At 36.4% G+C, this 62,320-nt stretch overlaps 2 protein-coding genes and 1 pseudogene across 2 annotated transcripts; all 3 read left to right on the top strand.

The window, feature by feature from the left end:
- Nucleotides 1-14,611: 14,611 nt before the first annotated feature.
- Nucleotides 14,612-59,482, top strand: LOC140524983 (riboflavin kinase-like; annotated as a pseudogene).
- On the top strand, nt 23,643-24,572 carry LOC140524978 (olfactory receptor 13A1-like). Its single transcript, XM_072639909.1, has one exon. The coding sequence runs from the start codon at nt 23,643-23,645 to the stop codon at nt 24,570-24,572; it is 930 nt and encodes a 309-aa protein (XP_072496010.1).
- Nucleotides 37,931-38,860, top strand: LOC140524969 (olfactory receptor 13A1-like). Its single transcript, XM_072639897.1, has one exon. It carries the CDS (start codon nt 37,931-37,933, stop codon nt 38,858-38,860), a length of 930 nt encoding a protein of 309 aa, XP_072495998.1.
- Nucleotides 59,483-62,320: the final 2,838 nt, after the last annotated feature.

The raw sequence follows: 62,320 nt of genomic DNA, 5'->3' as shown, positions 1-62,320 counted from the left end.
TTTTTTTCAACTCTGATATTCTTTAGTTAATTATATGGTCCTTTTTCTTTGATAGTGGAGGTAGTGATTAAGGAAAAATCATTTTGCAGCATCTCTGCTTGTCATCGGGTAGATAATTGAACAGTCTTATCTAACCATTCTCCTTTCATTGTCTGTCACTGTGTATATACAAACTAATATATACAGGCCTGGATCTGGCCTTCAGTTTTCTCATATGTAAAATTAAAGGGCTGGATGAGATGCCATCTAACAACTTTTCCAGCACTCATGTCTTATGATTGCCCCTGGGGATAGCAGTGTCTAGTTATCTGGGCTGTTATGGATTTACTGTCCCAGGGGGTCCTCTCACAAAGATGAGGCACAAAGGGGAGTAGATATTTAATGATTATCTAAGTGGAGACTTATGTCTATTCCTGATAGTGAACTCATTTTCTTATATGAAGATATCATGTAAAGAACCTTTATTGAAAGGTTCTTTGTGGTACATGGAAATGTACCTTGTCTAGTTGTGATGCCCTGCTCACACTGCTCTACATACTAGCCTTTTTCTTTGAAAGCATAATCATAATTTTCCCTCCATGGAGTCTTTCTTCATGCTGTTACTTCCATTTTAAAGATGAGATCATATGATTCCTCTTCCATGAATCCTTGTCTAGTCCACCCAAGTATAATCTCTCTCTCCACAGAACTCATGTCAATTTGTTTCTCTCCCAAGCAGTATTTTGTTGAAGATTAAAAACATGAACATAATCATATTGTAGATATCTTTTCTACTAATCAAAGTTCCATGGGGTTAATAACTGATGTTTATTGATTTTTCCATCAGACCTCAGCATGGGATCATGGTGCTGATTTGTAGAGCCATTTTAGAGTTGTATGAGATCATTATGTTTACTTGATATACAGCATTTAGATGGGTTCCTCCTTCTACCTGTTCTATGAATCAACACATCTAGACTCAGTAGTGATGGGGAGCCCATTAAGCATTCGACAAAGGTACCTCTTTTACAGAGGAACACAATGAGGCTCAGGGAAGTTACTTGACAGAGTACCCTAGCAAAGGAGTAGCCAAGGAGTTTCCAAAGGTAAGAATTTCTCACTTTAATTATGCCTTAAGACACTATAACTGTCTGCTTCTTTCTGTGGACTCCCAGCAGATTCTCAATGCTCTTCTGGGTAAGTGTCTACTTCTTCAATAATAATATCTAACTCTCAAACAAAAGATTCTTTTTTCAAAACACTTGAATTCAGGTCACTGAGATAGCAATTCCTGGTCCCAGAGCAGAGGAGTCAATATGAATGTGCTGAGGATTCTCTAGGTCTGGATACCTTAGGCTTCAGAGTGGACACACTCAAATTGTTGTATTTCAGGTGAAACTTTACAGGGATTTTATATTCCATACTCCTGTGGTTTAGTGTATTTTTCTCCAGTAAAAGAAGATTCTGAGAAGTACTGTTTTGGTTCAGGAATTGCTATGGTTACCCTGAATTACTAATGGCAATATGGCTTTTCCTTAGACTAGAAATATAGCATCGAAAGGGGAACAGTCTTTTGATGTGATCTGTCATCAACCCTGCCTCCTTGGGAAGGCTAGTGAGAAAATGATGCTGGTAATCTGGTTAAATGATTTCCTTTGGTATAAGCAGATGATATCTGAATATGGGTGTAGGATTCATGATTTCAAAATAACCTCTATATGCTTTCAGTGACTGGGAGAAGTAATGGTTATTAGCTAATGATCGCTGATTACTAGTTACTGATAAAAGAAGAGTGATCATTGCTGTTAGATACTGAGGACAACTAAGGAAAACTAGGTGAAACCTAACGTGATTATGATTATTTTTGTTATAAGCATTTACATATATATACATATAAATTGAGATATTAATGATAATGCATTTTTATCACATTTTTCTGGTTTAAAAGTTGTGTTACAACAATTCCGTGTGGAAGAGAGATATCCTAGTGTTCTCTATCCTGTCTGCCTAAAAGTCAAGGACTAAGGTTTTATCTTTGGTGAGTGGGGATATATTACTGCCTCTTGAATACAAAAAAAATTTTTTTGAAAGTAGAGAACTTTTCCCTCATTATAGGAAGATGTATTTTTAAATTTTATTTTAGACTCAAACACCAGGACACAAATATAGAATAGAGAAAAGAAATAAAACGTATCGTAAACTTAAATATTGGAAGAAAGTAAGGAAAGAAAAAGAAAACTCATGTTATGTGCGTAGCAGGAGAGAGGATTCCAAATGAATAACGATAAATTTTCACTTCAAGAGACCCTGTATGATAAATACAACACTGTGTTGAGAGTTGTCCATCTTTTCTATGCTTTTTTGTAAGTTTTATTTTGTTTTCTGTTGTGTGCTTTTTATTTTGTTCTTTTTTTTGCCCTTCCTCCACCTCCCAACAAGAAGGACACAATTAAATGTGGGCATATTTCTCTATAGATTCAGACACACACACACACAGACACAGACACACACACACATGCACACACACTCACAAATCTCTCTCTCTCTCTCTCTCTCTCTCTCTCTCTCTCTCTCTCTCTCTCTCTCTCTCTCCACACACATATACACATTTAAGCATATACTTTCCCTAACAAATTCTATTGCTGATCTTTGGTTTTATGTTTGGGTGTATCTCTTGTTTCCTATCCTTCCTGACTCCTCTACTTTACTTCTACCCTCTACCTTAGCCTATAACTAATTCTCTCATCCTGTCTCTAGAGATGCCTCCTTTGTCCTTTCTCCCTTCCCTATCCCCTTACCATTTTACTTCCTCTGAATTTAGAAGACTTCCATACTTTCTCTCTCTCTCTCTCTCTCTCTCTCTCTCTCTCTCTCTCTCTCTCTCTCTCTCTCTCTCTCTCTCTCTCTCTCTCTCACACACACACACACACACACACACACACATTGTTCCCTCTTAAATCTTTCCCCATGAAAGTAGGTTACCAGAACTACCGGCCTTCCTCCCCTAACTAATTCTTCTGCGTCAATTCTTCCTCTTGTACCTCATTTGTATGAAATACAAATAAAATAACTTTTTAACTGTTCCTAAATGGTCTTACTTTTTAAAATCATATCATCCTCAGTGCTACTCCAGTCTTTCCTATGAACTACTGTATTCCCTCATAAAAAGGTCTGTCCTTATTGAGTGCCCTGTAATTAGTCTTTGCTATGTGCCTTAAATTTCTTTTGGCTCTTGTATGAAAAATCTTCTGTTAACTTCAGGCTTTGTTTTTTTAAATAAAGTCCTAGAAATCCGACAATTTATTAAATGTCCTTTTTTGCTATTCAGTATTATCTTTAATTTTGCTGGGTATGACATTTTCGACTGGAACCCCAGTTCTTTTGCTTTTGATATATAGTGCTCTAAGACCTGTTTTCCTTTAGTGTCACTGCTCCTAGGTCTTATGTGCTTCTAATTGAGGCACTGCCACATTTTAATTTCTTTTTTTCTTGATGTTCATAACATTTTATTCTTGAGCTAAGGGTTTCAGAATTTTACTATAATATTCCTGTAGGCTTTCTCATAGGATTGCTTCTTCTTTCTATTTTATTGCTGAAACTTAAATACATAACAAGAAAAAGAAACACTATAAACTTAAATACTGAAACTTAAAAAGTAAATAAGAAAATAAAATAAAAGTATGTCATGTGTCCAGCAGGACATGAGAGGATGCAAAATATATAGCAATAAATTTCCATTTCAAGAAAGCCTGCATAATAAATATTATGCAAGATGAAGATCTTTGCTTCTTTGTTAATTTTCCTTTGTTCTCTACTGTGCACTGTTTCACTACTAAAATCACATTTACTAAAATTTATCTGCTATACAATAATTATCTATATATTATGCCACCCAAAGTGTTCTTTTTAAAAAATTTAATTAATTTCTTTGTTTTAACTTTTCAACAATCACTTCCATAAGTTTTAAATTTTCTCCCCCTCCCTCCCTGAGATGGCACACAATCTTATATGGGTTCTACACATATATTCTTATTAAACGTATTTTCACATTAGTTATTTTACATAGAAAAATTAAAATGAATGGGAGAAACCATGAAAAAAACCAAACCAAACCAAAATGTAACACAAGAGAAAACAGTCTGCTTCATTCTGCATTCCAGTTCCATAGTTCTTTCTCTGAATGTGCATGACATTTTGCCTCAAGATTCCTTTGGGAATATTTTAGATCCATGCATTGCTGTGAAGGGCTAAGTCTACCAGATACACACTGTGGCTGTTTCAGTGTATAATTTTCTCCTGGTTCTACTCATTTCACTCAGTATCAGTTCATGTAAGTCTTTCCAGGTTTTTCTGAAGTTCGACTTTTCATCATTTCTTAAGCACAATAGTATTCCATTGCATTCATATACTACAACATGCTCAGCCATTCCCCAATTGATAGGTATTTCTTTGATTTGCAGTTTTTGGCCACCACTAAAAAAGATGCTAATAAATACTTTTGAACATGTGCGTCCTTTTCCCATTTTTATGATCTCTTTGGGACATAGCCCTTGAAGCAATATTGCTGGGTCATAGGGTATGTCCATTTTTGTAATCCTTTGGGAATAGTTCCAAATTGCTCTCCAGAATGGTTGGATTTTTCATTTTTTCATATGACTACAGATAGCTTTAGTTTCTTCCTCTGAAAACTGCTTGTTCATATCCTTTGCCCATTTATTAATTGGGGAATGACTTGTATACTTGTAAATTTGACTCAGTTCTCTATATATTTTAGAAATGAGGCCTTTATCACAGACACTAGCTGTAAAAATTCTTTCCCAGTTGTCTGATTCCCTCCTAGTCTTGGCACCATTGGATTTCTTTGTGCAAAAGTTTTTCAATTTAATGTAATGGAAATTATCCATTTTGCAGTTCATAATGTTCTCTTGTTTGGTCATGAATTTCTCCATTCTCCATAAGTTTGAGAAATACATTATTCCTTGCTCCCCTAATTTGTTGATAGTATCAACCTTTAGACATAGATTGCATACTCATTTGGATTTTCTTCCTGTGTACAGTATCAGGCATTGATCTATGCCCAGTTTCCTCCACGCTGTTATCTAGTTTTCCCAGTAGTTTTTGTCAACGAGTGAGTTTTTTTCCCAGAAGCTGGGGTCCTTGAATTTATCAAACAGTAGACTGCCATATTCATTGAATATTGTGTCTTGAATAAATAACCTATTTCACTGGTCTACCCCTCTCTTTCTTAGCCAGTATCATGATGATTGCTGCTTTATAATACAATTTGAAATTTTGTAGGGCTAGGCCACCTTCCCTAGCAATTTTTTTTTCATTAATTCCCTTTATATTGTGGATCTTTTGTTTTTCCAGATGAATTTTATTATTTTTTCTAACTCTACAAAATAATTTTCTGGTAGTTTCATTGGTATGGCACTGAATAAGTAAATTAATTTAGGGAGAATTGTCATTTTTGTTATATAAGCTCACCCTACCCATGAACGACTGATGTTTTTCCACTTACTTAGATCTGACTTTATTTGTGCAAAAAATGTTTTGTAATGGTGTTCATATAGTCCCTGTGTTTGTTTTGGCAGATAGACTCCCAAATATTTTATAGCGTCCACTAAGTTTATTTTGTAACCTGCAACTTTGCCAAAGTTGTTCATCATTTCAAGTAGCTTTTTAGCTGATTCTCTAGGATTTTCTAAGTATATCATCATATCATCTGCAAAGAGTGATAACTTACTTCTTTCTTTGCCTATTCTGATTCCTTCAATTTCTTTTTCTTCTCTTACTACTGAAGCTAACATTTCTAGTAACATATTGAATAACAGTGGTGACAATGGACATCCTTGTTTCAGCCCTGTTGTTATTGGAAATGCATCTAACTTGTCTCCATTACATATAATGCTTGCTGATGGTTTTGGGTAGATATGACTTATCTTAAGGAAGACTCCATGTATTCCTATGATCTCCCATGTTTTCAATAGGAATGAGTGTATTTTGCCAAAAACTTTTTCTTTATCTATTGAGAAAATCATATGATTTCTGCTAGTTTTGTTGTTGATATGATCAATTATGCAGATAATTTTCCTAATATTGAACCAGTCCTGCATTCCTGGTATAAATCTTACCTGATCATTGTATATTATTCTCATTATAAGTTGCTGTAATCTTTTTACATATATATTATTTAAATTATTTGCATCTATATTCATTGGGGAAATTGATCTCTAATTTTCTTTCTCTATTTTGACTCTTCCTTGTTTAGGTATCAGAACCATATTTGTATCATGAAAAGAATTTGATGGCACTCCTTTTTCACCAATTATCCCAAATAGTCTATGTAATATTGGAATTAACTGTTCTTTAAATGTTTGTTAGAATTCACTTATTAATTCATCTGGGCCTGGAGATTTTTCCTAGGGAGTTTCATTGATGGCTCGTTCAGTTTCCTTTTCTGAGATGGGGCTTTTTAAGTTTTGAACTTCCTCTTCTGTTAATCTGAGTAACTTATATTTTTTAAAAAATTCATCAATTTCACTTAGATTGTCAAATTTATGGGCATACATGTGAGCAAAGTAATTCCTAATTACTGTTTTAATTTTTTACACTTTGGAGGTGAGTTCACCCTTTTCATTTTTGATATTGGTAATTTAGTTTTCTTTTTTCTTTTTGAAAAATCCAGTTAATCTAAGGTTTATCAATTTTATTGATTTTTTTCACAAAAGCAACTGTTAGTTTTATTTATTAGTTCATTAGTTTTCTTAATTTCAGTTTTACTAATCTCTCTTTTGGTTTTCAATATTTCTAATTTGGCATTTACTCCGGGATTTTCAATTTGTTCTTTATCTAGCTTTTTTTTCAGTTTCATGCCCAATTCAATGATCTCCTCTTTCTCTATTTTATTCATGTAGGCATTCAATGATATAAAGCTTCCCCTAAGAAGTGTTTTCGCAGCATCCCGTAATTTTTGGTAAGTTGTCTCATTATTGTCATTCGTTTGATTGAAGTTATTGATTGTTTCTATGATTTGTTGTTCAACCTACACATTCTTTAGGATTAGATTATTTAGTTTCCAATTAATTTTTGGTCTATTTTTCCATGGCCCTTTATTCCATATAATTTTTTTTTGCATTATGATCTGAAAAAGATGCATTGACTGTCTCTGCTTTTCTGTACTAGATTGTGAAGTTTTTATGTCCTAGTACATGGTCAGTTTTTGTGTGTCTGCCATGTATTGCTGAGAAAATGTATATTCCATTCTATTCTCCATTCAATTTTATCCAGAGATCTATCGTAGCTATCTCACCCAGAGTTCTATTCACTTCCTTAACTTCTTTCTTGCTTTTCTTGAGGTTAGATATATCAAGTTCAGAGAGGGGTAGGTTGAGGTTCCCCACTATTATAGTTTTTCTATTTCATCTGGCAACTCCCTTAACTTCTCCTCTAAGAATCTGGATGCTATACCACTTGGTACAGTTATGTTTATTTATGATATTACTTCACTTTTTATGGTGCTTTTTAACAGGATATAATTTCCTTCCTTATCTGTTTTATTTAGGTCTATTTCTGCTTTTACTTTGTCTGAGATTAGGATTTCTACCCTAGTTTTTTTACATCAACTGAACCATAATAAATTCTGCTCCAACCCTTTACCTTTACTCTGTGTGTATCCCCCTGTTTCAAATTTGTTTCTTTTAAGCAACATATTTATGAATATGGCTTTTAATCCATTCTGCCATCAGCCTCTGTTTTATGGGAGATTTCATCACATTCACATTCACAGTTATGATTACTCTCTATGTCTCTCTCTCCATCCCATTTCCCCCCATTTATTTCTCCCTTCCCCTCCACAACAGAATTTTATTTTTGACCACAACTTTCCTCAACCTTCCCTCCCTTCTATCAGTCCCCTTTCCTTTTATTTTCCTTTTCCCTTACTACTTCTTCCTTCCCTTTTAACTCCCCTCCTTTTTCTTTCTCTTTTCCTCTACAACTGCCTATAGGTCGAGTTTGATTTCTATATTTAACTGAGCATGTTGTTCCCTCCTTAAACTAAATCAGATGATAGCAAATCTTGGACAATGTTCATCTCCCTCTCCTCTTTCCCATTACTATAATATGTTTTTGTGCCTCTTCCTGTGATGTAATTTACCTTTTTCTGCCTCCTCATTTTCTCTTCTCCCATTGCAATCCCTTCTCACTCTTTAATCACGTTTTTCATAATTACATCAGTTAATTTATGCCCACTCCTTCTATCCATGTATATCCTTTAAAATGTCAATAAACACACAATTCTTAAGATTAAGAAGTATCATCTTCCTGTATAGGGATGTAAATACTTTACTCATATTGAATAACAAGTTTTTTTCCCCCGTGTACCTTTTTATACCTCTTTTGAATATTGTATTTCAAGATCTGAAATTTCTATTGAACTCTGGCCTTTTTGTTAGTAAGGTCTGGAAATCCCTTATTTCATTGATTGTCCATCTCCTTGCCTGAAATATTATACTCAGTTGTGCTGGATAATTGATCCTTGGTTGTAGTTCAAGTTCCCTTGCCTTACAGAATATCATATTGCAATCCCTCTGAATGTAGAAGCTGCAAAGTCTTGTGTGATCCTAATTCCAGTTCCTCAATATTTGAATTATTTCTTTCTGGCTACTTGTAGTTTTTTCTCCTTAACTTGATGTTTCTGGAATTTGGCAACAATATATTCCTTGGCATTTTAAATTCAGGATCTGTTTCAGAAGGTGATTGGGGGATTCTTTTGATCACTATTTTGCCCTCTGTATCTACAACTTCAGAGTAGTTTTACTTGATGATTTCTTGGAAGACGTTGTCTAGTCTCTTTTTTTCATCATGGCTTTCTGATACATAAATAATTCTTAGGTTTTCTCTCCTGGATCCACTTTCCAGGTCATTTGTTTTTCCAATGAAATATTTTACATTTTCTTCTATTTTTTTATTCTTTTAATTTTTCTTGTCTGATTCTTGATGTCTTGTAGGGTCATTAGCTTCTGTCCCACATTTCTTGTGCTGAGGATGTGAGGCTTTGTGTGTTGTGACCTCTTGTTCTTTCAGCTAGTGACTAGAATGCTGTAGCTTACCTGGTGCTGAACAGTCTGGTGTATGCCAAGGCAGACGCCAGGTGAACTCTTTCTGATTGTCCCCAAGGTTACCCTGAGGCTTACTGTGTGAGGCATGTGGGAGGGGTGGTCTGGCCATAGGAGATCTCTTTCCCTGAGCTGGTGAATCCCCCTGTGCACTGGAGTCTGCCCAATTTCCTGGCTGTACTAAGGCATGCCTGGGGTCCTGGTGTTCACACTTATGGACTCCATACCCCTGGAGTTCGGATCTACTTCTGGTTCGCTGAGGTTGGGCTGTCTGGACAACTACAGTCTTGCATTGGTCCCCTTCAGCCACAGCAAGAGTGACTCTCCTTGACTATCTCCCTAGCCTCAGGAGCTGAGAGACTGTTTAGCCCTTGACTGATCCCACTATTCCAGGATTTTTCCTGGGGCAGTATTCTCTGGGTTTTTCAAGGTCAACAAGGGGAGGGTGAGAGTACTGACAGTTTACTCCACCATCTTGGATCCTGGAAGTTCAAGTAAGTGATTTTCCAACATTTAATATGTGGACTGATAGTCTCAGGAGTGGCTGCTATTATTACTGCAAGCCCTGCACTTCTCACTCACTCACTTTTACTGGGCTCCCATCCTGCATTGATATGTTTAATAATCCACACTGCTGCTTCTGATTCAGTCCACTCTCGTGGTTCCACCTCTCTGCTATGGTGGATTCTGCTCTGGTGAGAGCCTGTGCACTGTGTTCCCATCCTGTGAACTTTTTACTTCCCCTCTTCTTCTTCCAGCCCTAAAAGTCTACAATTAAGTGCAGATATACTGATATAGAGATATGGCTACAGACACACATATACATATACACATATATGTATACATATATAGACACATATTTTCCCTAACAAATTCTACTTTCTTGTTGCTTTTAATATTTTATTCTTGAGCTGGGGGTTTTGGAATTTGAATATTCCTATGAGTTTTCTTTCACAGGATTTCTTTCAAGTGATCTTTCATTGATTTTTTCTATTCCTGCTTTGACTCCTTGTTCCAATGTTTCAGGACAATTTTCTTTAATTATTTCTTGTATTACAGTACCATGATTCTTTTTAAAATTTATTTTTAGATTTCCACATTCATTTCCAAAAAAATTTTGAGTTTCAATTTTTCTTCCCATCTTTTCCCTCCCCCACCCCATACTACCTTGCATTCTGATTACTTCTTCCCTCAATGTACCCTCCCTTCTATCACACCTCACTCTTCCCTTATCCCCATCTTCTCTCTTTTCTTGTAGGGCAAGATAAATTTCTATACCCCATTACCTGTATTTCTTATTTCCCAGTTATGTGCGATATTAATTCTCAACATGCGTTTCTAATACTTTGAATTCCAATTTCTCTCCCCCTCTCTCTCCCTCCCTCCTTCCCTACCCATTCCCACTGAGAAGGCAAGCAATTCAATGCAAGGTGAATTTGTATCATTTTGCAAAAGACTTCCGTAACAATCATGTTGTTAACTATATTGCCCTCCATCTTACCCTGTACCCCTCCTTTTTTCCTATTCTCTCATTTGACCTTGTCCCTTCCCAAAAGTGTTTACTTCTAGTACTCCCTCCTCCCATTTGCCCTCCCTTCTATCACCCCACTTGTCCTCTTCTCCCCTACTTTACTCTAGTGTAAGATAGATTTTCATACCAAATTTAGTGAGCATGTTATACCCTCCTTAAGTGATATGTGAAGAAAGTAAGCTTCACTTTTCCCCTCTCACCTCCTCACTTTTCTCCTCCATTGAACACGATTTTTCTTATCTCTTTTATGAGTGATAGCTTGCCCCATTCCATTTCTCCCTTTCTTCTCCCAATATTTTCCTCTCTCACCCCTTAATTTAATTTAACTTTTTTTATGGATATCATCTCTTCTGATTCAACTCAACGTGTACTCTCTGTTTATGTGTGTATGTGTGTGTGTGTGTGTGTGTGTGTGTGTGTGTAATCCCTCCACCTACCCAGATACTGAGAAAAGTCTCAAGAGTTACAAATATTGTCTTTCCAAGTAGGAATGTAAACAGCTCAGGTTTAGAAAGTCCTTTATGATTTCTCTTTCCTGTTTATCTTTTCATGTTTCTCTTGATTCTTGTGTTTGAAAGTCAAATTTTCTATTCAATTCTGGTCTTTTCATCAAGAATGCTTGAAAGTCCTCTATATTATTGAATGATCATTTATACCCTTGAAGTATTATACTCAGATTTTCTGGGTAGGTGATTCTTGGTTTCAATCCCAGTTCCTGTGACCTCTGAAATATCCCATTCCAAGCCCTTCAATCCCTTAATGTTGAAGCTGCCAGACCCTGTGTTATCCTGATCGTATTTCCACAATACTAGAATTGTTTCCTTTTAGCTGCTTGCGATGTTTTCCCCTTGATCTAGGAACTCTGAAATTTGGCCACAATATTCCTAGGAGTTTGTCTTTTTGGGTCTCTTTCAGGAGGTGATTTGTGGATTCTTTCAATCCTCTGGTTCTAGAATGTCAGGGCAGTTTTCCTTGATAATTTCATGAAAGATAATGTCTAGGGTCTTTTTTTGGTTATGGCTTTCAGGTAGCCCTATAATTTTTATATTCTCTCTCCTGGATCTATTTTCCAGGTCAGTTGTTTTTCCAATGAGATGTTTCACATTATCTTCTATTTTTTCAATCTTTTGGTTTTATTTTTAAGCTTTGTTTATCTCATAGTCATTAGCTTCCCTGAACTCCAACCTCTCTTTCAGAGAACTATTTTGTTCAGTGAGCTTTTGAATCTTGTTTTCCATTTGGCTAATTCTGCCCTTCTCACTGGCTTTTTGGACCTCTTTTTCCAATTGAGTTAGCCTATTTTTAAAGGTGTTATTTTCCTTGGTATTTTTTGGTTCTCTTTTAGCAAGTTGTTGACTCACTTTTCAAGCTCTTCTATGGCTTGAACCCATTTAATATTCATTTTGGAGGTACTGGAGGCAGAAGCCTTGACTTCCTCTGACAGTATGCCCTGTTCTTCCTCATCTGAAAGGATGGAAGGAGACACCTATTCACCAAGAAAGCAACCTTCTGTGGTCTTATTTTTCCCCCCTTTTTTGGGCATTTTCCCAGGCAGTTACTTGACTTCTGAATCCTTTGTCAAGAGGAGGGTCCTAGTGCTCCTCCTCCCCCCAGTATAGTGCTCAAGGCTGAGATTCAGATCAGCTGCTCAATTTCCCCAGAGGCTTTAAGCTGATTTGCCTGGACAATGAACTCAGGCTGCTTCTGTGGCCAACATAGCAGTTTGCCGTCCACTGCTGCTGCTGCTGCTGCCACCTCTGCACTGCCTGGGGCCAGTGCTGGGAGGACCCCACTCCCCTCTTGTCCAGTTGGAAAACCCCTCCCACACTGACCTTTGGAACTTTCTTTGTCACTTGTGGGTTGAGGGATCCTGGACCCTCCCTGCTGGAAATTCTGCTCCGTATGTCTGTTCAGGTCTTGTTCCTCCCAGTGCCATGTGGCCAAGGTTGGGCTCTGCTCCGTTCAGTGTTCTGTGAGATAGACATTTCCTGTTGGCCTTCCAGGTTACCTTTGGCTGGAAACCCCTTTCACTCTGTTGTTCTGTGGCTTCTGCTGCTCTAGAATTTGTTGAGAGTCATTTTTTACAGATATTTTGTGGGCTATGGGGGAAGCACTAGAGTATATACTAGAGTATATGCATCGTTCTACTCTGCCATCTTGACTGCCCCCGATTCTTTTTTTAATCATAACTTTTAGGTAGTTCAATTATTCTTATGTTTTCTCTTCTTGATCTGTTCTCTAAATCAATTTTTAAGAAGAGTTCACTTTCTTTCATTCTTCATATTTAATTATCTCTTGATCTCTTATAACTTAGCTGGATCCACCTTGCCCAATTCTAATTTTCAAGGTTTCATTTTCTTCCTTAACATTCTGGATATTAATTGGCTTTCTTTTCATAATCTTTTTTGGGAATTATTATTTTTTCTTTTAGTTTTTCCTCCATCTCCCTCATTTGGTATTTAAAGTCTTTTTAAATTTCTTCTATAAATTTTTTTTGGGTGGGTGACCATTTGACTTTACTGTTTGGGGTAGAAAGGATTTCTTTGCTTCAATATCCTCCTCTGAAGTTGAGCCTTCTCTATTCCCATTTTAACTTTCTATGGTTGGATACTTTCTCCTTTGCCAATGCATTTTTTGGATAGTAATAACTTAGTTTTTGTAATCATTTCTGGTCCTGAATTGGGGGCCATGATGTCTCTTGCCCCAGATATTCCGTTCTCCCCTCTATCCTGGAACCAAAACCCAACCTCGAGTCTCCTGTAAGTGTCCATAGCCAGAGTTGTTTTGCTCCACTATTTCTGCATTCCCCATGCATGTGTTGGTTCCTTCTCATCCCCACTGTGGTCCCCAGAACACCTTGTGTTGGAATTTCTTGTCAGCAGAGATTTCCTTGATTTTCCCAGTTTCAGAAGCCCAACTCCTCTCACTATGGGGTACATGTGTGTAAAAGTTCCTGTGACTGGGGCAGAGGTGGCTTCCCAAACCAACTAACCTGAGGACTTGTCACTTGTTAAAGTGGGCCCTGGCTTGGAGGTGTTTACTTTACAAACCTCCCACCAGGATTTTTCTTCTGATCTTCTCGAATTGTCACAGGAAGACCCCTGTTGCGCCCCTAGCCTTATTTGTTTTTACCAGTTTTGTGTTCATACCAAGGTGCTATTTTATGTCTTTTGTAGGGGAAAATCTTGAGAGCTTGGAATTTTCTGGTTTCCTCCAACATCTTCCCAGAATCCTCTCCAGGAATGTTTTTTATTTTTTTTGCCAAATCTAGTGACCAACTTTTCAATGTAGTTGGAGAATCATGCTTTGATCATATGAACTGATATTGGTAATAACTAGGAATAGAAATTATGTCTTGTTTAGGATTTAAAGGGCATATATGGAGACATTCCTAGTGTGATTATAAACTTGATATTGCTTAAAGGAATCTGAAAATGTAGAAGATATTAAAAGTAAAAGTAAAAAAAATCAAATGAATGTTAAATAACAATAATTTACATTACAGAGTATTTTAGGGTTTATAAGCACTTACTCTCACAAGGATCTTGAGAAGCAAGGGTACTAGTAGTAGTACATCAATTTTATAAAAGGAAATATTGAATACATACAAATTTACATGAAAATATATATGTAAATATGAAAAGGTTCTGGAATTATTATTAGCATAAAGAACTTGTAGTAGAAAAGTCTACCACTCCAGTCACCTTTTTTGAGCTAATGCAGCTTCTCTTGGGTCAGTGGCCTGCAGAAGTTCTATTGCATGTCTTTCTGCAGCATTCAGGTAGGCCAGTTGGCCATGAGTCTCTAACCTTAAATGGGCACCTGGTCACCCTTTGGAATACTCTCCCCAAACACCTGCCTGACGGGGTTGGGAGGATTGGGAAGGATTAGTGGGGGTGGAGCTAACTGTTGCCCTGAATTTGACAGCACCTCCCAGAAATCTTAGCTTTGGCTTTTCTTGGAGCTCAGACTTAGTGGCAGGATGAGGCACCTGCCATATTTCTGCCAGGGTAAAGGGGTTTGATGCTTTGCACATGGCTCCAAACAGTTTGGCATACTCACAGTTAACTTTCCTGACCAAGTATTAGATAATCTTCTATGAGATTTATCCCCTGAAATTTACTATGATTGGGCCTCTGTTAGAGATGGAGATATTCATAAGATGATTTTAAGCATAGGATGCAAGCCATATTACAAGAATACTAAAAAATCAGTGGAAACTCACATTATATGTACCTTCAGAGGTCTTCCATGGAGAAATCCTTAGTATAGTCATTAGTGGCTACATTAAACCAAAGAAAAGCTTTAGTTCAATTGATGACTTTATTTCAGGTATTCAAGATGATACTGAAGAAACTAAAAGATAACTGAATTTGATGGGGTGCTTGAGTACATGTGCTTGGACCCCAATTCTACAACCACATTTCTCTTTAGAAATCACATTTCTTCCTACCCTCTAAACACTCTCCCAGGCAGTTTCTCCCCAGCCTAAGGACACAGCCTATCTCAGTAACAACTGTTATCTCCCTTCCTTCTATAGCAACCAGCTACAGCTATAGAATTTATTGGTCTGAACCAGCTGTGTACTGGCTGAATGTACTGTGCACTGGGTCATAACATTTACTACTCTCTGAGCAATCTATGTATCCTAGACTTAGACATACTTATACTCCCTTACATTTTTCTTGTCTAATAAGACATTGATGAGAGCAGCTTGGTTATTCCTTAGTCAGTCCTGACTGCTAGTTGACTTAGTGGTGATTCAGGCCTCAAACCACACCCCCATGTAGCCCTTCCTGGGCTATTTCCTGATGAACTCTGGGTAAAATACTTGTGCGGTAGATACTACATGTGCATGTTCCTTTAAGAACTGACCTCTCCTTAACCACTCCCTAATCCTACCCCAAAATATCTAGTTAACATATTTGGCACATGTTTAACTATAGAATATCCTATATAAACTTTACCTGTACCTTTCTAAGTTTGCAAGTTCCCTAAACTCTTGCTCACTGAAAAGTATAATAAATTTTTACCTTGACTTCAGCAAAGCTTGAGTCCATGAATTCTTCTCTAGACAACCCATGCAGGGAGCTACTTTCTTGGAGTTCTTATACCCCTCCTTCCAGCCCTCATCATATGTTTGGTGCCCAACGTGGGACATAGTCTGAGGTCTCAGGCATTCTTCAAGTCAAGGTAAGCTACCCCTCTCTTCCCCTTTCCCTTAAGCTTCCCAAGCTGTCTCTCTGTCCTATCCCTATAGTTGAGGTTCACTCCATAAATACTTAGGAAGACTTACTGGGGTTTGGGTGGAGCCTCAACAGGCTCTGGCACAATTCTCCCAAGACAAGGGATGCCTTGTGGGGATCTGTGTAGGTTGATTCCCTCTTGGGAAGCCTTGAGGCAAGAGTGTAAACTATGGGCTCTCTGTTGGTACCCTTCTCTTCTATGCTCATCTCTAAGGCTTACAGGCAAAAGGATGGGCCACCTCCACCTCCCCATTCACCCCTAGGGAACTTGGTTCCCAAGATCATAAAGAACTTGTTACCTGGCCTCCATTATGAACTGGAGAGCCAAGAAAAGGGGTTTGATTTGTGCAGAGGATTTCTGACAATCCTCTCTGGGTTTTTGGATTCTTCTTTTCATTGTTTGTATATGTTCTGTCTGTATATGTTCTGTGTCTGTGTAAATGACTTGCTTCAGCTGGACTTGGGAATACAGTTATCAATTTCCCTCTCCCTCTCTTACAGCAGCATCAGAGTAGCAGATGGACAGGAGAGAGAAAGAGAGAAACAAATATCATACTATTCAGTTTATATGATTGCTAAAGGCAGTGTCACTTCAGAAAAAGAAAGAAATAAGGTACGTGGAGTTTTAAAGGAGCTTTAATCAAAGCCCAGCAGAAGGAATGAGCATGTAGGAAGGATAAACTTTCTACATGGGTAGAAAGTTTAAGGAAAGCATAAAAAGTTTGGAAATTTATGGAAAGTTGTTGATAAAATTCTCTCTCTCTTTCTACCTTCTAAGCCTGGCCAGGTTTTGGATGTAGGAAAAAAAAGACAAGAAAGAAATCGGGGAAACTTTTCCCCTCATATCAGAGAGGTAGACTGACTAGCACTTAATTATTTTATGCCTCACTTAAAAGAGAAGTTTTTGTGTAATGGGATACAACCAAAAGGTAAATGCAATCTGGTCATATTTTAAGCAAAACATGTCACTCCCAATTTGATTTTTAAGATAGGTCAGAATTTATTATACTATTTGGCACTAAGACAAATTGGGAACATTCATAGATCTGAAAAAGGGACACTTCAGAGACAAAGATTTGAGCTCTCCAGTAGAGAGGAGGGGACTAGGTGCCACTGGATCTTTTTCCAGAGTCTCCTCACTTCTACTGACAGATTCATAGTGTTCTCTTTCAAAGAAATTTTTAAGGAATGAACAGAGAAGTGAAGTTTACTTGAGTAAAAGTTAGAACCATTAAGATCTTTCACCTTGTAGTTCTGACTTTGACAACCAACCTAGGGCTGCAGTAAATAGTTAGAACAGCTAAAAACATTTTAGCAGATTCTGTTAACTCCTCTCATCCCATATCAGATCAAGGTAAGAGAGTGCTACAGAATCCTAGGAAATTAGAGTTACCCTTCACAACCTGGCAAAAGAAAGGGGGGAGGCAAAGTAGCTATATCTGGACCCCACTGATGACAGCCCTGAGTCCCTGGGCTACCTGAAGCCCACCCCTCTAGGCAAGCAGAGGAACCTCTCTTCTCAAACCCCTCAGTTCTTGCTCCTGTACCACAGAAGCTTGGAACTTTGCTCCAAGTTCCCTGAAGCTGAGCAATCCCTATCAGGAAGCTCATTCATTCTTCAATTATCCTTCTCATCCACAAAATCTGCCTCTTCAATGACCCCTGGACATTTAATTCGGATGATGGACTCCACAATCTCCCAGTACTCCCTGGTCCTTAGATCCCCTTTCTTCCCCCTTCCCAAATCTCAAAACCAAAAAAACAGATTCTGCAACTGTGGGGACAGTAGGGGAAGGGCCAGTACTAGATCACAAGCCAACCAGCCTCTACATTTGGTAAGCCCAATCTTCTATTAAAAATTTTTACGTGTGGTGGTTTGGAAATGCAATTAATGTCATCTAAGTTTACTGTTTGTATTGCTATTGTGTTTCCAAATTGTAATAAAATTCTCTTATATTGTAAACATTGAATGACCACTCTGATCTGGAAATGGTGTTAGACAAAGAAATTTTTAATCTGAATTTTGTTGAAACTAAAAGATGTTGGAAAAATATGTAAAACCAGTTATGTTATTTTATCAGCCTTGTTAACTCTGTCTTATAATGTTTTATAACTGCCATTTAGAAAACCAGGTCTTTTCACTTTTGCCTGTTGAAGAGGTTACAGCTAAAGCAATTTGGATATCATTTATGAAAGTTGTAAGGTTGCTAACTAAGTTATTTGAGGTTTCTGTTTTAAGTTATTTGAGGTTACTGTTTTAATACTGAAACCTAAAATTGTTAATTGATTATTGTGTATGGAAAGGAGGGAATTGGGTGAAAACTTTATTAGGATTGGTTCTGCCCATTCAGAGCAGTCCTCCTGTATGTTGACAGACAGGGGCACTAGCATCAGTGGCTCTCCCCCCCCGGGGTCCATGCCAGTTCTCCTTATTTGGTAAAACTGCTAAGGCCCCGGGAAACCAAAACAGGAACTAGTTTGGGTTATATAGTTCCTAAACAATGAATATGATTTGCTCAGAAGTTGTAATAGATAGAAAGGATTTCTAGCAATTGGCTTTTTACACCAGTACAAGTTTTAAATTCAAGAAGGAAAGATTTTAAATGGAATCCTTTATATATGTGAGATCTGGCAAATCTTTTTTGCCTACTGCAACTTCATGAGAATAAAAGTAACTGTATCCGGCTCTAAGCTGTGATTAGTGAGACTTGTTGTTTAAGGTAAAAGGCATTTGGGACCATAACTATTACTGAGTTTGAATTTGGGTACTGCTGTCTGAATTAAATCAGTATCTGAGAGAAATGCCCCAAGGTACTCAGAGGGAATGCGATCTTGTACTGTTAATGGGTTGAAGTTAGTATCTGGAAAGGAAAGGGCAAGGGGACAATTCTAGCCTCAATCTAGGATGGCATCCTCCTGGCTCAGTTTTCCCATTATATTCCTTTCAAAAAGAATGCTTCCCACCTGACTATTCCTGAGTCTGGCTATGAAACACATACTTTGTGATTGAAGAATTTCACTCTTATCTGAATTCAAACAGAATCAAGGATGTTTTATCCTGTCATATTTGATATATCACATGTCCTTGCTTTTTTCCTTCTGTAGTAAATTTCTATGATCAGAGAAAGTAGTTAGTAAATGTGTGAGACCTTTTGTGTAATCTTACTGGGAAATAAAATATTACTTTTATCTAAAATTAGAATATATGCAGAAATTCACATAAACTACTTGAGATGCACCTTAAGACATTCCCATTGTTTAAAAGGATTTTTAAAAGCAGTAGTGATTTTCTGCGATCAATCTCTTACTGTGACCAATGTGAGATTCTATTACAATACCTTTTTGATCATTTTGTGGTATCAAGGAATTCTGCAATAACTAAGATTTAGTTTGTAATAATTATGTTGGAATTCGTGTTACTTAAGGACATTTTTACACCAACTAAGGTTTAATGAAAAGAGAGCTATCATTTCAAAAGTTTTCAACTAATTTTCTTTATAAAAGTTTAGTGACTTTCTTAACATCAGGATAAATTTTAAACTGTTTTAAAAGAAAAGGAAATAATTTTAGAAGAAATGCTTTTGTAATCTCTCTTGTAAGGCCTACTAAATTTTCATTTTGAAGATAATGTGCTACTAAATTAATGTAATGGGCTATAAAGCAGAAGAGCTCTTGTTATTTTGATCTGAATTTGCAGTCATTCCATGGCCTAAGCAAGAATTAAAGTTAGTTTTTGAACTTATCATATATAAAAAATCCTTAACTTCTAAAGTTTCTCTTCCAGAGGGAATATAATTAGAGAAGGGTAAACAAACTTGTGAAAGTGAGGATCAAGTCACAAACCTCTTATGTTTAAGGCAGTACAGCCATGCTAGTGATATATGCTAATAACTTGTGAGCTATCTTGTCTGTGGTAGAAACATAATGGAAAGTAAAGCAGTCTGAGTAATGGGTTCAAAAAATTTGGGAAAAAATAAAGATGACCAAAAATATGGAAAGCAGATGAGAAGGTTTGGCACAAGAAGGGGTCATCCAAGCTCCTCCTGTCCCTGGATAGTTACTAAGTATGATGAAAGGTTTGAGAAAGTTTGACAGTATTCTCATACTGACCCCAGTTCTAGTCATTTTCTTCTACTCCTTTTTGATCCTTGTTTGTTTAATATCTTTGCCAGATTTGTGTCTTCTAGATTCAGTACCCTCTACTTGCAGATGACAGCTCAGGCTGTCATCCTATCATCCTCTCTATTCAAGACCATGACTCCTCACCCCTAGACCTGGCATCACAGTAACTACAAACCCAACTCCCGAATGACCAAACCCTACAAGGCAGGGACAGCTCTTGTCCTCTCTCACCATGAAGCAGTTTCAGAAGCTGAGACCTTCATCCCTTACCCCAAAAGATTTTTGGTCCCATATGTTTAAGGGGGGAATGATGGAGTGCTTGGGTGCATGTGCTTGGACCCCAATAATTTCTATGGGTACAGCTGGAGATCAATATGAATTTATTGTCTACTTTATGCCACATACCATTTTATGTTTAGATTTACTGTTACATTAAACCCATCATGCAATAATACCAAAAAGGTTCATTTAAAAATCAAGATTATTTAAAATTGGTGAATAATAGAGAAGCTTCATGAAACACACTACAGTAAAAGCATAGTAGGATCTTAAGTTTTTATGATGGAAATACATGTATATAAGTAAAAACTTGACTGGCTTAGCTCTAAGTCATTTGCTACAGATGAGAACAGAGATCATTCTAGTAGTTACAGATTCTCTATAACACTTCTGACTTCCAACTAGCTAGTAGACCTAGATGCCACAGAGAAATCAAATGTGCATTATGTGAAGCTTTGGCAGTCTAATACCCTGAAAGGAAGAAATGGTAGGTAGAAATGACTTGATATGTGTAGTGCAATATATTTTGTTTGTTAAAGATGAGATTTTGTGAAACTTCATTTTATTTGGGACTATTTGTCAAAAAGAAATTTTTTATTGGGTTCATATCATATGCACTGTTTTCCATTTTATATTCGTTTTCATGCCCTGAAATGTAAAGGTTTTTGGATTTTTAAAAATAGTTCAGAATTATAATTCTCAATTTTCCATATGCTTTCTGTTCATTTATTATAAATGGAACTACTTGTACTCAAAATTATTTGAACCTCTTTTTACTCCTTCAACTTTAATTTCTTTCCACTCATAGTATTTTTTCCATTTTTTAACTTTATACATAGTGTCATATCGAGACCTTTTCCTGCACTATCATTAATTCTGAACAAAAATAGATATGGAAAGATTATTGGATTTCACTTCAGAAAAACAAAACTTTAAATATTGCATTTCATTTCTAATACTTCCTCGGACAGTTATATATTGAGTTACTCTTGGATTTTTTAAATTTTAATTTCTGAAAACAGTGTTTAATTTTAATGAAACTACTCCCCTACAAGTAACTTTTTAAAGTAACTCATTAAGGGGTGGGGAGGGAAGGCCACTCAGAATTAAGCAGTTGGATAGAAAAAGCCAAAGTATAGCTAATGTTTCCCAGAAGGAAAATATTTAAGGACAAATTAAATTAGAAAATATATTTCTAGCTATGTAACTTAGTTTAAATGTATATTATGCATGCTAAGCATGTGTAAACTCTGCTGTCGTTGTGTAATTACAGTGTTAATGCCATTCTTACTAAGTACTAAGAATTTTTGACAAGTTTTTTTTTTTTTTTGGAAGTGCTATTACAAACATTGGGGTTTTAGGAAAATGTACTCAGATGTAATTTGCTTTACGCTCTTAAATAACAGATTACTCTACTTTATAAAACAAAATAAAAGAGAGAATTTAGAAGAGATCTTAGCCATCCCTAAATCATTTCTGTTAATTTGTTTTAAAGTGAACTGTTGTGTAGTGCCTAAAAGATGAAAATGTTCAGGAGCAGACATTCTAAGAATGTTAAAAGAAAAACAAAAGTTCCGGCCTATAAATAATGATATCCTTTGAGGAAAACTACTGTTTTTTTTAAACAATGTAAAAACTAATGGATGATGAGTGGATAACTGATTTCTATTAAGTGTTTTAGATTACTTTGTAAAGGACTTGTTTTGACAAAACAAAGCAGTTCATGGGATTGTTGGTTTTATTTTCCTTATTTTAATATTTAAGTGTCATTTAATTAACAACCCCATGATTTATTGTCTAGTGATAAAATGTTAGTGGTTTTACAAAGTAAAGATTCAAAGCGAACAGTTATAAAGTACAACATGCACTCATGCTTATTGTTTGAATAGCTTTAAAACAACAGTGTACTTGAGTCACTTATCTTGCTGTTCTAACATTTATGACCTCTGAAAGTTTTTTGTATTTTGCTTTACTGTTGATTCACATTTTTTTAGGTGTCAACCATTACTTTTTGATTTGATTGTTTATTGTTCTTGATGTTTGGACTTAACTAAGTATTAGTTATAAAACATTGACAATTTAATGTAGTACAAAAAAAGTTACTTGTAGGGGAGTAGTTTGATTAAAATTAAACATTGTTTTCAGAAATTAAAATTAAAAAAGTCCAAGAGTAACTCAATTTATAACTGTCTGAGGAATTATTAGAAAGGAAGGCTTCCTGACTCTAAGAAGAGAAATTTATCCACTTCTTCACATATCCTTAATATTTTAATGCCAAAAAAGTGTTTATAGTGTGCTCTACATTCAAGGCCTAAATCTACCAGTAACAATTTTTATTTAATTTAGCATGGTTCAATATTTAAGCCATTTTTAGCTTAGAGAGACAGATGTTTAAACTTGTGTAGTTCCCCTATTCCCTCCTACATTCCTCTATCCAAAGACTGTTTGAGGTAACATTTATAGCAATGTTGAAGAAAGAAAATCACAATATGCACAAAATACAGTTTTGGGATAACATTCCAAATAGTTAGGGAAAGTCATCATCCCATTCCTCCCTTTAACATTCACTTCAAGGAGTCAAAGAGACTTGTCTCAGAGATCAATATTGAGAATATACCCTGGATAATAAAAAGAGTTTTTCTTTGAATGAAATAGAGGGTACTTCTCTTGGGTAGGTCATAGACCAATCCTTTTAAAGTATAGGGAGGGCAAGAACCAAAAGAAGACAAGAGGTCTCTTTTGTTCAGCCCTCAGTTTTTGTCCCCAATCTATTACCCATCTTTCCTAGGATTGGAGGAAAGCCTAGAAAGGGCTTTTACAACATAAAAAATACTATATTTTATCATTTGTAGGTTTATTAAAAAGGGAAATATACTTTCACAATAGGTAATAAGGTCTGTATTAGGTGAAGAAGATACAATCCCTGCCTTCATATAGGAAAAAGAGGCAAAGCTAAAAAATAATGAAAAAAGTGCACTATGAAACAGAAGAAAGTAATAAGGATGGAAAAAAAGAAATGACTATTTTTAGGAAGGGATGTTGTGAATAAAGGGAAGTGGTGAATGGATTAAATTTTCTATCATCTAGTTTTCAACGAATGCCATTGTTATTTTTATTATGTCATTCTTGGTCAGCTGATCAATACACATTAATTGTCTACTTTATGCCACATGCTGGGGGCATTTACAATATAGGATTCTCTGATAACGGACATTTTGTCTAGAGTTGAAATATATTTTGAACTACAATGTAATCCTATGTATTTTTTTCTTTGCTAAGGCTCAGCTGATTTGTCCACATATTCCATGAAGGAGCCCATGCTGCGTAAAACTTCCTTGGAGTGATACAAAGACCTCATCTTGTTGAATGGCATTGAATAATCAAACACTGGTGACAGAATTTGTTCTACAAGGTTTCTCAGAGGCACCTCAACTCCAGATATTCTTGTTTAGCATCTTCCTTTTTTTTTATCTTACAGCCCTCATGGGCAATATTCTCATTGTCATGGCCATCAGTCTGGACTCAGGTCTCCATACTCCCATGTATTTTTTTCTTGCTAACTTGGCCATTTTAGATATTGGCTGCACAACCACAGTTCTGCCCAAATTGCTGGAGAACCTTTTTGTGGAGAAGAAATCCATTTCCTATGATGGCTGCATGACCCAGCTGTATTTCCTCACTTGTTTATTGGGGACTGAACTTCTTCTCTTCACGGCCATGGCTTATGACAGATACGTGGCCATCTGTCATCCGCTACATTATAGTACTGTGATGAGCAGAATGATTTGCGTGGTTTTAGTGAGCAGTGTGTGGGCCATTGGTGCTCTTGGCTCATTATTACATACTTGTCTAATGTTGCGGTTAACCTTTTGTGGTCCTAATGAAATTAAACATTTTCTGTGTGAAATCCCTTCTTTGTTGCTGCTCTCCTGCAGCTCCACATATGTGAACAACATCATGATAGTCATTGCAGATGTGTCCTTGGGGGTGATAAATTTTGTGCTCACTGTGCTATCCTATAGCTTTATCATCTCCAACATCTTAAAGATCCGCACCACAGAGGGGAAGAAGAAAGCCTTCTCTACCTGTTCTTCCCACCTCATGGTTGTAAGCATGTATTATACCACAGTTATATATACTTATGTTTTTCCAGGCTCTGGCTCTTCAATGGATAATGGCAAAGTGGTAGCTCTCTTGTATACCACAGTTGGCCCCACCTTAAACCCTCTTATATATACTCTGAGGAATAAGGATTTTAAAACTGCTCTCAAGAAAATATTTCCATTTATTCATTAAACAATTGAACTGGCAAAGATATGTCACTTGGAATATTATTTTTGTAGTGGAATTTTGACTGTCTGAATATAAGGGAAAATATAAGGTTGTTTTAACTTCTTTTGTCCAAGAGTTATCTTGTCCCAGTAATTATTTAGGATGCTATACTTGGATGGAGCAGCTAGATGGCAGAATTGATAGAGTTCAAGGTCTTCGAATCTTACAGAACTTGTTTGATTGATATCATTTAAATTATTAATGAGTGGTTCAATGTCAACTTCAATTCAATAAATATTTAAGTACTCACTATGTACTGCCCATTTCACTAAGTGCTGAGGATACAAAAAGAGGCAAAATACAGTTCCTGCAAGGAACTATATACAAGGAGTTTACAATCTAATGAGAATGGACCGCATGCAAAGAAATATATGAAAAGCTGTATGTAAGATAAATCAGAAATAATAAACAGGGAAAGTATCAATTTTTTTAGTTGCAAAGAATTGTCTTTATTTTTCTTTTCTTTTTATTATTTTAGTGTCTTTTTTTATTCATTTATTTGTTTTCAGTTTTCAACAATCACTTCCATAAGTCTTGGATTTTCTCCCTCTTCCTTCCTCCTTTCCCCTGAGATGGTGTGTGATCTTTTATGGGTTATACATGTGCATTCTTATTATACACATTTTCATATTAGTCATCTTGTATAGAAGAATTAAAATGAATGGGAAAAACCATGAGAAAAACCCCAACAAAACAAAACATAATCCAAGAGAAAATATTATGCTTCATTCTGCATTCCAATTCCATAGTTCTTTCTTTGGATGTGTATGGCATTTTGCCTCAAGTGTCCTTTGGAAATATTTTAGGTCCTTGTATTGCTGTGAAGGCTTAAGTCTACCAGAAAAATTCCTCTAACATTGTGATTGTTACTGTGTACTATGATCTGGTTGTACTCCTTTCACTCAGCATCAGTTCATATAAGTCCTTCCAGGTCTTTCTGAAGTCTTCCTGTTCATCATTTCTAATAGCACAATAGTATTCCATTACATTCATATTACCACAACTTGTTCAGCCATTAATTACCTTTATTTTTAGACAAGCAACAAATATGACTTTAACCATCAGTACTTAATATATTCATTTTTTTTTTTGTCCAGAATCCAGTAAGCTAACAGATGATCAGAGGACCTAAACCATTTGAGAAGTCACCAAATTAAGAGGGTTGAGGAAGACTTTCTGCAGGAAGTGGGATTTTAGTTGGAACTTAAAGGAAGCTAGGGAGATCATTATTCAGAGTGGAGGAGGAAGAGTGTTCCAGGAATGAGGAACAGCCAGAGAGAATGCCTGGAGCCCAGAAATGCAGTGATTTTTTTTTGTGGAACAACTAGGAGGCCAGTGTCATTAGATCAAATAGTACATGTTGGGGAGTTAGGTGTAAGCACACTTTAAAGGTAGGAGAGGGCGAGGGTATGAAGGGCTTTGAATGTCAAACAGAGCATTTTACATTAGCTCCTGGAGATGACAGGAAGCCACTGGAGTTTATTGAATAGGGGCTGACATGATCAGACTTACATTTTAGGAAAATCACTTTAGTGCCTGAGTAGAGAATGGATTGGAGTGGGGAGAGACTTGAGGTAGGCAGACCTAACAGCAGACTATTGCAGTAATCAAAGTGTGAAGTGATGAGGGCCTGAATTTGAGCAGTGGTAGTATCAGAGGAGAGAAGGAGTATTCAGGAGATGCTGTGAAAGTGAAATCTGCAGAACTTGACAACAACTTGGAGATAGTGGGGGAAGGGAGAAGGTGAGAGATAGTGAAGAATACAGGATGAAAGAGATCTGCAGTGGAGTTTCCCAGGGATGTGTGCCTGGAATTGTGCTATCTTATTGTTTTACCAATATATCATATGAACACATCAATAGCATTCTTATCAGATTTACAAATGACAGGAAGCTGAGAAGTATATCAGTCATGCTACAAGAAGCAAGATGGAAAAAGAATTTGACAAACTAGAGCAATGGACTGAAGTAAATTATATGGAACCCTATGGTATAAATATGGTCTTATTGCCAATGAAAAATGGAACAATATTTGATGATTTGTTACACCATGATAGATTGGAAACAGCATGTAAGAAGATAAGTATAATAAAAAGATAAGTTAATAGAGACAAAGATAAAATACAGGTACTGTACAACAAATGTTTATGGATAGAAATTATATACAAACTTTATGGACATATTTAATTCAATCATTAAAGTAATTACTAAGCACCTACTATGTTCCCAATATTGTTATGTGTTTTGGGTTACAAATACCAAAATGGGATAAAACAGTCTCAATCTCAAGGAGATGCCATTCTTTTAGGGTGGGGAGAGAATATAACATATGAACAGGTAACTTTAATACAAAATAATTTGAAGTTAGGAGAGAAAATTAGCTACTATGAATAAAAGGGAGAGAAAGGCTTTACGTAGCACTTAAGTTGAGCCTTGAGGTAAGCTAAGAATTCTAAGGCATTGAAGTGAGGAGGGAGGGAATCTGTGTGAAGAATACTTTTTTCAATTATGCTCAGTGTAGAAACTGGCAAGACAGTTCTGTGAGTTATGCAGGTTGAGCGCTTTCCACCACTAAAGCTCTCAATACTCAGGGATACCACCTGCACACATTCATTTTCTAAATGGGGTTCTAGCCAAGCTCCTACAAAGATATAGGTGGTGGTCTTTGGGGTTACTGAAACCCCCAAATTAATAGAACTTTCTTCTAGTAGGTACAGCTCTTCCTTAATTTCAACTCATAAAATGCTTTCTCATTTAGGACAATGGAAGGAAGGAAGGTTGGCATTGAAATATTTTATGACTGAAAAAAGTAATGATGGGTGCAAAGTCATGGTGGCAGATGGTCCTTCACATGCAACCTGTAAAGCATATGCCATATTATAAATTTGCACTCTTTGTAGACTTGTGCACATATATTCAGCTTTCAGAATAGTTTTGCAAATTATAAACAAACAAAAAAGGGTAGACATTTTAATAATGAAAGATGAATTTATAAATGATCTGCATTAGAATGTAAGAAATCTCCAGTGCTGTCAACTATTATATATGTATTGTACAACTGATATACTCTATTTTAGTTGGTAGGAAAGGACTACATAACCAAAAATGCATGAAGGTGAGAAGTCTGAAATGGGAAAAGTAGAATGGAGAGAAAGTATGCAGGGCAGTAAAGGCTAGGGTGAGGAGTTTGTGTTTTATTATAGAGGAAATAGAGAAACGCTAATCTAGTTCTTAACCTTTTTTTTGTGTCATGAATCCCTTTCTATATCTGATGCATCATATAGACTCAGATAATGTTCTTAAATGCATAAAATAAAAGGCATGAGATTACCAAAGAAATTATATTGAAATAGTTATTAATTAAAACGAAACCTCAGACCTCAGGTAAATTATTTCTGTCTTTAGGGAGGAAAGAAATACAAGAAATGGCTGTGTGGAGGGAATGCATTATAGTCAAGGAAATAAGGCAGAGGGAATTGAGATGACATGACACTCTGAGTAATAGGTAGTAGGAGACTGACTGGAACACCGAATATGTGAAGTAGAGTAATATCAAATAAATCTGGAAAGGTAGTCTGGATCCATATTTGAGAGATTTATGAGTTTATATTTAATTCCAGAGGCCATAGGGAGTCACAGATAATTTTTAAATAGGGGGAATGGCATGCTTTAGAAAGATGACACTGGTAGCCGAATGGAAGAGAATGGAAGTGAGGAAGGAGATGAACTAGAGATAAAAGAAACTGAAAGCTGATGCATAGGGCTGAGATTTGGAGTTTTTATTTACCTCTGATAAACATCTTTGAAGAGTAAAATCTAAAGAAACGGGTTTGGATGAGAGCACCAAGGGAGAGAAGAGAAAGTAGCATAGGACAGAATATTTTTTTTCTTTGCACTTTTTTGTCCTCATGGAATCATAACATTTCACAATTGGAAGAGAACTCTAAGATTATAAAAGCTAGTGTGAAACAAGAAGCTCCTTCATGACACTCTTGAAACCTGGTCATCCAGACATGGGAAACTCATCATACCCTCAGGTGTAATTTACACCATTGTGTTCTGTTGCCCCAAAGTTCCCTACTTATATAAACTATTGTAGGGTTTGAATGTGTATGTGTGTGTGTGTGTGTGTGTGTGTGTGTGTGTGTGTGTCTGTGTGTGTGTGTGTATGCAAGCACCAAAGTTAGCATCCTGAACAATTACAGAAGGAAAAACATTGTATAAATCTAAACAGACATTCTAAAACTTATATTATTTCTTAATCCATATCTCAAAAGAGTACTACAAAAATAACATTTAAAGCAAGTTATGTTGACCCATTCTAATTATTTAATGAATGAATAAAAACCTTTCTTGCGTGCTGCTTTTAAAATAATTGTTTCTCAGAATGTGGAAAAGAGGGCTTAAATTGGGGCCAATTGTGGTGTATAAGAGAGCTACCATTTAGCCATTATCTATTCAGGTGCCAGAACCCGTATAGGTATATGATTGTGGAATAACACATGTTGACCATCTCAAGGTGGGGAGAATCAGTGGAGAATGCTTTCTTCTTCCCTTGGTGGTGCAGATCTTTAAGACTTTGGAGTTGATGATGGCATAAAATATCATAGTGAGCACAAAAATGATCATCCCAAAATACACATCTTTAGTGACTCTCATGACATTGTTCAGGTATGTAGAGTCACAGGAGACTTGCAGTAAAGAGGTGATTTCCCATAAGAAGTGTTTAATTTTACTAGGACCATGAAAGGTCAATTGTACCATCAGGCCAGTGTGTACTGATGAACTGATTGTAGCAGTGGTTCACATATTACTCACTATGAGTATGCAAACCATCCTATTCAAATATAGTGCCATAATGTAGGGGATGGCAGATGGTCACGTATCTGTTAAGGTACAGATGTAAAGATTAGGAGCTCAGTAACCACAAGTCAAGAGAAGAAAAATAACTGACTCATGCTACCGTCAAAAGAGATGGTTTTCTTCTCCACAACAAAGTTTTCCAGGAAATTAGACAGAACAGTACACATGCAGCCACCATTTAAAATGGAGAAGCTGCTAATGAAAAAAATACATGGATGTATTGAGATCTGAGTTCAGACTGATTGTAATGAAAATGAGCATGTTTCCTATGAGATCTGTAAGATAAAGTAAAGAGCTAAATAAGAAAATCTGCAGTTGAAGTGTCTCTGAGAACCTTGAAGGATAAACTCTGTCACTAGTATTTGATTTTTCATGGTCATTTGACCATGTTAGACCTCTTAATCAATTCAGAGGAAGTCTTTTTCAGTATGGGATTGTAAAGAAGTTGAAAGGTTAAAATATGTTTCAATAGTAGGTAAAATGGTTGTCCTACCCTAAATATCGTACCCTAAATAAGTAGCATGTTTCAATGCTTCTCAAACCTCTGCAAGGACCACCTACTAAAGGTAGTAACAGTGATATTATTCCAAAATGAGGAAATGATCAGAAAATTCAATCCCTCCATCAGTGCCCATTACAACCAACATTCTTTCACAATCACACTTCTCTTTTCACTCGCTTATTTCCTGTCCAACTGTAGCAGTAAGCACCCAACATGCACAGGGGGCCCTGCTTTCACAGGTTCTTAGATCTGAATTCATAAAAGGAAAACAACTTTCAAGGGACTAAAAGTTACTTTAATAAAGCACATGTATCATTCTGTTAACCAACTCCATATATTACTCAGTTAGTTCAGGGAGTCAGCACTGTGAATTTTCAAGAAAACACAGAAATCAAAAGATCAATAGACATGGCTTCCTCTGACTGAATTCAACAGATAATTATCTTGAAAATTTTGTTTAACTATAGTTACCAGAGAGGGAAGCACTACATCTGGAATCTCAAAGCTAGGGAGCTCCTTAGCAACTTCCTAGAGTGCTCATCTGGCCAAACAAACACTTTCAGTCAGTAAACCTCAAAGTAATCAACAGATATGGCTTCCTCTGCCTGGCCATAATTCAACAGACTGGTATAGCTGTCTGACCATCGTTACCAGACAGAAAAGCACAACATCTGGGTTCTCAAAGCTGGGGAGCTCCTTAGCAGCTTCCCAGAGTTCTCATTTGGCTCTCAAACCTTCTTACCAAAAACTAATCCCCAAACTAAAACCTCAACTCAGAGTATTTATACCATATCTTTTTGGAGCCAGAGGGCATCATGACCCTTGAGAACCAGTGCTTCATTAACAAAAGGCTTGGTCCTTCCCACAAATCTTCCCTAATCAAACTCCTCTTAATGGGCAGACCCATTAATGGGTGGGGAAGATCTTTAATCACATTAAAATAATTAACAATACAAATAGGTATACTATTTCTAGTTAAGGAAACTCTTATTTCTGTACTTTACTCCTTTAAAAGCCTCTTGATTAATAAAGGCAAGATTCAATTAGAGGCACTTGATTGTACTAAAACAAAAGCAGCCAAAGATCCTAATTTAATTACCATTACACCAACATGATAACTGTCCTAAATGTTTTTGGCTTTGACTCTTTTTCCTCTCTGAGAATAAGATCTGTGTCTTATGTCTTTGTTATACCTAGGGTGATATCAGAGAGACCCTGGAATTTGTTGAGCAGAGGGGTTGTATTTTTTAAAAAAGTAAACCTACTTAAATCTACTGCACTCTGAAACTGGGACTCCACTGGGGCTCTGCCTGAGGACTCCTCTGGACCCTCCTAGCTTGAGATTGATTATCAATAGTAACTTGCTGTTTCCCAGTCAGTGTGATATCTTTCTTTTTCTTGACCTTATTAAAGAGGCTATGCCCTAGCTACTTCTTAAGCCTATTCAATGAATGGGCATTGCCTCACCCTAAGTGAGTGCCTGCAAAGACCCTGGCCTAAAGGGCCCAAGGTCTCCCAGTCATCTCCAGTCATCCTGATGATTATCTGATCACTGGATTCAGATGGCTGTGAAGGAGAAGTGAGACTAGTGACCTGCACAGCCCTCCCTCACTCAAAACAAAGTCAAGTGTAAGTCATGTCATCATTTCTCTGATGGCAAGGTCTTCTTCGGCAAGGAAGGACGAACACAATCAGACAAAGAATGTTCATTGGAAGACTATTTCCATAGTCCAGATGAGAGATAATGAGAACTTGAACTAGGAAGTGATGCTAACTAGTTAGTGATGATGTGAATAGAGAAAAAGGGGTATATATGAGAGTATAGAAGCCTCAGAATGAGGATTAAGAACTTAGGAAGAAGGGTAGAGGGGGAGTGAGGAGTCAGTGATGATAATGAGATTGTGAGCCTAGACGACTAGATCATTCCCTTAACAGTGACCAGAAAGTTCAGAATGGGAGAAAGACAATGATTCTGCTTTTACATGGTGATTTCTTTTCTCTGAAGGAAGCTTAATTTAGGTCTTTAGAATTGTTCATGAACTTCTATACTCAGGAGGCTTAGTCCTTGGTTTTTACCATCTTTGTGGCCATCCTGTGGCCACATTGTTCACTGGAGGGTCCCCACCAGTGAACACAGCTTTCTCCACCAAAGGAAGCTATTTCAAGTCGCTGTAGCCCCTTTCATCTCTTTACCTCATTGTTTTGGTATCTGCTTCTGAAGTTCTGTGCTTAGCCTCTTTTACAGAGGCCAAGGACTGAAATTCAGCCTTTGGTCTCCATTATATCCTTCCACCTCCTCAAATAATTAATTCGATGCATATTTATTAAGAACCCGCCATATACCTCGGACTGTGTAGACACGAGAGAGAGACCAAAAAATGAAATGATCCTTGCCCTCAGAAAATGTACATTTCTGTTGGAATGTAATTATCAGGCCACTGGGAAAATATCTCTTTGCTTTCTGAGATAATCTAATACTGACCCAGCATGTCAATCTGATACTTTCAGATCTTTGATTCCTGACAAATGTGAGTGATCTTTGCCCATAAAACAGTACATTATTTTGTACAAGATTAGAAAGCTGCTTAAAGAGATTGGTAGAGATATTCATAACACTAGCTGTATAACTGTGCCCAAAAATCACAAAGCCAACAGAAAATATGGTTAGATATACTACTAATGTCATGTAAAGATTCAGTAGACAAGAGTATGAAATAATAACAATAATAACTGATATTCATATATCCATTTCTCCTTGTTATTTTATTCGATGCCCACAAAATCTTATGAGATTCACAGGAAAGCTATTTCTTTATCTGTTTTCATTATGATATGCTGTATGAAATGAAAAGGGATTAAATGAATTTCTGAAGGTCATGTGACTAGTAAACAGCAGAGCCAGATCTTGAAATACTCTGAAATAAGGAAGGAAGCTGAGAAAGTCACATGTTTTAGAGCAAATATAAAATGTAGAATGTAATGTAACTTTGGTTCCACTAAAAACAGGCTGATTAATAATTTTATCAAAGTAGCAGGATATAAAGTAAATCCATATCCTTCATCAGCATTCATATATATAAAAAATAATACCCTGAAAGAAGAGATAGTAAGAGATACCCCACTTTTTCCTGTTTTCTCTCCTTCCCCACCCTAGAGGTGGCTACCACTAGACACATTATATATGTGTGAATGTCATTATGTATGTAATGAATGTGTGTGTGTGCATAAAATAATTCTATATGTTCTGTTTATCTATTCTTTCTCTGGGTGCAGAGAGTGAATTCCTTCATAAGTTCTTTGAGGATTTATTTATATATTTATAATACTCAAAATGACTCTGGTTCAAAAGTTCTTCTTAACACAATATTACTTTTACTTTATACAACTTTCTCTTGGTTCTGCTCATTTTGCTCTTTATTGTTTCATTCAACTCTTTCCACATTTTTTTGTGGTTAGCAAGCTTATTTCTTAGGGCATAACTGTAAATTATATACTAGAACTTGTTTAGCCATTTCCCAATTTATGGGTACCACCAGAATGTCCAGTTTTCACCCCCACAAATAGAGCTGCTATAAACATTTCAGAACATATGGGTTCTTTTCCTTTTCCCTAACCCTCTTTGGAAATAAAGCTAGTAGTGGTATTTCTGGGTCAAAGGTTACAGGCAACTTTCCTTCAGATCTTCATTGACTGATGCCTGAATATGGTACCTATATTATTAAATCCAACTAAATTGCTGGTCAGTTTTTATGAACAATCTCAGATACATAACTGGATTTCAGGAAATGCACTTGGTTCTATGTAATTAGGGCAGTCAAACTGTGCCTTAATTGATCCTTTAGGGCCAAAAGTAATATTATTTTTAGAGTGATATCCCAAGGGTCCAACTCTTATCCTTTCAACTAATTTTATTTTCCCCATGGTTCAAATGCCTACTTAACTACTTTCAGTTAACAGACCGACAGTAAATTTATTAGGAATAGAGGAAGCATCTTGTTTAAATGAAAGGCAGAGGCTGACTAAGAAAAGGTCTTTTACTCCTTTCTGGTTATAAGATGCTTCTTCTTAAAAGAGTTTATTCCACATGATGCCTGTATTTAAAAAGATAAATGAGGTCCTATTGGACAAAAAGTCAGACATTTGCATTTTGACCTGAAACTGGAATATCACATTCCTTAAGCTTCCTTTTTTTCAGTTTGAAGAAACAAGCAATGAAGAAGGAACATCCTCTAGTCCATATGAAGAAAGAGCAGTCATGGACAGAGTACTGGATTTGGAGTCAGATAAGCTGAGTTCAAATTTCTTTTCTGTTTTAGGCTACTGATATGACTCTGGGTAAGTTCCTTAACCTCTTTGGGCCTCAGTTTCTTCCTCTGTGTGATAAGGTGTTTATGAGGTTTAGGGTCCATTTCAGCCCTGAATCTTATGTTCCTAGAGACATAAAACAGCCCAAGAGAAAGAGCAAGAGGGATGAGTATTGTGTGCTTTAAAAATCATGAGAACAATAGAGAACAAATGGATGGTCTGGTTCCATCTTACTAAGAATACCATGAAGAATGTGGACCAGCTTTTGCTTACTATTGTACTCCACAAGAAGGCTTACCAGGGCAGCCAAGGAAAGACCAACAGTCATTCTGCTATTAATTATAAATGACCTTATTAATGGGAATTGGAGATGGAAAGAACCTCAGAGGTTCTTTCAGAGGTCATTTAGTCTGACCCACAACTGAACAATGATCCTTGCTACACCATAGGGAAATGAGTCCTAGGGAGACAAATGACATACAACTAGGAAGTGTTAGAGCTGGGATTTGAACCAGGGCCTCTGACTCCAGAGTTTATATGTTCTTTACTGTATCCCAATATGAATGAAAGTGTAGTACACAAACATGGGAATGATCCTGGAGATGTTATTGCCTCTTGATGGTGGTGGTATATTCCACTTTGAAGACAGGAAATTATCATCAATGAAATGATACTGACATTCGCTAGTTCATTAATTCATTGTTTCCCCAAAGTTCTGATTGTTTAGAACTTGTACAAATACTTTCCTGTAGAAGTGATGTTAGTCATAGTGATCATATTATCTGAACAGTGCAAAAAAGCTTATTTAATGTCATACATCAAAGATATCTATGCCTTGAACTTACTGTCAAAGGAGTATAGAAGCAAACCACCTTTTGTAACCATGTTTCCATGGAATGTCAGGATTCTAACACCAGGAACATATACCCTGTCTGCCCTTCTCTAAATGGAATTCTGAGTAACCACAGTCCAAAACTTCCTTGTTGTGGTGGAAATACCACCAGAGTTAGAGTTTGAGTACTGGAATTCACATAATGATCTTGTTAGTGTAACCTCAAGCAAATCTTTTCCCTTCAGGTTTCAGTTCCCATATCTGTAAAATAAAAAAGATAGAGTAGTGGGAGTTTCTTATTCCTACAGTTAATGAAATTCAAGAAAACATCTTGATAACTATATTTAATAGAATTGACTCCTTTCACTACCCTGTGTATTTTATTTTATGCACTGAAAAATATTACTCCAAAAAGGGGCCCTTAAATTCTACCAGACATAGCAAAAGGGGGCCATGTCCTAAAAAAAGGTTAAGGTCCAAGAGATTTCTAAGACCCCTTTCTACTCAAAGTTTTATTGTAGCCCTGATGATGGTATTTAAGGGAGGAGTTTCAGCTGATTGAGGGTTAGTTGAGGGTAGGAAATAGGAAGGGAAGTGGCATAGGTCTTTGGTGAGTTTGACTCATCTGCAATTTATAATCCCAGAAAACTGAAATTCCGAGAGAGTAACTGACTTGTCCATTGCTCCATAACTAGTATATGGCAGAAACAGGCCTCTAGCCCAGGTTTTTACTACTCAAATCTGGCACTTCGTTTCGTATGATATGCTTTGTTTCAGGTCCTTTTCTACCCTTTTATTCATTCTGTGGCTTCAGGGATGTATCTCCACACTTCTCTTTCCATGGGTGCCACATATTGCTTGTGACTAAAGTTTCCTTTTCATCCTCCAAGGCTGAGGACCATGAATTTCTTTGAAGGTTTTCTAAGAATTTTTTTATGGGTAGTAGAGGAAGGGGAAATAAACAAGGAGAGAAAGGGCCCTTAGGATAAATTGGAGAAGCTCAACAGTGGGCAACATGTAGTAAGAAAGGGACTGCATAGGGGAATCAGAAAACCTAGGTTCTAGCCTTGAGTCTGCTTCTCTCTAGTTACAAAACTTTGAGCAAGTCATTTAATGTAGATCTTCAATTCCTAATCTGTAAAATGGGAACAATAATACATACCTTCAAGAGCTGATGTGAAGCTCAAATGGAATAATACAATAGCTGATGGGATGTGAAGTAAGATGGTTAACAGCTGTGTGTGGATGTTATTTTTTGGCAGCTGTGTGGTATGTTGGGGGATGTGTTTAACTAAAGAATAGAATCTTAAAAACACTTAAAATGACACTCTACAGCACTTAAAGTGTAGTGTAAATGTCAGCTATTATAAATACACCAAGGCTTCTGGGAATCTGGGTCCCTTAGGCTTCCGAATGGGCTCACTCACATTGAATATTCGGTGTGGGGCTTTATAGAAGTCTCAGAGGCACCTAGGTGGGACAGTAGCTAGAATGCTAGGCCTGTAGTCATGGATGACTCATCTTCATAAGTTCAAACTGGTCTCAGACACTTGCTAGCTGTGTGACCCTGGGCAAGTTACTTAACCCTATTTAGGCAAACTAGTCTTATCTAGGAAAATCCCACCTGGGTTCATGATGAACCGGACATGACTAAACTGAACTTACAGATATCCTTTTTGATTTTAGTTAATTATTCCTTGGTAAAATGGAAAAAAATGAGAATACAGTTTCAACTTTGGAGTTGCTATGTTTTGCTTAAACCTCTAAAGGCAATACATTTTCTCCTTAACTTCCATTTTCTTTGAGGCGGGGGGAGGGCATTGGAAGAAGAGGGAGAAGGACATTAGTTATTGTGGGTTTTTTATTGTTGTGGTTGGGGGGTTGTTAGTAGTTTATAGAATAGCAGAAAGTCTGCTGAGTAGAAAAACAAAAGGGGTTTATATTGAAACTTAGCAACAGCGACCCAGACTTATGTCATATTTTAAGGCATTTGAAACACTTTAGTTTAGATCATCATATGAGGTACACATTATAAGTATTTTGATTTTTGTCTTGCCAATGGGAAAGCCAAAGCTCAGAGAGGTAAAAATTCCTTACCCAAATTCACTTATCTAGAATGTGTCAGAGCAAACTCAGACCCCAAACTTTGGACTCTACAGCCTGTGTCATTTCCACTATACTGTGACAGAAAAAAGGGGACCTACAAGACAGTGAAGACACAGTCCCATCCCTTAAAAAGCATAAAAATAACAGATCAAAACTAACCCTGGCAGAGAGATGCCATTGTTAGCCACATTTTACAGTTGAAGAAAGTGAGGCAGACAGAAGCTCCAAAGTTGCAAAGCTAGAAAGGGTTTAAGTCTGGATTTGAACTCACTTTCCTGATTCCAGGCACAGTGTTCTATCTAGTGCACTATGTAGCTGCTTCCACAGGAAGAAAATACAAAATGATGGAAGCAAAAAATTAAAAATAAAACATTGGGACAGAAGAAAAGTGAGAAGATAAAGAAAGAAATTTGGGAAAGGCCAGTGAGTGTGGAAGGTACTGGTGAAGGGACTGAACCTCTTGATACTCTCTGTTGAGCTCTGTAGTAGTGCTAGAGTCATCATTAGGTGATTCATGGGCTGAAATGTTGACAATTGCAGTTTCTAACTTGGACATGATAACCACTCAATCTAAAATTAAAACACTTTTCAACTTTAATTCAAACCTCTGCCTGATATCTCTATTAAAGTTCAGCTGAATTATCCAGTACTATGTGAGGGAGCCTCCACTGTGACAGACTTCCTGTGACTGATTCCAGAGGAATCTTCGGGTCAAATGGAAATGATCAACCAAACACTGGTGATCGAATTTGTTCTACAGGGTTTTTCAGAGACACCTCAACTCCAGTACTTCTTATTTATGTCTTTCCTCTTTCTTTACCTGATGGCCCTCACTGGCAACATGCTTATCATCATGGCCATCTGTATGGACTCAAATCTCCATACTCCTATGTACTTTTTCCTTGCCAACTTGGCCATCATAGACATAGGCTGCACATCTGCAGTTCTGCCCAAATTGCTGGAGAACCTTGTTGTGGAGAAGAAATCCGTTTCATATAATGGCTGCATGACTCAGTTGTATTTCTTCTCTTGGCTTTTGGGAACTGAGCTTCTGCTCTTCACAGCTATGGCTTACGATAGGTATGTGGCCATCTGCCACCCTTTACGTTATAGTACCATGATGAACAAGATAGTTTGCATGCTCTTAGTAGGCAGCGTATGGGCTACTAGCACTCTCAGCTCATCACTGCAAACTGGCCTGATGACACGATTAACTTTCTGTGGTCCCAACCAAATTAATCATTTCCTATGTGAAGTCCCCACTTTGCTACTGCTGTCCTGCAGCTCCACTTATATGAACAACATCATGATAGTCATTGCAGATATATACTTTGGAGTTGTCAGTTTCGTGCTCACTATGGTGTCATATGGATTCATCATCTCCAATATCCTGAAGATCCGCACCATGGAGGGGAAGAAGAAAGCTTTCTCTACCTGCTCCTCCCACCTCATCGTGGTCACCATATATTACAGCACAATCACATACACTTACATGCTTCCAGGCTCCAGTTCTTCAATGGATAATGGCAAAGTGGTGGCTCTCTTGTACACCACAGTCAGTCCCACCTTAAACCCTCTCATCTACACACTGAGGAATAAGGATTTTAAAGCAGCCCTCAAAAAAATGTTTCCATCTATTTGGTAAATAATTGGAATACACCAAGATGGCTTCCTTGAAATATTATTTCTAAACACTACTCTGAAATCTAGATACAAGAAAAATGCTTTTGTGAATGTCTTTATTCAGATTTACATAATGCTTTTTCTTGTAATTGTTGTTTTTCTTGTAAATCCCTTGTCATCAAAGCCCTCCACAACTTCCTCCTCTTCCCCACCTTTCTAGGATTCTTACAACTTGTTATTGTGTTATTATTGACTTGTGTCCAATGCTTCATGATCCCATGGACCACTCTGTCCATGGGATTTTCTTGGTAAAGCTACTGGATTGGTTTCCATTTCTTTTTGCAGTGGATTGAGGCAAGCAGAGATTAAGCAATTCACCCAGGGTCACACATCTAGTAAGTATCTGAGGCTGGATTTGAATTTAGATCTTCCTGACTCCAAACCCAGTACTCTATCCATTTCTATATCTAGCTGTCCCTAATACCTTACCTTCTCACCAAATCCTCTTTTGTGCAATGACACAGGCCTCTGTATTGTTCTGTGAATAAACACTCCATCTCCAGGCTCTGGTTCTTGTCTTTGGCTAACAACCCATTCCTGAAACATGCTCCCTACTTATCTCTACTTTCTGACTTCCCTGGGTTCCGTCAGGTCTCAACTAAAATTTCACCTTCTTCAGGAAATCTTTCCCAGCCCCTCTTAATTCTAACGTCTTCCTTCTGTTAATTACTTACTAGCTATCTTATAGGCACCTAGGTGATGGTAGTGGATAGAGTGCCAGGTCTGGAATCAGGAAGACTCCTCTTTCTCAGTTCCAATCTGGCCTTAGAGACCAGCTGTGTGACCTTGGGCAAATTCCTTACCCCTGTTTGCCTTGGTGTCCTCATCTATAAAATGAGCTAGAGAAGGAAATAAGCAAATCTCTCCAGTATCTTTGCCTGGAAAACCCTAAATGGGATAATGTAGAGTCAGACATGAGTGAAATGGCTGAATAACACTGTTTGTTCTATACATCATTTATGTAGATTTGTTTGTTTTCTCCCCTCCCCACTAGATTATGAACTCCTTGAGGACAGGGACTGTTATTTGCATTTTTTTTATATCCTTAGTGCTTAATACAGTGATTGGCACATAGTAGGTGCTTAGCAAATGTTTATTGACTGATAAACTCAAGTTGTTGTACTTGGATATTTATCCAATACCTTCAAATGACACATCATTCACTAACGAACTATCTGTGGGGAATCACAGGAAAACGTATCATGGCTCTTTAGAAGTTAAATGTGTTGCCTTAGGAGGTAATGGACTCTTGATCTTTGGGGGCCTTTGAGTAGAGGCTTGATGACCAGTTCTGAGGGGCACTGCAGAGGGGGTTCTGGCCTCAGGGATGAGTTGGGTGGAATAGCTTCTGATTTTGTAAACTTTCTTTCAAAATCTACCTCTTTCCCTACCCTACTCAAAAAGTCACTCTTTAAAAATGCATTTTATCATGATCTTTTGTTTTGCATTATCTACATTTTCCAATGTCTCTTTTTCCTCCACCTCCAAAAGAATCAACTTCTATAAGAGAGAATAAGAAAAACAACACCCGACCAACACTAAAAAAGTTTAACATACAGTTTCACATTTATATCCTGGCCCCATCTCTGTAAAATAGGGGATGAAGTGCCCTTCTATATCTTCTATTCAGGTTCAGAATTGGTGATTACATTTTCTTTAAAAATATTTTTATTGATGTCTTTATTTTATATTATCAAAATTTCCTTCGTCTCCCAGAGAGTCATCCCATATAACAGATAATATTCAAAAGAAAGCAAAATTTAAAAAAAAAAAGATGAAATGGTTGGAGTTTGGTTTTCTCATCATATCTCTACTTTTGAACTATCTTTATTCTTTGTCATTTTACAACATTAACTTTTACTTGGTATGGTCTTTCCATTTTCATTGTTTCATTTATATTGTATATATTGTTTTCTTGGCTTAATTCACTTCACTCTGCCTCCAGTCATTTTGCTCTTTCTATTAGTTTTTGTTATTAACATTTCTATCTTGTTGTAGACAATAGGACTTTCTTCTCATTGATAGCCTCTGGTCATTATTTCACAACATTCAGCTTCAGCCATTTTGCTGTTGTTTTTACTTGTTGTAGCCGTTGAGTATATATCTATATATATGTCTATGTCTACATGTACATCTATCTGTCTACTTATCTGTCTGTCTGTCTGCTATTGGCCCCACGTTGGTGGGCTCCAAGTTGCTGTGGTTACGGCATAGCTTACCAAGAGGAGCAAGTTTTATGCCTGGCCAGCAGGCTGCTCGTCCTCCTGTGGAGCTTGCGAGTAAGAGAACGAGGTGGGAGAGCAGGTCAGTGAAGCAACTCTGATTTATTCAAGCAAGCACTCTGATTATATAGTCTCTGCTAGCTAGCCCAGTGAACAATGGTAACACACCTAAACAAACCCGAAACTATAGAAATGAACACAAGCTGGAACCATAGTGACAACAACAAACCAGGGGTGGGGCTGTCCCTTCCAGCGCCATCTTGTTCACCCTTCCCTGCTCCGGACTCAGTTTACCTGATGTCCGTCAGTGTGGCGTCCCAGATGGTATGGTGGTCAGCGCCCCTTACATCTGTCTATCTATTGTTTCCCTGAATATGCTTTCCATACATTGAAACAATTCATATGTTTTCCCATGCTTTTCTGTATTTGTCCTATTAATCATTTCTTACAAAAGGATAATATATTCATGTATCATAACTTGTTTAGTAATTGCTTAACAGGTGGTCATCTACCTTACCTCCAGTTTTTTTTTTTTGTATTATAGAAAGTGCTGCTGAAAACATGGGTTTCTTTGGGGGGAACTGGGAAGGGACATATGAAAGCTTTTTAAAAATAATTGACTTCTTTTGGATTTATATTTAGCAGTGGGCCTTCTGAATCAAAGTGTGTGGATGTTAACATTATTCTAAATTACTTTTCAGAATGATTGGGTCAGTTAAAATTCCATCAGCATTAGTGTGTGCTACTCATCCAGTATGTTCCTCTTCCTATAAAAGGAATGACATTTTAGGATGCTTTGAAGGACCAAACACATTTTTGTTTCAATTGATGCACCTGGTCCTGGGGAATTCTCTTACTATAAGTGACTGAAGCATTTCATTTAGCTGTTGACAATGTATGGCTCTTCTATTTCTTTCCTTAGACTACTTTCTGTTAGGAAATGGCTTTTGGTCTCATGTGTTTCTGTTAATTACCTTAGAACTTGGATATCTGACTCATCAGAGATAGGTGATAAAAATATGTTTCCCCAGTTTCCCTTCTTATCCTCATTACCTTAATATTCTTAGTGTGGTATAATCAATTAAAATTATTTCCTGTGAAAATTGGATCTATTTTAGTGACCTTTGTCACATATCTTTATCAGTTAAGATCTCTTAGTCAGGGGAAAATATTTATTGTATTACCCCAGCCCCAGGTCTAGCTCCAAGCAGGATGAAGCCATCTTGGCTACTGCTAGCCCCAGATCTCCCACGTACCATGTGTTGCTCATGGACTAAGAACTCTCAATCAGACAGAGACCTGTACATACAATACAATCCTACTCATACCCAGACTGCATGTGGTAGAGTTACCTGATAATATCTCTAATCTGGCAGCAGAAATCCCTGAGCCCACCCCCTCCTCTCAAACCAAATTTCCAACCTGTGCCTTGAATGCCGCACATTACCTGAAGTTAATATCCAGTTAAAAATTGAAGGTATTGAAGGAGATCCAAAGGGATTGGCTACTTTGTTTCAAACTAAAATAAAAAGGAACACATTTTTACTAAGAGGGCAGATTGTAGGAACAGGCACACAGAAAAACCAACAATAGAACTGATAAAATTGTAAGAGATAAACAACCAATCATGGAAAGAAACCAAAATAATGAATGTGTTATTATGGAAAGGAAATAATTTTTCAATGAAGAGAAAAATTTTTCAATAAATTCATTCCTCAGAAATGTCAGTGGAGCAGGCAAAAGAATGTCCAGCAAAAATCGAATAAGAAGTAAAGATGGAAATCTGAATTGAAATTGGAGCTCTCAAAATAGAAACTGGTGAGCAAAACAGCCATGTCAAAAATTTAGAATGAAGAACATATCATGCAACAGTATATTTTTTGGCAGAGATCAGCATATTCAGAAAGCAGATATTTTTGGATAAAATCAAAAGGCAAGAAGATAGGAAAAAATGCATGACATTTCCATATGTCAAGGGAACTGAACTGGGAGAGTGCAAGAATGTATTATAATTGTATAAGTCCTCACAATCTCTGCCTGACTCCAATTCTGTGGTACTTATCTCGATATCCATAATCTTTTGTTAGAAACCAGTGATATTGGAGTTTTTTCCCCAATACCTGAAGATAGAGTTTATCTAGACCTGGTGATTTGACTTCTTTAGGACATGCATGTGCTCTTCTTTTATATCCTTATTTACCTTGTGTAACGGGCTCAGGGGAGTGCGAGTCCTGTGATCAAAGCCATAGCAGAGGCAAAGACTGTTCCCGTAGGACTTGTGCTTACTCAAACCCTGGCAGAAGCTCTCCATGACCCTGGAACCTGATGTTCCTGCAGATAAGTTGCAGTTGGGTCTGGGAACTCAGGAACTAGCTTCAGGAGCTAGGTAAGCTTCATTACTTGCTTTGGGCACAAGGACATGGGTTAGTCATGAGATGGTGAAGTAATGGGATGAGCTCAGCCTGCATGTGATTGTGGTTACAGCCTTTATAAACCCTGATTCTCAGCTGAATAAATGGAGTTGATTGCCATCCTGCCTCCTGCCTCATTCATTACTCGCAGAACAAGGTCTCTTGCTGGACAAGAGCATCTTGAGTCTGGGGTCTCACGGACCCCAGGGTCGGGGGTCACAAAGCCCCCGACAACCTTGTGGTTCAACTTTCTATTATGACTTTTCTTCCCACTCAGTCCTTTCAAGTCCAAATATTATCTTCCTTGTTAGAGAAAGCCAATGTAAAACATGAGTGCAGTATCTCTACCTTTATTCACTATTGATTAGAGTACCCTAACCACTTCAACCCATAACCATGTCCCTTAGCCAAACTTCTTCTTTCCCTCAATATAGCTAATAATCAGACAGAACACCTCTTATTTCATTTCCTTTGTTTTTCCTGAAACTTTGCTTCATTTTGATCTCTTGCTACTATTCTGGCAGGCCCACACCACCCTTTTTAAGTTTCTTCTCTCGCTTTCTTTACTTCTTTATATATCTTCTTAAAGTCAGTTTGGTTGGTAAAGTTCTACCCTTAGGGCCAGCTAGTTAGTGCAGTGGATACAGCACCAGTGCAGGAGTCAGGAGGACCTCAGTTCAAATCTCACCTCAGACACTTGACACTCACTAGCTGTGTGACTTTGGGCAAGTCACTTAACCCCAGTTGCCTCATCCTGGGTCATCTCCAGTCATCCTGATGAATATCTGGTCACTGGATTCAGATGGCTTTGGAGAAGTGAGGCTGGTGACCTGCACAGCCCTCCCTCACTCAAAACAAAGTCAAGGGCAAGTCATGTCATCATTTCTCTGATGGCATGGTCTGCTTTGGCAATGAAGGATGAGCACACATTCCTTTACCCACCCCATAAAATGCTTTTCTCCTCAGGTCCTAGATTTATTTTGATATATGACCCTAATATTAGAAGTCAATCATTTCCTGTTTTTTAATGTTATAGGCAGTTTTATTTTCTTTGTGATATTTTTCAGTGGTCATCTGGTGAAGAGGGCCTGGAGGAAAGAAAGGAATGAGTGTGAAAGGTTTTATGCAGGTAATGTGAGTTAGAAAGAATGAAGAATAGGAGATAATACTGAGGTTATGAACTTGGAAGCCTGGAAGAATGATATAGAAGAGTCATTGGTGGGATGAGGGAATTCAAGATAAGCTCTGTTTCAGCCATGCTGAATTTTAGATGTTTCTGGAATATCCATTTTGATATGTCTGATAGGTGATCAGTGATCTGGGACCATAGCTCAACTCAATAGAGTGACTGTTGGGGAGGAGAAAGGATAGGAGCTGATATACAACTCAGAGAATCATCTATAAAGACATGACAATTAATGTGCTGAAAAAGATGATGAGGAGAGATGAGGGGTCAAGAGATCTAAGACAGAGACTTTGGGCGCATTCATAGCCAAAGGATTATATGAATGATAGTCCATAAAAGTAGCCAAAGAAACATTTAGAAAGTAGGAGAAAGAGAGAAGAGAATAGTAGCAGATGGCAGTCACCAGTGTCTAAAGAATCGGAGATACCAGGAAGATAGAGAAAAGACCGTCAGGTTTGGCAGTTAAGTAGATTATTAGTAACTTTGGAGAGAAAAATTTCAGTTGAATGATGTTAGAAAAGGGTTGAAGAAAGAGAGGAGAGAAAATATAGGGAAAGAGTGAAGAAAGATTTTTCTAGTAGTTGCTGAGAAAAGGAAGAGAGATATAGGTTGGCTCAACTCTGATGAATCATTAAACCACAATGTACCAAGACAATTGATCAAATCTGAGTGTGGGTTGTAGTATGTACCACTGGAGTAATGGAGAAGCAAGATTTGAAATTAGCACATTAATTGCTCTGGTAGTTCTAAAAGGCTTAAAGAGATTTCTAGATATTTTACTTTATGGATTGAATGTTCTCTCCCTCTCTCTGCTCCTGTCTGCATTTTTCAGGTTCTCTTTCCATTTCTAATAAAGTGATGCAGATGGACTAAATGCACTCTAAATTTTCTTCTGACTCTGAATCTATGACCCCAAAATGATGATGAAAATACCAGAAGATCTGGGTTTAATAGCCAGTTCTGCTTTACTTCACTTTCCTGAGTTTTTTTCTTCCTCTATAATGAGGGAGTTGGACTCCACTATCCTCAAGATCCCTTTCATATCTCAAGTTTGATGAATGCCTCTTTTAATTTTTCCCAAGAGCTCTGCCCTGGAAGCAACTTCTATGTCCCTATAGTAGTGATGGTATAAACACCACCATCTAATTACTCCTTCACATATTTTCTGTGCAACCAGGCCTGACAGAATCCCATGAGAAAACTCTCAATCCTACCTCTCTCCTTAAAAACTGGTTTATTTTCTACCTTTTTGAAAATTCCTGTGAAGGAGGTAAGAATTCTTTTTGCCATTATAAACTTAGATGTCATAAGGAATGAGCACACTAATATTTTTCACTCAACTTTCCCATGGACCCAATGTTGACATCCAGGATACTGCAAGAGAAATTTGTGTACTTCATAGCATTTTTGTAAGAACACCTGTTGAGCATCAATCTTCGTGGATATTGGACTTTATGAAATTTACTGCTCTAAAACAAATGTTAGCAAAAGAAATAGAACTAGATATGGACTGAAATTTAGGTGATCTGGGTTTTATTCTTAAGTCTGGCATTAACTCTCTATATGTCTTTGAGAAAGTCACTTGACCTTTCTGAATTTCAGTTTCCTTCTGTCTAAAACAAATCAATTGGGCATAGATGACCTCTAAGACTTCTCCCAACTCTGATATTCTTTGGTTAATTATATGGTGTTGTTTCTTTGATAGTGGAGGTAGTGACTAAGGAAAAATCATTGTGCAGGATCCCTGTTTCTCATCGGGTAGATACTTATCTGGTCATGGTTATAAAATGATTGAACAGTCCTATCTAATCATCCTCCTTTCATTGTCTGTCACTGTGCATATATATATACATATATATATATATATATATGTATTAATGTAGGTGATCCTACATATGACCTTCAGTTTTCTCATATGTAAAATGAAGGAGTTGGATGAGATGGCATGTAGCAATTTTTCTGGAGCTCATGTCTTATGATTGCACTTGCTGGGTTAGCAGTATCTAGTTATCTTGACTGTTATGGAGTCACTGCCCCATAAGGTCCTCTCACAAAAATGAGGCACATGGGAAACTAGAGAGTTAGTGATTATCTAAGCGGGGACCTATTTCTCCTCCTGAGGGAGCTTAAGCCATGCTGATAGAAACTCATTTTTCTATATGAAGATATAATGTAAAAAACCTTATTTGAAAGAATGTTATATGTACGTCCCTTGTCTAGTTGTGATGCCCTGCTCACATTACTCTATGGATAAACTAGACTTTTTCTTTCAAAACATGTCCATAATATTTCCATCACGGGGCCTTTGTTTATACTGTTTCCTCCATTTTAAAGACCAGATCACATGATTCCTCTTCTATGAAGCCTTGTCTAGTCCACCCAAGTATAATCTTTCTCTCCATGGAACTCATATTAATTTCTTCTTCTCCCAAGCAGTATTTTGTTATAGATTTAAAAAAACTGAACACAGTCATTTAGTATATATCTTTCCTACTAATCAAAGTTCCATGGGGTTAATAACTGAAGTTTATTCATCTTTGGATCAGACCTCAGCATGGGATCATGGTGCTGATTTGCAGAGTCATTTTAGAGTTGTATGATACAAGTATGTTGACTTGATATACAGTATTTAGATGGACTCATCCTTCTACCTGTTCATATGAATCAACACATCTAGACTCAATAGTGATGGAGAGTCCATTAAACTATCGACAAAGATACCTCTTTGCACAGAGGAACACAATGAGGCTTAGGGAAGTTATTTGGCAGAGTATCCTAGCAAAGGAGTAGCCAAGAAGGTTCCAGAGGTAAGAATTTCCCACTTTAATTTTGCATTCTGAGACACTAGAACTGTCTGCTTCTTTCTGTGGGTTCCCAGTAGATTCTCAGTGCTCTTCTGGGGAAGAGTCTGCTTCTTCAATGATAATATCCAACTCAAAACAAAAGATTCTTTCTTCAAAACACTTGAATTCAGGTCACTGAAGTAGAAATTCCTGATCCCAAAGCAGAGGAGTCAATATGAATGTGCTGAGGATTCTCTAGGTCTGGATGCCTTAGACTTCAGAGTGAACACACTCACATTGGTATATTTCAGGTGAAACTTTGCAAGGATTTGCTATTTCATATTGTTTTGCAGTTTAGTGTATTTTTCTCCAGTAAAAGAAGATTCTGGGAAGTACCGTTTTGGTTCAGTACCCTGAACTACTAATAGCAATGTGGCTTCTCCTTAGACTTGGAATATAGCATCAGAAGAGAACAGTCTTTTGATGTGATCTGTCATCAACCCTACCTCCTTGGGAAGGCTAGTGAGAAAATGATGCTGGTAATGTGGTTAAATGATTTTCTTTGGTATAAGGAGATGATATCTGAATATGAGTGTAGGATTCATGATTTTGTAATAATCTCTATATACTTTCAGTAACTGAGAGAAATAATGGTCATTAACTAATGATCATTGATTATTAATTACTGATAAAAAAGTGATGATTGCCATTAGATATTAAGGATAACTAAGGAAAACTAGGCCAAATCTAACTTGAGATATTAATAATGAAATTGCATTTTTATAGCACTTCCTGGTTTAGAGGTTTTGTTGCAACAATTTTGGGGTCTCCATTCTATCTACCTGAAAGTAAAGGGCTAAGATATTGCTTTTGTTGAGTGGGGAAAAATTATTGCCTCCTGAATGTTAAAGCTTTCCATCTTTTCTATGTTTTCTTGTAAGTTTTCTTTTGTTTCCTGCTGTGCCCTTTTTATTTGGTCCTTTTTCGAACCAGAAGGCTACAATTAAGTGTGGGCATATTTCTATATAGAGACACACACAAATACATATACACATTTAGACATATACTTTCCCTAATAAATTTTATTCCTGATCTTTGTTTTTGTGTTTGTGCATATCTTTTGTTTCTTATCCTTCCTGAGGCCTCTGCTTTACTTCTCCCCACTACCTTAGCCTATAACTTCTTCCCTTACCCTCTCTTCTAGAGATACTTCCTTTGTCCTCTCCCCCTTCCCTATCCCTATACCATTTTATTTCTTCTGAATTTAGAAGATTTTTATATTCTTCTAGATGTATATGTATTGTTCCATCTTAAATCTATCCCCATGAAAGTAGGTTACCAGAACTACCTGACCTCTTCCTTTATCTAATTCCTCTGTATCGATTCTTCCTCTTGTCCCTCATTTGTATAAAAACTCTTAATTGTTCCTAAATGATTTTACTTTTTAAAATCATGTCATCCTCTTTTCTACTCCAATCTTTCTTACAAACTGCCCAATTAATAATGACAATCTTAGACATATTTTATATTCCCTCGTAAATATAGTCTGTCCTTATTGAGTATCTTGTAATTAGTCTTTGCTATGTACCTTAAATTTCTCTTGTCTCTTGTATGAAAAATTTTCCATTAAATTCAGATTTTGTTGTTTTATTGAACAAGATCCTAGAAATATGACAATTCATTAAATGTTCATTTTTTCTATTCAGGAGCTTCTTTAATTTTGCTGGGTATGATATTTTTGGCTGCAATCTCAGTTCTTTTACTTTTTGATTGATAGTGTTATAAGACCCGTTTTCCTTTAGTGTTGCTGCTGCTAGGTATTGTGTGATTCTAATTGAGATATTGCCATATTTAAATTTATTTTTCTTCATGCTTATCATATTTTATCCCTGAGTTGGGGATTTTGGAAATTGACTGCACTATTCCTGTAGGTTTCCTCATAGGATCTCTTCCTTCCTTCCTTCCTTCCTTCCTTCCTTCCTTCCTTCCTTCCTTCCTTCCTTCCTTCCTTCCTTCCTTCCTTCCTTCTTTCTTTCTTTCTTTCTTTCTTTCTTTCTTTCTTTCTTTCTTTCTTTCTTTCTTTCTTTCTTTCTTTCTTTCTTTCTTTCTTTCTTTCTTTCTTTCTTTCTTTCTTTCTTTCTTTCTTTCTTTCTTTCTTTCTTCCTTGGCTTTTTTATTACTGAAACTTAAATACACAACAAGAAAAAGAAACATAAGCTTAAATATTGAAACTTAAGAACTAAATTAGAAAAGGAAAAAAAAGTATGTCATGTGTTCAGCAGAACATAAGAGAGTATTCAAAATATATAGCAATAAATTTCCGTTTCAAGAAAGTCTGTGTAATAAGTATTGTACAAGATGGAGAGCTGTCCATCTGTTTTTGCTTCTTTGTTACTTTTCTTTTGTTCTCTGCTGTGCACTTTTTATTATTAAAATTAAATTTGCTAAAAATTGTCTATTATACAGTAATTATCCATGCATTATGCCACCAAAAATATTCTTTTTAAAAATTTAATTATTTGTTTTAAGTTTTCAACAGTCACTTCCAGAAGTTTTACATTTTCTTCCCCCTCTCTTCCTCCACCCTCCCCGAGACAGCATGTAATCTTATATGGGTTCTACACATATTTTCCTATTAAACACATTTTCACATTAGTCATGTTGCTTAGAAGAATTAAAATGAATGGGAGAAACCATGAGAAAAAAACGAAACAAAATATAGTAAAAGAGAAAATAGTCTGCTTCACTCCATTGTTCTTTCTCTGGATGTAGATGGCACTTGCCTCACACACTGTGACTGTTACTGTGTATAATGTTCTCCTGGTTCTGTTCATTTCACTCACCATCAGCTCATTTAAGTCTTTCCAGGATTTTCTGAAGTCTGATTGTTCATCATTTCTTATAGCACAATAATATTCCTTACATTCATATACCATAACTTGTTCACTCATTCCCCAACTGATAGGCATTCCTTTGATTCTCAGGTTTTGGTCACCACAAAAAGAGCTGCTATAAATATTTTTGTACATGTGGAACCTTTTCCCATTTTTATGATTTCTTTGGGATACAGAAGCAATATTGCTGGGTCAAAGAGTATGCATATTTGCAGCCCTTTGGGCATAGTTCCAAATTGCTCTCCAAAATGGTTGGATCAGCTCATAGCTCCACCAACAATGAATTTAGTGTTCCAACTCTCCCAACATCTTTTCTAACATTTATCATCTTCCTGTTTTATGATATTACCGAATCTGATAAGTGTGATATGATACCTTAGAGGTGTTTTTATTTGCATCTCTCTAATCAATAGTGATTTAGATTATTTTTTCATATGACTATAGACAGCTTTAATTTCTTCCTCTAAAAACTGTCTGTTCATATCCTTTGACCATTTATCAGTTGGGGAATGACTCGTACTTTTGTAAGTTTGTCTCAGTTCTCTATATATTTTAGAAGTGAGGCCTTTATCACAGACACTAGCTGTAAAAATTCTTTACCAGTTTTCTGCTTCTCTCCTAATCTTGGTTGCATTGGGTTTATTTGTGCAAAACTTTTTCAATTTAATGGAATCAAATTATCCATTTTGCACTCCCTAATGTTCTGTTGTTTGGTCATAAATTTCTACTTTCTCCACAGATCTGAGAAATACACTATCCCTTTCTCCTCTAACTTGTCTATAGTATCAGCCTTTATACCTAGATTGTTTGCCTGTTTGGACATTATATTCTTGTGTATGGTGTTAGGCATTGGTCTATGCCCAGTTTCCACCACACTATTATCCAATTTTTCCAGCGGTTTTTGTCAAAAAGTGAGTTCTTATCCTAGAAGCTGGGGTCCTTGAATTTATCAAACAGTAGACTGCTATATTCATTGACTACTGTGTTTTGAGTACCTAATCTATTCTACTGATCTACCCCTGTGTTTCTTAGCCAGTACCAAGTAGTTTTGATGATTCTTGCTTTATAGTACAATTTGAGATCTGGCAGAGCTAGGCCACCTTCCCTAATATTTCTTTTCCTTAATTCCTTTGATATTCTGGAACTTTTGTTCTTCCAGACGAATTTTGAAATTTTTCTTGCTCTAGGAAATAATTATCTGATAGTTTGATTGGTATGGCACTGAATAACCAAATTAATTTAGGTAGAATTGTCATTTTTATTATATCAGCTCAGCCTACCCATGAACAACTGCTATTTTTCCAATTACTTAAATGTGACTTTCTGTGAAAAGTATTTTATAATGGTGTTTATATAGTCCCTGGGTTTGTTTTGGCAGGTAGACTCCCAAATATTTTATAGTGTCTACTGTAACTTTAAATGGGATTTGTTTTTCTATCTCTTGCTATTGGACTTTGATAGTAATATATAGAAATGCAGATGATTTATGTAGATTTATTTTGTAACCTGCACCTTCGCCAAAGTTGCTTAATATTTCAAGTAGTTTTTTACTTGACTCTCAGGAGTTCTTTAAGTATATCATCATATCATCTGCCAGGAGTGATGTTAGTTTCTATTTGCCTATTCTAATTCTCTCAATTTCTTTTTCTTCTCTTATTACTAAAGCTAATATTTCTAGTATTATATTGAAGAACAATGGTGATAATGGACATCCTTGTTTCTCTCCGATCTTATTGGAAGTGCATCTATCTTATCCCCATTGCACCTAATGCTTGCTGATGGCTTTATGTAAATACTAGTTATTATTTTAAGGAAGACTCCATTTATTTCTATGTTCTCTCGTGTTTCCAATAGAAATCGGTGCTGTATTTTGTCAAAAGCTTTTTCTGCATCTATTGAGATAATCATATGGTTTCTGCTAGTTTTGTTGTTATGCTCTCTTATGCTGATGGTTTTCCTAATATTGAACCAGTCCTGCATTCCTAGTATAAATCCTACCTGATCATAATATATTATTCTTGTGATAAGTTGCTGTAATCCTTTTGCTAATATCTTATTTAAAATTCTTGCATCTATATTCATTAAGGAAATTGGTGTATAATTTTCTTTCTCTGCTTTGCCTCTTCCTGGTTTAGGTATCAGAACTATATTTGTATCATAAAAAGAATTTGATAAGACTTCTGCCTTAGGAATTTTCCCAAATAGTCTAGATAGTATTGGAATTAACTGTTCTTTAAATGTTTGATAGAATTCACTTGCAAATCCATCTGGCCGTGGAGATTTTTTCTTAGGGATTTCATTGATGGCTTGTTCAATTTCTTTTTTCTGAGATGGGGTTAAGTATTGAACTACCTCTTCTGTTACTCTGGGAAATTTATATATATTTTAAATATTCATCTGTTTCACTTAGATTGTCAAATTTATGAGTATACAGTTGGGCAAAGTAATTTCTAATTATTACTTTAATTTCTTCCTTGTTGGAGGTAAGTTCATCTTTTTCATTTTTGATATTGGTAATTTGGTTTTCTTCTTTCTTTTTCTTTTTTAAATCAAATCAACCAAAGGTTTATCAATTTTATTTTTCTTCATAAAACCAACTCTTATTTTTATTTATTAGTTTGATCACTTTTAAAATTTCTCTCCTTCGGTTTTCCATATTTCTAATTTGGCATTTACTTGGGGATTTTCAATTTGTTCTTTTTCTAGCTTTTTCAGTTGGATGCCCAATTCATTGATCTCCTCTTTCTCTATTTTATTCATGTATACATTGAATGATATAAAACTTCCTCTTAGAACTGCTCTTGCAGCATTCCATAAATTTTGGTAGGTTGTCTCATTATTGTTGTTCTCTTGAAGTTATTGTTTCCATAATTTGTTATTTAACTCTCTCATTCTTTAGAATTAGATTATTTAGTTTCCAATTAATTTTTGGTCTATCTTTCCATGGCCCTTTATTACATATAATTTATACTGCATTATGATCTGAAAAAGATACATTAACTATCTCTGCCTTTCTACACTGGATTGTGAGGTTTTTATACCCTAGTACATGGTCAGTTTTGTGTATTTGTCATGTAACACTGAGAAAAAGATATTTTCCTTTCTAGCCCCTTTCAATTTTCTCCAGAGGTCTATCATATCTACCTTATCCAGAGTTCTAGTCACCTCCTTAACTTCTTTCTTATTTTGAGGTTAGACTTATTATGTTCAGACAGGAGGAGGTTGAGGTCCCCACTATTATAGTTTTGCTGTCAATTTTGTCCTGTAACTGCTTTAATTTCTCCTCTAAGATTTTGGATACTTAACCACTTGGTGCATATATGTTTCATATTGAAATTACTTCATTGTCTATGGTGCCTTTTATCAGGATATAGTTTCCTTCCTTATCTCTTTTGATTAGATCTGTTTCTGCTTTTCCTTTTCTGAGGATTGCTGTCCTTATTTTTTTTACATCAGTTGAATCAGAGTATATTCTGCTCCAACCCTTTTATCTTTATCCTGTGTGTATCCCCCTGTTTCAAATGTGTTTCTTGTAAACAACATATTGTAGAATTACGGTTTTTAATCCATTCTGCTATCTGTCTCTCTTTTATGGGAGAGTTCATCCCATTCACATTCATAGTTGATTACTGTCTGTGTTTTTCTTTCCATCCTGTTTCCCCCCATTTGTGATTAATTTCTCCCTTCTCTCTTCCCCTCTACAATAGTGTTTTACTTTTGACCATCACCTCCCTCAGTCTACCCTTCCTTCTGTCAGCCCCCCTATCTTTTATTCCCCTTTTTGTCATTACTTCTTCTTTCCCTTTAACCTTCAAGCTAGATTTCCATACTTAACTGAGTGTGTTGTTCCCTCCTTGAAACAAATCAGATGAGAGTAGTTCTCAAACAATGATCATCTCCTTTCCCTCTTTGCCTCTACTATAGTATGTTTCTGTGCCTCTTCCTGTGATGTAATTTACCTTTTTCTCCCTCCTCCTTTTCCCCAGTTACCATCCCTTCACACCTTTTAATCACAAATTTTACTATCATATCAGATAATTTATACCTACTCCCTTTATCTATGTATATCTCTTTTAAATGTCATAATAAATACACAGTTCTCAAGATTAACAAGTATTATCCTCCCATATAGGGATGTAAACAGTTTTGAATATTGAATAGCATATTGAATAATAAGTTTCTCCCCCCTGTTTATATTTTTATGCCTCTCTTGAGTCTTTTATTTGAAGATCAAATATTCTTTTGTTTTCTGATCTTTTCATCAGGAATGTCTGGAAATCTCTTATTTCATTGAATATCCATCTTCTTGCCTGAAATATTATGCTCAATTTTGCTGGGTAATTGATCCAAGATCTTTTGCCTTATAGAATATCATATTCCAATCTCTCTGATCTTTTAGTGTAGAAGCTGCAAGGTCTTGTGTGATCCTAACTCTAGTTCCTAGATATTTGAATTGTTCTTTCTGCTTGCTTGCAGTATTTTTTCCTTAACTTCATGGTTATAGAAACCAGTAACAATATTCTTTGGTATTTTCAATTTGGGATCTCTTTCAGGATGTGATCAGTGGATTCTTTCTATGAGTATTTTGCCCTCTGGTTCTAGGACCTCAGGGCAGTTTTCCTTGATGATTTCTTGGAATATACTTTCCAGGCTCTTTTTTCATCATTGCTTTCCAAGACACCAGTAATTCTTAGATTTTTCTCTTCTGGATCTATTTTCCAGTTCAGTTTCTTCTCCAATGAGATATTTTACATTTTCTTCCATTTTTTTCTTCCTTAGAATTTGTTTGATTGATTCTTTTTTTTTTAATATATATTTTCAATTCGTCACATTCTCTTCCACAAGAATTTGAATTCAAAATTTTCTCCCCATCTCTCCCCACCCCCAACTCAGGACAATATGCACCTCATCCACCCCTTCCTCCATTCTGTCCTCCCTTTTATTACCCACCTTTCTTCTATACCCATTTCCCTCTATTTTTCTGTAGGGCAGAATAGATTTCTATACTCTATTGCCTATATAGCTTAATTTCCAACTGCATACTAAAACAATTTTTAACGTTCATTCTCAAAGCTTTGATTTCCCCATTATCTCCCTCAATCTCAACCCACCCTCACCGTGAAAACAAGTAATTCAATATAGGTCATACATGTGTAGCAATTCGAAGCACTTCCATAATAATTATGTTGTAAAAGGCTAACCACATTTCCCTCTGTCCTATCCTGCCCTCCACTTATTCCATTCACTCCCTTCACCTGTCCTCCCACAATAGTGTTTGCTTCTGATAATCCCTTTCCCCAATTTGCTGTCCCTTCTATTATCTTCCCTTTTCTATCCCTTTCCCCCTTACATTCCTGTAGGGTAAAATAGATTTGCATATCCAATTGAGTGTGTGTTATTCCCTCCTCAAGCCAAATTTCATAAGAATAAGGCTCAATTATTTCATTTCATCTCCCCCCTCTTCCCCTCCATTGTGAAAGCTCTTTCTTCCCTCTTTTATGTGAGATGATTTGCTATATTCTACCTCTCCCTTTCTCTTACTCCTAGTACATTCCACTCAACAGTAAATTTTATTTTGTTTTTTTAGGTATTCTCTCTTTATATTCAGCTCACCCTGTATATACATACACACATGCACCCATGCACGTATACTTACCTACACATATATTATACACACACACACACACACACATACCCATACCCACCTACATATATATGTGTGTGTATATATATATGTATACACATATATACATATATATATATATATATACATACACATACACACATACATATTCTCTCTGACTACTCTAATATTGAAACAGGCCTCATGAGTTACAAATAACATCTTTCCAACTTTAATGAGTTCCTTAAGGCTTCTATTTACTGTTTATCTTTTCATGTTTCTCTTGATTTTTGTATTTGAAAGTCAGATTTTTCTATTCAACTCTGGTCTTTTCAACAAGAATGCTTTGAAATCCTCTATTTCATGGAATTTCCATTTTTTTTTCTCTGAAGCATTATACTCAGTTTTGCTGGATAGTAATTCTTGGTTTTAATTCTATCTCCTATTATATCCTATTCCAAGCCCTTTGATTCCTTAGTGTAGAACCTGCTAAATCCTGTGTTATCATGATTGTATTTCCACAACACTCTAATTGTTTCATTGTAAATATTTTCTCCTTGACCTGGAAACTCTGGAATTTGTCTAAAATATTCCTAGGAGTTTTTTTTTGGGGGGATCTTTTTCAGGAAGTTATTGGTGAATTCTTTCAATTTCTATTTTTCCCTCTGGTTCTAGAATATCAAGGCAATTTTCCTTGATAATTTCTTAGAAGATGATGTCTAGCTAATTTTTTTGATCATGGTTGTCAGATAGTCCCATAATTTTGAAATTATCTCTGCTGGATCTATTTTCCAGGTCACTTGTTTTTCCAATGAGATATTTCACACTGTCTTCCATTTTTTTTCATTCTTTTTGTTTTGTTTTGTAACTGCTTGGTTTCTCATAAAGTCCTTAGCTTCCACCTATTCCATCCTAATTTTGAAAGAACTATTTTCTTCAGTGTGCTTTTGGACCTCCTTTGCCATTTGGTCCATTCTGCTTTTTAAAGCATTCTTCTCCTCATTGTCATTTTGGACCTCTTTTGGCATTTGTGTTAGTCTATATTTAAAGGTGTTACTTTCTTCAGCATCTTTTGGGTCTCCTTAAGCAAGCTATTGACTCACTTTTCATGATTTTCTTGCATCACTTTTATTTCTCTTCCCAATTTTTCCTCCACCTCTCTTACATGATTTTCAAAATCCTTTTTGAGCTCTTCCATGGTCTGAGAGCGTTGCATATTTACTTTGGAGGTTTTGGATATAGAAGCCTTGACTTTGATGTCTTCCTCTGATGGTATGCTTTCTTCCTCCTCATCTGAAAGGATGGAGGAAAATACCTGTTCACCAAGAAAGTAACCTTCTATAGTCTTATTTTTTTCTCTTTCTTTGGCATTTTCCCAGCTTGACTTTTGAGTCCTTTGTCAAATGGAGGGCATACTTTAGGAACCTGTATGTACTCAGTTCCTCCAAGGTGGCACAATCAAGGGAGAGGAGTTTACTCCTGTCCTGGTCTGTGCTCTGGTCTGTGAGTAGGATTCTCTCTCCAGAGCTTCCTCAAGTTCCACCTCACCAGTGCTCCTCCTCATCCCAGGGCCATCACTCAGGTCTGAGGTCTAGATGGGCTGCTCAATTCCCCCAGGGTCTTTAGGCAGAGGTCTCCAAAAGTGGATGCTGTTGCTACAGTGACTGCCATCACCCTGAGGTTGGGGTTAAGGCTGGACTCTGCTCCCTCTTTTACCAGGTGAAAGAACTTTCTTACTGACCTTTGAAGCTTTCTTTGGCATTTGTGGGTTGAGAAATCTGGGAAATGCAGCTGCTACCCTGGATTTTGTGCCCTAAAGTCTGCTCCAGTCCTGGCGGTGTGATGCAGCCATGGCTGTATTGTGTTCTGCTCCAAGTCTGGTGCAATAGACCTTTCCTGTCAGCCGTCCAGGCTTTCTTGGGCTTAAAATCTCTTTCACTCTGTCATTTTGTGGCTTCTGCTGTTTTAGAATTTGTTTAGAGTTATTTTTTACAAGTATTTTGTGGTCTTTAATTTTAGAACTAGAGTAGTTCTGTCCTCTACTCTGCCATTTTGGGTCCATCCATTGTTTGACTGACACTTGATTTCTCATAGAGTCATTAGCTTCTGCTTGCCCAATTCTAATTCTTAATAAATTGTTTTCTTCAGTTCGCTTTTACACCTGCTTTTCCATTTGTCCAATTGTTTCTTTTAATGAGTTATTTTCTATAGTTACATTTTGTATCTCTTTAGCCATTTGCTCAATTTTCCTTTTGAAGGATCCATTCTCTTCAGTGAATTGCTTTTTCATATTTTAAAAATCATTTGCCAACTTTTCTTCTACCTCTCTAATTTGGATTTTAAAATCCTTCTTGAGCTCTTCCAAGAATGTTCTTGAGGCTTGGGATCAGTTCACATTCCCTTTTGAGGTTTCAGATGTGAGTACAGTCTCAGTGTCTTCCTCTTCTGAGTTCTTATTTTGGTCTTTGTCCCCATGGTAAGATTCTATGCCCTTTGCTTTTCTAGTTTGCTTCTTTCCCATGATGATTACCTTTTTCTTGACTTTTAAAGTGGATCTCTGCTTCTGTGCACAGGAGGCCCTGTCCTCAATTTCTTGTGCTGAGGACTTGGGGTTTTGTGTGTTGTGGCCTCTGGTTCTTCTAGCTAGAAACTAGAACTCTGTAGCTTACCTGATGCTGAAATGGCTGGTGTGTGCCAAGGCATAAGCCAAGTGAAGTCTTTCTGAGCATCCCCAGGGTTACCTTGGAGCTCAGTGTGTGGGATGTGGGGTAAGGGTTGTCTGACCTCAGGAGGTCTCTTCCCCTGAACTGAAGCACAGGCAGGCTCAGTGGCTCATGAACCCCCTTCTGCACTGGTGTCTTCCCAATTTCCCTGTCTGGGCTAAGGCAGCCTGGGGTCCTAGTGTTGGTGTTTTTGGGCTTCACATCCCTGGGTCTCAGGATCTCCTCCTGGTTCACTGAGGTGGGGCTATCTGGGACAGCTCTGGTCTTGCACTGGTACTCTTCAACAACAGCAAGAGTTACTCTCCTTGACTACCTCTCTAGCCTTAGGAGCTAAGAGACTGTTTACCCCTTGGCTGATCCCACTATTCTACGATTTCTCGTGCAGCAATATTCTCTGGGTTTTTTAAGATCAAGAAGGGGAGGGTGAGAGCCCTTACAGTTTACTCTGCCATCTTGGCTCCTGGAAGTTCAAGTAGGTGACTTTCAAATATTTAATCTGTGCACTGATAATACTCCTACATTATACATAAATTCAGAGGACTTCTATGTAGAAATCCTTAGCATAGTCATTATTAGCTACATCAGACCAAAGAAAAGCTTTAGTTCAATTGATGACCTTATTTCAGGTATTCAGGATGATGTTGAAGAAGGTAAGAGACAACTGGATTTACCAGAACATTTGAAACTAGAAGAAGATAATTTCTTCTATATGCCTGAAAGCAAAATAAAGAGTGGCCACTGATCAAAAGTCATTTTATTTAGGTGTTCATTTTTTTCTTGTATTCCAGTACTCTTTATCACTGCTGCAACTTTGTACTTAATTAGCTTAAGAAAATTTTTCTAATAGCTGTGAATTAGTCTATGCAATACAGTGTAGTTACCATTTTATGTTTAAATTAACTGTTACATGAAACCCATCAAGCAGCAGTACCAAAAAGGGTCATTTAAAATCAAGGTTTTTAAAAATATGTTGAAATACACAGAAGCTTTGTGAAATACACTGCAGTATTAGCAGAGAGCATAAGTATTTTATGATGGAAATATATGAACTGACTGACTTAGCTCTAAATGATTTGCTGCAGATGAGAACAGAGATCATTCCAGTAGTTACAGATTCTCTATAACACTTCTGACTTCCAACTAACTATTAGACGTAGATGTCTTAGAGAAGTAAAATGTGCATTGTGTGAAGCTTTGACTGTCTAATGCCCTGAAAGAAAGAAATGCAGGTAGAAATGGCTTGATATGTGTAGTGTAATATATTTTATTAAAGATGAAATTTTGTGAAACTTTGTTTTACTTGGGATTATTTATTAAAAAGAAGTTTCTCATTATTGTCATGTTATATGCACTGTTTTCCATTTTATATTTATTTTCATGCCCTGAAATATCAGGGTTTTTGAATTTTTAAAAATAATTCAGATCTATAACTCTTAATTTTCCATGTGTTTTCTGTCCTTTTATTATAGATGGTATTATTTGTATTCAAAATTATTTGAATCTTCTTTTACTCTTTCAACTTTGATTTCTTTCCATTCATAATATTCTTTCCAATTTATTATCTTTATGCATAGCATATATAGTTCTTTCTCCCACTATCATTAGCTCTGAACAGTAATAAATATGCAAAGATTATTGGATTCACTTCAAAAAATAAAACTTTAAACATTTCAACAACCCCAGTTTTTAAAATAATACATTAAAGCGGATGGGGGAATAGTCAGAATGAGTCAGTTGAATAGACAAAGCCAAAATTCAGCTAATGTTTCCCAGAGGGAAAGCATTTAAGGGCCCATTAGACTAGAGAATTTATTTCTAAAGTTATATAACTTTATTTTTAAACAACTTTTTAAATGAATTTTTTTGTTTTTAGTTTTCAACAATCACTTCTATGTCTTAAATTTTCTCCCCTTCCTTCCTCCCTCCCTCCCTCCCTCCCTGAGACAGCATACAATCTTATACGGGTTCTACATATATATTCTTATTAAACACACTTTCACATTAGTCATGTTGCATAGAAGAATGAAAATGAATGGGAGAAACCATGAGAAAAACCAAACCAAACCAAAATATAACACAAGAGAAAATAACCTGCTCCATTCTGCCTTCCTGTAATTTACTTAAAATGCAAATTATGTATATTAAGCTTGTGTAAGCTCTGCTGTAATTATGTAGTTACAATGTTAATGCCATTCTTACTAATCCTTATAAATTAGAGAAGGATTTAGAAGGTTTACAGGTTAAAATTTTGTTTAAATCTTTCCCTTTTAATGCCATGCACTTTTCTACTTTTTAAATATTTGAACTTTTGACAAATTCTTTTTCTTTTTTTTAAAGAAATGCTATTACAAACATTTGGATTGTGTTAGGCTCTTAAATAATAGATTACCTCTACTTTACAAACCAAAATAGAAGAGAGAATTGAGAAGAGATCTTAGCCATCCCTAAATCACTTCTGTTAATTTGTTTTAAAGTGAACTTCATTGCGTAGTACCTTAAAGATCAAAATATTCAGGAGTAGATATTCTAAGAATGTTAAAAGAAAAACTAAAGTTCAGGCTTATAAACAACAATATCCCTTGAGGAAAACTACAGTTTTCAAAAAAATGCAGAAATTACTGGAGGATGAGTGGATGACTCATTTAAATTATATGTTTTAGATTACTTTGTAAAGGACTTATTTTGACAAAACAAAGCAGTTGATTTTTCGTTTTAATATTTAAGTGCCATTTAATCAGCAACACTATTTTATCTAGTGATAAAATGTTAATGTTATGATGTTAGTGATTTTAGAAAGCAAAGATTCAAAGCAAACAATTATGAAGTACAACATGCACCCATGCTTATTGCTTGAATAACTTTAAAACAGCACTCTATTTGAATCACTTCTCTTAATGCTGTGACATTTATGAATTCAGAAAACAGTTTTTTTTTTTTACTTTTCTTTATTGTTGATTAACATTTTGTTAGGTGTCAACCATTACGTTTTGATTTGGATGTTTATTACTTTTAATGTTTGGACTGAACTAAGGATTAGTTATAAAACATTTGCAATTTAATGAAGTACAAGAAATGTTAATTGGAGAAGGGTAGTTTAACTAAAATTAATTAAAAATCCTTTGGAGAAATTAAAATTAAAAAAAGAAAAGTCCAAGAAAATTGTTTATGAACCTATGATTTTGTCCACAGTCAATTTATAATTGTCAGAGGAAGTTTTAGAACTGAAGGATTCCTGACTCTAAGAACAGAAATTTATCAATTACTTCACACATCTTTAGTGTTTTAGTGCCAAAGACAAAAGTATTCAAAATGTAATCCACATTTTAGACCTAAATATACCAGTAATAATTTTAATTTAATTTAATATGATTCCATAGTTGATCCATTTATAGCTTAAAGAGAGAAATGTTTAAACTTGTATAATTCCCCTATGCCCTCCTACATGCCTCCATCTAAAGATAGTTTGAGGTAACACTTATAGTAATCTTGAAGAAAAAAAATCAAAATATGCATAAAATGCAGTTTTGGGATAACATTCCAAATAATGAAGTAGGGAAAGTCATCATCCCATTCCTCCCTC

This window comes from Notamacropus eugenii, chromosome 1 (assembly GCF_028372415.1).
Source record: "Notamacropus eugenii isolate mMacEug1 chromosome 1, mMacEug1.pri_v2, whole genome shotgun sequence".
Lineage (NCBI taxonomy): Eukaryota > Metazoa > Chordata > Mammalia > Diprotodontia > Macropodidae > Notamacropus > Notamacropus eugenii.
The sequence above is the reverse complement of the archived record's forward strand: the minus strand, read 5'-3'. Positions and strand labels throughout refer to the sequence as shown.

What these genes read in the sequence shown, in the direction of transcription:
- LOC140524978 (XM_072639909.1), top strand. Translation starts at nt 23,643, where the DNA reads ATGGCATTGAATAATCAAACACTGGTGACAGAATTTGTTCTACAAGGT.
- LOC140524969 (XM_072639897.1), top strand. Translation starts at nt 37,931, where the DNA reads ATGGAAATGATCAACCAAACACTGGTGATCGAATTTGTTCTACAGGGT.